The 72,089-nt window shown below is 36.1% G+C and overlaps 1 non-coding gene and 1 pseudogene across 1 annotated transcript; one reads left to right on the top strand and one right to left on the bottom strand.

Moving 5' to 3' along the window:
* Positions 1–34,489: 34,489 nt before the first annotated feature.
* Positions 34,490–34,598, top strand: LOC115303134. Its single transcript, XR_003913844.1, has one exon. It is a non-coding gene; the product is annotated as a U6 spliceosomal RNA (small nuclear RNA).
* Positions 34,599–52,610: 18,012 nt separating this feature from the next.
* LOC115302165 lies at positions 52,611–53,189 on the bottom strand (annotated as a pseudogene).
* Between the last annotated feature and the right edge of the window lie 18,900 nt (positions 53,190–72,089).

The following is a 72,089-nucleotide window of genomic DNA, read 5'->3' as shown; positions in this document are numbered from 1 at the left end:
AGTACAAAAAGAACAGTTAACATTCAATTCTTCGAAGCCATATGAAACCAAAGTTTATCAACTGTATATGAAAAGAAAAAGATAAAAGGAAAAGACAATCAAAATGCTTGGTGGATTAATGTAACTAAATCCAAGTCTGTCTGATGCTCAGCAGGGATAATCACTGAGACATCCAGAATGTAGCAAGGAAAGGTTCTAGAGGAGAGGTGGCCAGAAAAGGAGAAGAGAGCAAGCCTGAAATCCTTCCAGAAGGAGAGAGGCAGAGAAGTTTTTTTAATGTTTTATTTATTTTTGAGAGAGGGTGTGCAAGCAGGGGAGGATCAGAGAGAGAGGGAGGCACAGAATCCAAAGACAGGCTCCAGGCTCTGAGCTGTTAGCACAGAGCCTGATGCGGGGCTTGGACCACAAACCATGAGATCATGACCTGAGCCAAAGTTGGACGCTTAAGTGACTGAGCCACTCAGGTGCCCCGGAGAGGGCAGAGAAACTTCAAGGCAAGGGGAAAAGGTCAGGTAAAACGTTGCAGCTGCTCTTATTAATCTGCAGGTGGGATCAGTCCCATTAAGCCTTTGGTTACTTGTTTCATGAGAACGAGTGTTTTCTGTGGATAGATAAAAACTAAAGTAAAATGCAAAGAATTTCTAGAGCAGGTAGTCTCTACTCTATAACAAATGTTTTCTCATGATCCAATTATTTCAGCCATACCTGCAAGATCCCCTGAATTTTCTCAGTCATTGGCTGAACAGTGGGAAAATGAGTAACTCTCACTGTGGCCCAGTTTCCTTCTTTCAGGCATAATACCATGTGACAGATGCAGGTATCTGGACAGAAAGTGGTTTATGAGTGTACCTTCTCGTTATGTTGACAAAATCTTAATGGGAGTAAAAGAGTCAAATTCTCTTTTTGAAATGGATTATGGTTTTAGAATACTCAGATTCTTTTAATGTTTATTTGTTTTGAGAGAGAGAGAGAGAGAGAGAGAGAGAGAGAGAGAGAGGTTGAAAAGGAGAGAGAGGGAATCCCAAGCTTGCTCCGCACTGCCAGCTCAGAGCCCAATGTGGGGCTTGATCCCACGAACTATGAGGTCATGACCTGAGCCAAAATCAAGAGTTGGACACTAAACCAACTGAGCCAACCAGGTGCCCTGAGAATGAGCAGCTTTTCTTGAAAGCAGTTGCCCACAGGGGCAAAGAGAGGATGAGTACTAAAGGCTGCCAGGTATTTGAGGCACACCAAATTTACTTTCTATAAATGCAAGTGGAATTCTGGGACTCTGCCAGAAATCCGAAGACTTCTAATTTTACTTTCTGCTACAGACTTTTTAATATGCCCAAGGAGTGGTAGCAATGAATGATTTGGCTCAACCCTGTTGGAGGGCTGCTGAATTTTCTCTTATGATTTTGGCTAGGATTAGAATGCTTAACAGAAGTTATACTTTGAGACTCTTTTGCTATCCTTATACGCGTTTCCCATCTCAGGGGTGGCATAACTAGCCACCTAAAAGAACTGGTGACCGTAAGTGATGGAGTAAGCTCTGAACCTTTGAAACATGGGGCTAGGATTCCCAACCAGGTGTTTGCCCTCACCGCGTTCCACTGCTTTACTAGTGATTTTCTTGCAGTTATTGTTATTACCTAATTACCCAACGTGCTGATCCTGCAGTGAGCCTGTGGTGGGCCATTCTGCAGATTAATCCAAAGAGATCTGGAAATGACCAGTCTGAGCACTTTATTCCCCACACTGTATAGTTTATCAGAACTGCATGGTACTCAGTGGATTAATGATCCGACCATCTTGCTGACTACATTTAGAATCACGCAATTACTAGATTTTAATGCAGGTCATGACCCAGCCTTCCTTGGCAAGTAAAATTTAGTCACCAAAATATAGATACCACATATTAGATATCTTGAGAATTGTTTTGGTATTTTTTTTTCACTTTTGGAAAAGCCACTGGGGGCCTTCTCTAAGAAGCATATTAAAGGAGACAGAATTCATTAATAATAATCATAATAACAATAATAATAAAGACAGTTCTCTCATCAAAACCTCTGCCATTACAACACCATTTGCTGCCATAAATTTCCTACTTTTTAGTAAATGTGCCTTGTGAATATTACTGTGTCTATATACATGTGCTAGATTCTTACTGGTCTTTTCTGTTGGAGTCTAGCTTCTCTGCAAAGATTTTCAAGCCCCTTGATCAGAAGACAGCAAAGTACTCAAGCAACCTGGTAAACACATCATTAGAAACCTCCTCCTGTTCTTTCTGACAAACAGCTTCAGAGAATTAGTAAGGACATTCCCAAAATATAAATCCTACCTTAGGGTTCTCCACAGCATAGCTGAGTGCCTGTGTGGCTATCCTGACCTGGCTTCTTACTCACCACGTAACCTTGGGCAAGTTGCTTTAACATTATTTCCTCATAGATTTGGTGTAAGTACTCAATGAGTTTAAATGCATATAAGGCAAGTCCCACCTCTAGTTCTCCATAATGTGGGTAGCAATATTATAATCCTTCCTGTAGTGCACTTGGTCTGTGACTTATTTGTAGTGCCTTGCTGTCCTGATAAAAAAACATTTCTTCTAAAACTAAATAAAGCAAAAATCAAACTAACCCCTAATGATAGGGCTTTTCAAAGTGTAACAATCCCCATGGATAAAAGCAGGGAACGTGGTATATGATATTGGGGTGCACGGTGTAAGAGTTAACCTTTCTGACAAAGCCTTAGATGTGGCTGATTGGTATTTGTCATTCCTAATTCCTTCTATATACTTTTTTTTCCCTAGAAGAAATCTAGCACATGTATAGGACACCCCTGCATTCAGGGTTCTATGTCAGTTAGGCTTTGCAAATTACATGCACACATGCAAAATTTCCAGGACAGTAGTGGAGTGGAGGCTATCTGCCTCTCCATGGATGGGGTTAGGTATGGAAGCAGTCAGACAAGGTAGCCATAATCAGCATCTCAATGCCTGAGGTCAAGAGACAATAGCAAGGGAGCCTTGCTTTCTAGATAAAGACTACAAATGTCATTGCATGGCCCCAGATTTCTCCTCTCTTAGCCTTGCTTACTTCTTCTTCTGGGGCTAATGTCAACCTCTCCAAACAATAGATTATTTTTTTAAATCAACTTTTAAATAAGAAATGGAAGGAAGAATTTTTGCAAGGTGACATAGAAATAATTTAAAAATAGTGTTTGTTTTGAATGTTGGTAGATCAGGGTTTGTTATAATGAAAGCTTGAACTGAGGATACTAAATAAACTAACCTTTAAGCAGTCCAAAAATTATGCACACGCCATACGTTGTGCACCCCTAAAACTTGTATTAAATTCTCTCCTGTTTAAAATAACTGAAATCATTTCTATCTCTTGCATTTTATTCTTGTTGGATGAAGGCTTTGGTACCCAAACTGGTTGCAAGTCTATTTACTCAAAGATATAAATGTGGTATTGGTTGTCTAACCTGGTTGTGAAAGAGGAGACAATTCTATTACTGTGTAATGGAACATTGGCAATTCTTGGCTTGCAGTGGAAAAAAAATCAGCTACTGAAATTATTACCTGCAGTCACTTGGAATGAAATACCTATTAAAGCCAAAGTTTTGGTGAGCTACATGATTTCTTCAATAGAATTTTATAGTAGGGATATAAATACAATAATTGTGGGGTAGGCTAACTCCTTCTGGCTGGACTGAAATACGTAGAGAAAGAAAACAACAGCTCAGGGTTTTAAGTACTTCCCTCAAGGCACGTCAGAGGCCTAGGGAGCATCCATGACTACTTCCCACAGTTTTTTACATCTTGTAGCTGCAGGGCTGCTGTTGGGAAAAAATGAAGAGAGAAGAAAAAGGTACACAGCATCTGATCTTGTTTATTGCTGAATTATAATGTGGGCTGAATCACAGCCTCACCAAGTCTCCTCTGTAAAAAGTTATGGCATTGATTGGGAAAGATTGAGAACCTGGAAAATTCAAATGGAAATATTAGGTGGATATAGATTAATGTTACTATACTGATTGTCCAGATCCGATGAAACTTGCCGTTGGAAGCCCTTGATCCCTGTTGTATAAGGTCAGTTTTTACTTTCTTGGAAAACTAACTTTCCTGAGGTAACTAGGCCTCATTGGCTGTCCTTACCACTTTACTGCTCTCAGACCTAGAGTTAGAATTAGTTCCCAGGATGTTAGTAGGGGCCAAAGGGTGAACCAGGAGGAGGAGGATGGAAAAATGTCAAGTGTTTTTTTTTTTTTTTCTTTTTTCTTTTTTTTAATCAGTAGAAACCTGGGGAATATGAGTGGCAATAGATTTGAAGTGAGCTTCACCATATGGGAAAAATCACAAACACGTTGGTTGAACTTAAGCAGTATGTGTGCACACACCACAATCTGCATCTAATGGGCTTGCCCAAGCAGCTCGGAGAGATTATAACTGCCTACTAGACTGGCTGCCTGAAACCTGGACTCAGTGATGGCTCACACCAAATGAAGGTGAGATGCAAGGAACTCATTGGTATGTGGTAGAATCTGCGACTTTGGGGGATATGAACAGAGGAGTGATTTATCATCTGATTTCACTTTAACTTCTAATTATGTCTCCTATGAGTGTCCAAAGGGTATTTATTTCACTAAGGCATTTAGCAATGCATTGATGAAGCTGTCTTCTCTTGGATAGCAATGAAGGTACAGATGCTGCCCTTGAAATAGGCCAATGTTTAAGTGGGAATGATTGAATCCTGGAGTGAGTGAGGTCAAATGACAGCATTTATTACTAGGTATAGGGTGGACATGATTATAATAGGCATCAAAAGTACAGTAGTAGAAATTCTAGGAGTGGAGACTTCTTTATTGTAACTTCATGAGTAAAATAGATGTCCAGCCACATTAACTTATATTACATTGTACAACTGAAGAGATGACCCAGGTATGACGAATGAAAGCTTGGATTTAATGATCACAATGGAGTGTCATAGCCACTTACCAATTCCCAGAGTTAAGTTGTAGGAATAGTGATTTCTATGTTATCCCCATTTCATGTGCTTCTTTCACCCATGAAGAAGATGGCTCTATTTTGGAGAATAGCAGATCTAAGTTTAATCAAGTGGTGACTTCAGTTGCTATGGTTATAGATAATGAGTCTTTATTGGAAAAAAATCTATTGAGCTGTGATATCTTGTATTCAGCTATTAATCTAGAAATGGCTATAAAATACCATCTTGTTTTATCTCAGTAAGCAAAGAACACCAAACTGGTTTACGTTCACCTTAATTAACATTTCTCATGGTGATTTCACGAATTACTTCCAGAGGAGGCCTTGATTGTTTTACCGTACCAGAGGATGTCACACAGGTCTACCATTTAGTGACATCAAGTGACTGAAATTGGAAAGCTGTGAATATATGATATCCTAGCCAACTTTGTAATTTACAAACATGCCGAAATGTGGGAGAAAACACCCATGAAAATTCAGGACCTACCATCTTTTTCATATTTCTGAAAATTCAGTGACACATGTCTGAATATCCCTTCCAAGGAAATAGGCCCAGTTCTTGGTGGGCTTCTGGATGTTTGAAAGCAAACTATACTACTTTTGGATGTGTTGTTACAATACTTTTCCCAAGTAATTGCTAAAGCTGTGAATTTTCAGTTTGTTCCAGAAGAAGAGTAGACTCTCCAGCTTATCCAGGCTATACTGCAAGCTGTTCCCTCTGCCACTTGGTCATAATGATTCAGCAAATTCAGTGGTGTCTAAAGTGTCTGAAGCAAATGGCCTTGTAGTTTGGAAAATCTTGCAAATCTGATAGGAGATGAATAATGTAGACCTTTGGGAGATTGAAACAAAATCATATCTTTTTTCTGATATTGATTATTAATATCCTTTTGAGAAAAAGAGTCTACTTTGCTAATAAATGCTAAGGAAGGCCAAACACTTGACCATTGGAGCCCCAAGTGGCCATGCAACCATGACTATCATTTTTAAAATGAACTAACCATAAAGTTGAGCTTGGGCAACAAAAACATACATGAACTAAAAATCACATATGTATGATCGGCTCAGTGCTCAAATTTGTTGTTTGAACAATTGTTTATCCTACCAATGGATTATATGTTTGTGCGTTGCCACTTCTTTCATCTATGCTTGTCCGCCAGAAAAACTATAGAGATGAGAATCTTCCAAGTGGGCAGATCATTGAGTGGTGCATCTGTTTGCTCACATTTCTTGGAAATGAAGATTGCCAGAAGTATGAATACAATTTGGAAGATTGGTAATAAGGAGATCTAGAAGAGAGATATGTGGAAGAACCTTTCAGAACTGGTAGACTCTATGTGGATGTTAACATCCCATATTTCTCTTCAGAAGATTTCTCAGCTGAAGAACCTCTCAATAATCATGTGACTATAGTGACTCATTATATGAATGTCATGAAGTTACTTTCAATAGCCACTTCCCCTTGCTTGCTCAATAGATTTATGAATTACAAATTGATAACAGAAAGAATATACGTTAAAACATAGATTCAACAACATGGCTTATTTGGTACAGTCAGTGCTGAATACCCAAGCTGCCAACTGCAGAGAAAAATGCTGACACTCTCACATATCACCATCACGGGGGTGGGGGGGGGGATGAGTAGCAATCTGTCTGATGACAGGCAATGACACTGGACCCCTTCCATTATGGAAAGGACAACTATTCATCCAAATTGGAATAGACAATTCTGGATATGGATTTGCCCTTTTTGTGGCCATGCCTATGCATCTGTTGACTTATTTAATGGGACATTATCAGAGTGACCCATACAACATTGTTTTTGAGCAATGCATTCATTTATAATACAAAGGTTGAAAAAAATAGACTCAAGTCAATAGGATTCGCTGTGTTATCATATGCCACAAGCTGTCTGAAGCAACTGGCCTTTTAAAACAGTACTATTGAAAAAAAAAAAGGAAAAAATAAAACAGTACTATTGAAGACTCAGTTATAGCACCACTTGGGAGAAGATACTATTGGAGGATGAAGGCACTGTCTTTCAGAATAGAAATATGATCTGAATTAGTGACCAATACAGGGTCTTTTTTTATTGTTAAAGGCCATGTGGGAATTCCCTTAAGCTATCCTCGAGGTCATTGAATACAGAGAGGCTCACAGACTAAATTAAGATGCCCAAATCTCACATGGCTAATTCAATTCAAAACACATGACAGGGGTGCATGGGTGGCTCAGTCAGTTGAGCCTCTGACTCTTGATTTTGGCTCAGGCCAGGATCCCAGTGTCATGGGATACAGTCCCATGTCTGGCTTCATACTCAGTGGGGAGCCTGCTCGGAATTCTCTTTCTTCTCTCTCTCTAACCCTCTCCTACTCATACTTACTCTCTCTCTCTCTCTCAAAATAAATAAATAAACATAAATAATAAACATGATAGAAGGTAAGGGGAAAAAGCTAAGGTCAATTAACACTATTCTTAAAATAAGGTGCAAGTGAGCTTAAGGTTCAAGGAAGGGTTTCTAATAGATAGAAGTACTCTGGGGGCTAACTTACACTATCCAAGTAGCACAGGGCCATGTTCTCTTGGCAAAAACTGTAGACTGCCAATCATTGCACTAATAACTATGTATTTATTTGCATTTATGGGACACAGGACACATTGGTTCAAGAATAGTTTCACAAATGTGTGGCTAATCCTCAACCCCATAAATTTTGAGTTCCTCAAATACTTTATGTACTTTTAGTGTGGCAAGAGTGCTTTGTGCCTCAGGTACCTCTTGTGTATTTCACATATTATAAATATTACGTGGCTTTTGGTCTTCCCATCTCTTTATATCTATGTTCAGCACGTACAAGACATCTTGTTTTATCTATGTTTAACATGGCTACTATGGCTCATAGGTTACTAAAGTTCTAACACATGAGTTTTGTTTTTGTGTCAGTAATGGCAGCAGAATTGAACGCTTTCTAACAATATAACACATATAAATCATGTAAGGTATATGTCTGGTGACCGAGCTATGGAACAAGAAAGGAGACATTTATGTTTCATCTAGACACCACTCAGAATATTTAGCTTTCCATTCACATGACCTTCGGCTGTAATAGTTTCAAGATCTTAGCAAAGATCCAAGAAGATACACCAGTGATTCCCATGAACTGTAAGATTACCACCATGTAGTTTGGTCTTCCCATGCCACTTAACCAAGAGTTGGAGAAGTTAGCTGCATTAACTGGTGCAACGGATCCTGATTATCAAGGAAAAATAGAGTTGTTTCTACACAGATAAGGAGATGTATATGTGGAGTCCAAGAAATGCTGTAGAATCACCTTTTTAGTCAGAGTTTAAATGGGAGACTATACCAACCTCATATAGGCAGAACCATCAAGAATAAAACACATTCAAGAATGAGGATTCCATTCCCCTATCAGGCAAGCAAACAAACAAACAAACAGAAACACCTGACCGATTTCAGTACTGGCAGAGGTACTCAAAAGTAAAGGGAAAGAGGTGAGGATAAAAACTGTCATCAACGATTGTGATCTTGTGACCAGTTGCAGAATAAGGAATTCATCATCATTCCTCTTTTCTTCCTTGTTCTGTTATGTATGTACCGACTTTCCTTTTTACCTCTTTACTTTCCCATCTACAATGTTATATACATTGTGATGTTTATAATTTGGTCCTGCGGTTACAGACTTTCAGGTGAGGATTATGACTAGAGCTGAAGGATGATAACAGCCCAGCTATGGGCTGTTATTTGGAAAGAAATACAAACATGTCTATTGTATAAAAAATGGTGGCTGTATATTAGGCAGGTGCATATTGATGCCCCTCCTCCCTTTTTTTAGGTAGAAATTACAGGTCTTGAGTTGCCAAAGGGTGCATAGGATACAGTCAATTGACACTCAGCATCCATTCTTACATCCTTCTGGATGTTGTCCTGTATTAATGAAGCTGTGAGCCTTAAACAGGCATTTCCAGACCCCCTGTTGCTAGTTGTCTAGATTAGAATTTGGTAATACTATCAGATATACATTTTTGAAAGGCACACTGAAGTAGAGGCCATGCTTCTATTGTTGTTTTAGTTAGCAAGTTCACTGAGACCTAAGTGTCAAGAGCAGCTGAGGTGGAATAGTTGTGGGACTGAGCAGCAGTTTTCTTAATTCCCAGAGAACAATAACTCAGACGTGTTCTAGAACTTACTATGATTACTTGCATTGGCAGTCCCTTTTTCTGCTCCTTCAATTCTCCCGACAATTTTCCATCTACCTAATTTTTTTTGCCTAAATACCTAAGGTAGGTTTTATTTGTTGAACTGTATCTCTGACTAGGTATTGATATTCAGTTGTGTCTACCTCCTTTCCTATCCCTGGAACTACATCAAGGACACCAGTTTAAGTGGTCATCTGCTTCTGTGATTGTGTGTTTAATGACTATCTCCCATGTCATCACAAGATCCATGAAACTAAGGACAACACTTATTTGGTCAGAACTTAGCACAAAGCTTTGTGTTGTAAACAAAACCAAAAAAGGCAGACAGTAGTGAAAGAGGCAAGAACAGATTTTATTTAGAAACTATTGCAACAAGGGAAAACAGACTCAGTGTAGAAGTGGCTTCAATTGTGAATACAACAAGGATGGGGGGGAAGGATTTAGAGCCAAGGAGTGAAGTGAGTCATCAGTGATGGACGGTTAACTATGAGGGAATGTCAAAGGCAGAGGGATTCTTGTTTAACAGATTAGGATTCTTCCTGTACTCAGGGCAAGGTCATCACATATCAAATGTGGAAGATTCTCACAACATGACCTAGGAGGACACTTGCTACAGGTGGGTAGGCAGGCTCGAGGATGAGGCCTCATTAAAGTGAGGGCTCAGAAGAAAGAAACTAAAGTTTAGTCAAGGAGAGAGACCATCACACAGAGTAGTACTTAAAAAAATCAACTTTAAATTCATAGATTTGAAACCACGTATAAGCTGGTACAGAATTTATAGTTTCTATTTTTTCAACTTAAAAAAAACTTTTAATTCCACTATAGTTAGCAGACAGTGTTATATTGGTTTCAAGTGTGCAATACAGTGATTCAGCAATTTCATACACTACTCCGTGCTCATCATGAGGAATGTACTCTTTAATCGCCATCACCTAATTTACCCATCCCCACCCACTGGTATTCTGACCACACCCATGTAGAATATTTTGCCCACAGAGGGTGCTCCAGAACTAATGTGGACAAAAATTCCTTACCTCTGGGGGACTTTTGGTACTGTCCCTGTTCATTATGCCCATTACCTCCATGTGACTTAACATTATCCTGAAATCTAGCTCCAGAATCATAATTGTAAATGTATTCATTTTCAACATGATGTTAAGAATCTGAAAATGTTCTAATTATTAATTTTCTATTCTGTGGTTTCCTTCAGAAAGCTCCAATGTGTTTATTTTGGGTAACAATTTATTTGAGCAGAAATCACTTGACCCAAATTTTGATGATTTAATAGCTCATTGAAAGAACTAGCCTGAAGCAGATAACAAAATCTGTTGCAGATGCTATAACTCCTATTTGCATCCACTGGTCTTTTGGTTTATGTGCTTTAATAATTTGAAAAACAAGAGGATAATCAGGAGCCAAGATAGATATGTGTGTCTTGAGGCAGAACTTAATTCAAAATTGTACAAAATGTTTCGTCAGATGAACTCCTTAACCACATTTGTTATCAGTGGTACAAAATATATTGGATTAAGTGTTTGAATAATGTACAGGGATGGCGTCAGATTGATCTTAACAAACAAGAAGCTTGGGATCGGAACCAGAGCCTTGTTTCTATCATACTAGTTTCAGGTAAAAGATTTTAAGATGAATTCTTTCAAAATGGAATTTCTGATTGTATCTGCACTTGTCATCATTATTATATTTAACAAACTTAATATCACTGATAGTTTTGGGTCATCTTTGAATTCTTCAAATATCTTTATTTGAATTTTGTCAATAATTTCTGAGAAGGAGCCATTTTTGGGCAGAGGCAATGAGTCCTTTTTTTATATATACATCTATACACATATAGAATGCCTTCTCATATTCTGAGGAAGAATGTAGAATTTCTGTCCTAGTGGATTATATAACCTATTGCTTTGCTATTTCATTATTTATATATTATTTTATTTTGTTTATTAAAATTTTTTAATGTTTTATTTATTTTTGATACAGAGAAAGACAGAGCATGAGAGGGGGAGGGGCAGAGAGAGAGACACAGAATCGGAAGTAGGCTTTGACGTGGGGCTCAAACCCACAAATGTGAGGTCATGAGCCGAAGTCAGAGGCATAACTGACTGAGCCACCCAGGTGTCCAAGTATTATTTTATTTTTTATTGGGAAATTACTGTTATATAACCACACAGGAAAAAAAAAAAGAGCAATAATAAGAACATTCATGTACCCATCAACTACCTTTGTCTGATCTTAATATCATTCTATGTTTACTTCATATGTTTCATTTATTAAAAAATATACATATATAGTTGAAGCCTTTGCATCTTTTATCTATCACACTAGTCTCTTTTACTTTCTCAAATATTTACTAAGTTCACATGAATCAATAAATGGTATATAGTGTCATTTTACATGTTTTAAATTTACACATAAATGGGTTCAAACTCCATGAATCATTCTGTATGTTGCTTTTTTGTACTCAGTTTCATGTTTGTGAAATGTACCTATATTGTTTTAATCCATTCATTATCAATATAGTGTAATATTTCATCATATAAATATATTTCACAAATATAAAAGAATTTAAGTTTTACTTTAGCATGTTGATGAATATGTAAGTCATTCTATATTTATTAGGGTCATAAAATCTTCTTCATTGAACATATTTTTATATGTGAGGTTCCTTAATCATATATAGCTAAGATTTGAGTCACTAGATTGAACATTCAGTTTTCATTTGTAGCTCTACCAGATATTACCAAATTGCTCTCCAAAGTGTTTGAACAAATTTTAATTATCACCTGTTATACTCCAGACTTCTCATTTCCACATCCTTGCTATTTCTATTGTAAAACATCTAAATGTTTGTCTATTTTAGGAAAGGAAACAACATTGTTCTTTTTATGTTTTTATGTCAATTTTCTTTTTATGTTTGGAAACTTGGTTCATTTTTTTCCTTATCAGTTCAAGTCTTCTATAAATACTGAGTAGTAATTCTTAGCTTGTTATATTCTCTGCAATAATTAAAATTTTTATTTTTAATACGAGACTACAAATTTTTCTCTAAGTACGAGTGTAGTGACTGACCTCTCTCAACTTTTAGTGTGTATGTTTAATTTAATATTCAGCTCTAAATTTTTCCACTTGAATTGATGTATCTTCCCATAAATTATTTGGAAAATCTTCAGGATTCTTGTTTGTTTTATAAGTATATATCTTTAATTACTTATTTCTAATTATTTTCATTTAAGTCAGAGAATATGGCCTGATAAAATCCACTCTTTGGTATTATGATTTGTTTTATAGCTTAGCAAAATTTGGTCATTGCTTGAAATGAGTGTTTTTCCCCCTAATTGTCATGTCTATATAGCATTAGATTGAGCTAAGATTACCTCATTTCATCTTTTTAACTATTTTTTTCCTCACCTGCTTGTTCTATGAATTATTGAGGTAGGTTGTTAAATGACAATGCATGTGGCAACTTTTCATTTGTGTCATGTGTTGACTCTTAGCTTATTAAATGGGTAGATTTTAAACCTATGTTTTTGGTAAGTTATTCTTTTTATAAATATGTCTGACCCACTTAATTTCTCAGAGGGACATTTTGTTTGCTGTTGACTCTGTTTTGTTGTTAGCATGGTTACACCAGCTTTATGTAGGCTGATATTTTCTTGCTGTTGTGTTTTTTCCCCTTATTTTTAGCCTCTCTCTCTCCTAATGCCTAAACTGTCTTTTATGAGGAAGTTCCTTCTCCTCAACTGATTTGGAAGGTGCATATTCTATTTTTATTTCTTTTAAGTGGTTTCCTGACAATCAGAGCAAGCCTATTTCAGTTTAAGTCCAAATGAATCAATACTTTCTTATTTCTCCTGAATAATGAGAGGAATTTCAAACATGTTACTGTCCTCCATCCGTGCCTATTTACATACGCTTTCCCACCACATATGCATACATCTGAAAAGAGACTTCTCCATTAAATAGAAGCTTCGAAACAACACCAGGAAAATCATCTAGATTCTATTCGTCTCATTAAATGAACAGTTTAAAAGTAAAGCAATGAACAAAGAACATCAAATATTACGTAGGAAGGAAAGAAAAGTATTATTAGAAGTATGTTTTATGTTGCTGAAGGTTCTTTCATAAACATATTATTTAAAGTCATTAGCATTCTGTTTTTAATGACCTTATTATCACAGAAGATGTTTTAATGATTTGTACTGATATATTATATGGAGAGTCTTTAAATAACACTGCTAGTTTTTTTGATATGCAGTAGCATTTACACTAAGGAACAACTTTCTTATAGCTGTTTAGGAAAGACTTCTGTTTCCTGACAGGCTTCCTTTTCATTGAAGAATACCCAAGACAGCAAGTTTTTTTTTTTTCTTTTCTTTTTTAACATTTTTTATTTTATTTTTTAAGAGGAAGAGAGAGACAGAGCATAAGTGAGGGAGGGGCAGAGAGAGAGGGAGACACAGAATCCAAAGCAGACTCCAGGCTCTGAGCCATCAGTACAGAACCCCATGCGGGGCTCGAACCTATCAAAGAGAGATCACAACCTGAGCCGAAGTTGGGCACTCAGAGCCTGGAGCCACCCAGGGGCCTCACAAGTTTTCTTTTACAAGCAGTGTGCGTTTTCCACCTCCCAGTAGGTTTTACTTTTTGTTTATTACTACAGAAAATGTTTTCTAAGAATTTTATTCTTCTCGTGGTTTCCATTTGATAAGCAAGCAAGCAAGATGTCTTTATTTTTAGACTAAAAATCCCCTATGAAGATATAAAACTTTCAGACATTGAAAAAAAGATTGTGTCTTTCATTAGGCTACAACTTAAAAATAATCATCCTCTGTTAGTGAGCCAATTGCAAAATTTGAACCTTTGGCTTTTTGTTTATGTTGAGTTAAATCAAATGAAGTTGCTCAAAATCAGTAATTAAACTAATAAGTATAAAAATACTGTTAATGATTTACAAAAACTTAGAAGTTATCAGTGAATTTGCTTTATTTGCCCAGTCTCTGTTTTACAAATTTCCCTCAGTCTTTTTAATAAAGGAAAGGAAAGAAATCCAAGTATTTTTCAGTCATTAACCCACATAATAGTACCCTAAAATCATTTAACTCTGAGTTGTGGAACTTTGATCCCATTGATTCCGTCTGCGTGAGGAATGTCGTGTTCCATGCTGTGAACAGAAGTTGCCTTTAGCCACATGAGAACAATTAGGAGAAAGTCAAAGTTTGAACCTAACACAGCTAATGCACAATGGCCGGGATAATGGTCTTTACCTACATTGAGGAAGGCAGCAAATAAGCTCCAGACATTTAAATGATGCGTCAGAATTCAAAACAAAAACAAACACAAACACCCAAAATGAAGAAAAATAAATGTTTTCAACTGGTGATCCACTGGAGGGCTTCTATAATTAGGCTGAAGATATTTCCAGTCACATATTGCAAATGAAATGTTTTAAGCAAAGTCAAAAAAAAAAAACTTTAAAAAGCAACCCTACACACAGAGTAGTTTTTCTAAGGAACAGACGTAACTTGGAAAGATACCAACGTGGTCATCCTAGATGACAAATCTTCACGTGGCATCAATAGAGTGCCATTTGGCTAGTCAGGCCCGGGTGAAGAATATCCGGACGTTCTATGTTGAGCCATGAAGGATGCTCCATTAAGTCATTTAAACCAAACTTCCGACCAAGTGATCTCCAGAATCTCAATGTAACTATATCTTTTAGAGATTTAAGGGAAACCTCTGGCAAAGCAAAAACTGCTTCTGCTAGGGGACCTATTAGTATTCTCTGCAGTGCCACTCAAACTCACTGCCTGTTCCTAGAAGCACATGAAAGAAACTCAGATCCAAGTATACTGCATTCCCCTCACCAAAGCCACCTTGGAGAGAACTTGCCCTGAGATCCAGAGACATGGATTCTATTAAGAGCTCAGCCACAGAGTTACTTTGATTGAGTCATTTAACCTTTGTGCTCATCTAAGTGCCACTCCTGGCCTGTGTGGCAGGGACATTTTGAGAAGTCCATGCCTATGACCCCTTCTCTGTGTGTTGCTATTAGAGAGACATGGTCAGGACACAGCTGAGTAGAGGGCTAAGAAATGAATGAAGAAAACAGAAAAAAATGATGCTCGTTTTTCTTTTAAAGTAAATAACAAAGAATCTGTACCTTTGATTTTCATGATACTAAGAATGTGCAATTTGACGGTTTTATTTCATATCAATGTTGTTTTACGTGAACCAATTTAGTGTCACATATCTTGTTTTTCAAAGTTACCTGATGACAATCAGAATAATTTCACTTAATCTGAGAGATGTTAAAATTAAAATCGGTTAGCAAAAGCACCTTCCCATTCATGTTTGTGCCAAATATTGTCTAGTTCAGTTTCTTACGGAATGACTGAAATGAAGAGAACAGCCTTTTTGCCTGTGATCTTTCTGTGAATAATAGTAGAGAAACGGCTATGAAAATGTCATCTATTAAAATGTAAATAATTTTCTCTGTGTAATTGTAATATATATTAATTGCAGAAAATCTAAAAAACACACGAAGTATAAAATAAAAATTGCCCGTATTCTCAGCACCCAGAGCAACCAAGTGCCACCATTTTCATATCTGTGTGTATTCTTCTTTAAAAAACATAAAATTGGGATAATTCAATCTAAACAGATCTAAATCTTATTTAAGCACCTTATATTTATACAATTACTTTTTGAACATAATATTCCATCTTATTGGTACACTAACCTTTATTTAACCAGTGGTCCAATGAAGGACAGTCAGATTAATTTTTTTTCATTACTATTTTTAAGGTAACATAGACATCTTCATGTTTTTATACTTTGAATAATTGGGAAAATTAGGTAACGGTATGAATATTGTTAAGCTGTTATTTCATATAATCACATTCTTTCAATAGTCCGTACCAATTTACTGATTTACCTGCAGTATACAGAAACCCCTGTTTTACCCTAGCCTCGCTGACACATTGCTAATGTAACAAGGTTGGAGACATTGCTGATGTCTTCTTGGTAAAATCATAAAACAGACTCCAACCAGATGTTGACATAACACCTGACTATTAACAGCAGTTAAACAAATTGAAGAAGCGTCTTTAAACTCAATCCTGAAAGCTCTTCCTCAACATTTGAAACGCTTTAGGCAACAGAAGAAGAAAGAATGCATTAATTTGAACCTAGGGGTCCATATGCTGTCTACAAATCAGACCCATTAGCTTTACTTCCCTTCGGGTTTGGCTATCATGTGGAAACCATCTTCGCCGCCAAGGAGAGATAAAAGTGTACATTAAAAATACATTGCGCCTTATCTCACGGAAGCAGGTGAAGACGCTTTCACTCTTTAAGCAGACTGACTCTACCTTTTTGTGGCATGTGTTTCACGAGAACTCCACAGAAACGCTAGCAGCACGCAGTCGGAGTGCGCTGGCTCAGAAGCGGTGTCTGCCATCTGCTTGGGCTAAATGGAACTGCCCAGCCTTTGCCTCCCTGCCCTTGAAACTCGACTATTGGAATTTAATTACATGATTGTATGATTAAATCAGAGAGATTGAAAGGTTAAAGCTAACGTCCCTAGAGGTGAAGCAGGCCCCAGGCTTCTGAAACAGCTGGTCTGGGGGAGAGGGCCCGCCTCGCATGTCAGAGAAGGGAAGGTAATGAGTTTTTCTGGGGGTGACACTGATTTTGTTTTATTAGATGTGGTGATGATTGGGAAAGGGTTTTAAGTTCTCAGGTCCAGAAAATGAATTTGAAAGCTGCTTTTTTTTTTTTTCTTAAGTCAAAGTACTCAAGAATTTTTTCCCCCCTTTTATTTAGCTCTTCGAATCCTTTTGCTCTTTAGAGTAATTTTGAGAGTCTGGAACATATTGTCTGAAAGTTAAGGATGGCAAGAGAGTATCTGGAACTTATTTTCAATAGATGTGTTGTCTTAATCTTTCCTCCAGCAACTCAATGTTGCTCTGGTGTCAGCATCAAGATATTTTGTGATGGACATTGACCTTGTGAGTGGAATTCAGAGTCCTTTTAGAAGACCCATCAGAAATTAGCCAATGAGAGGAGATATTCATTTCTGAACAATCACCTGAATTTTATAACATACTGTGGCACAGAGCATAGCAGGAAGTGATGGAGCCCAGACTCAGGATAATAGGATTTATACTGGGAAGCAGAACCTGGCTCCATCACTTCCTGGTATTGGAAAATTACTTAACCTGTACTTGACTCAATTTTCTCATCTGGGAAATGGACTAAAAATGGCATCTACCTCATTGAATTACTAATCAGGTGAAACTGGCTAGTTACTGCCAGGTACCTAGAATGGGGCCATTGTAAAGTGAGTTCTTACTGTTGCTAGATCAAATGAGGGGCATTTGTGGTTTGTCTTTCATTTGATTGTTCACATACTTGCAAAGTTTTCCTTTCAGAGCTGTCTAATGTGCTACTTCTACATTTCTTTGATAAATTCTCCTATGCATGCAGAGTGTGCCATAAGAATTATCACATAGGTTGATGACAGTATCATATGACCCGATGGCTGCAACTGTAGAATTTTTGGCATGGTTTGGTGATGAAAATTATTTTGGCCAGGAGAAGAGTAATAAAAATGGAGGCACTGTTACTCAGAGGACATTCAAATCCTCAATGGCAAAGCCCATCTCTCACCCTACCTTCTACTCCCCTTAATTTAGCTTCTTTGCACCCTGTCATCTTGAAGCATTCCACACTTGTTATATTGGTTTATGAAAAGTTTATTCATAAAGGATAAGAAAATGTGCTGCTTTCACCTGGGAAGCAGTGTTATTATCAAATCAGCAGTTACTTGCAGAGATCTACAAGAGAAACAATGTCTGCCATGCAAATCAGCTCTTACTAGTGACTGCAGAGATCAAAGGAAGGATAGACTTCAAATGCAGAATGACACAGTCATGATAGGCCTGGGTAAAAATTTTCCACTAGTGCGTATGGTGAATATTGGAAACTGTATTCCTTTGTCCTTTAGGTTTTGTTCCTACAATTATAATAAGACTTGTCTGCATTTCCACACCTGGAAAGGAATGTCACCTGGTTAGTACTCAGCTCTCTGCAATCTCAAAGCCCTTATTCTTGACCAGGATGCCGTATTGCACTGTGCAGAGCAATGCAAGTGCCAAGATAATGATTACTCAATATTTATGGAAGTTTCTATGGACTGGGATCTTCGAAAGAAATTTAAAGTGCATCCTCACATCAAAAACACCATGATAATCAGCTCTACTTCACAGATGAAGAAACTAAAGTTTTGGCATCGAATGGGCCAAATTTACATTCAGGTCCTGTAAGTGAAAGCCCATTCTTTTCTTAATTGTATCGTATTAAAATAGAAATTTAGTCTAGAGTTTGAAAAGGAAACAAATAGCTACATATGTGAAACATTAGGAAGCAATAAAAAATGATGAAAAGAGTTTATGTATAAGAATCTGGAAACCCAAGTTCATGGCTCTGATCTGCCACAACTCTCTGTATCAACTTAGATAAACCAGTTAAACATTCTATACAATGAGAGAATTTGATGGATTACTACTGATCATCCTTCCAGATGACCATTTTGAATAAAAGTATTCAATTATTGCTATAGACCATAAAAATAAAGGCGATTAAAAGGAGAGAGACCTCTTTCTGAAAAGTATGGACTATATCTGATATTTCCAATTTATTAGTTTTCTTACACTTTTTTCTTTCCTTATTTTAATGTTTGTTTATTTTTGAGACTGAGTGAGACACAGAGTGTGAGCAGGGGAGGGGCTGAGAGAGGAGACACAGAATTCAAAGCAGGCTCCAGGCCCTGAGTTGTCAGCACAGAGTCCGAAGCGGGGTTCAAACCTACCACCAGAGAGATCATGACCTGAGCTGAAGTTGGATACCCAATGGACTGAGCTATCCAGGTGCCCCTAGTTTTCTTTCACTTTTCAACTCATTTTTGCAAAAGGTTTCTTTTACTCCAAACATAGAACTACTTTGACAATGGTATCCAATGATTTTCCATTTCTTATTTTTAATTGTTTTAACTATTATTATATCAGTTAAAGGATCTTTATGTGCCATGAAATGTGATTCATTGAGATTCTGATGAAAGCTATAAGATTTTTCACTGAAAAGTATGCTAATGCATAAAAACACATTTTTACATGTAGTCGCAGGTGAGTCACAGTGCCAAATACTGCATTGAGTTCAAGAAGAGGGAGTCTAGGGAAAGTCCTGTGAATTTGTCAAAGACTTTGTAAATTTCAATGTTAAAGGTTGAACAAAACTCAGAAATGATTGTAGAGGGAAGAATTTGAACTAATGAATGCATTGGAAGTTTGTGGAATTTCTTTTTGAAAAAAGAAACAGTGTTAATCCTGGAAGCATTAGAAATGATCTTATTTAAAGTTTTTCTTTTATAAATCAGGCAAATTATCTATCAGAAAGGAAAACAAACTTTGACATTATAAAATAACTTGACTAGATTATTTGCCCCATTTCCCCACTCCCAACCTAAGCCAAGGGCAAAGGAAGTTATCAACATCTGAGATATGTTACAAATGATTTCTTTTTAAGTATGTATGTGGGATTTCCATTTCTTTCCATTTTCGTTTCCCAAAGAGAAAGATCTTACAATCTGTTTTGGCTTGAATGTCATGCTACTTCTATCCATGAGTTTGTAGGGGTAATGGAGAACAGAACTAAGTGGCATCTTGCTGTGCACATAGGAGAAAGAAAAGACAAGATAATTAGATAAGCAAAGTGATAAATAGCTTGGGTGACAAACACATGCTGACTACTGCTCTTTTCTCCGGATTTGAATCAGAGGTGACATCCCCTGTTACTTCCTTTTACCATTTTTCTACCAGTGCCAAGGATGGGCGGTATCAAGTGAACCCATATGAATGTTGCTTTAGCCCCTGAATGAATGACTTTGAGCAAGTTGTTTAATGACTCCAAACCACATTTTCTCATCATTTGCAAGTTTGTTGATAGGCTAAAAAATTTTTTGAAGACCATAGTGTAATTTTTAGCACATAATAGATATTCAACAATGATGATTTTCAAGAAGATTGTGTATAAAAATAGTGCCTTTAGGAAAATCTCTGCTGGTGGTATAGTACTTGTTCAAAGCAAAAACAAACAAAAAAAGTAAAGGATAATAGTTATACAAAATCATAATGAGCATTCTGTGTTCTATTTTGGAAAAAATGGGGGGAAATATATTCTCTAGGTGTTCTCCACCAGTGGTATATAAGAAACTCATGTATACGTGATTGTGTATATATGTATATATAGCCTCTTTTATATATATGTAGATCTATCTAATCTATATCTCCCTATATCTCCATATCTATCTATCTATCTATCTATCAATCTATCTATCCATCTACCTAGAGATTTATTGTAAGGTATTGGCTTCCATGGTTATGAAAGCTCAAAAATCCCAAGATCTGCTGTTAGCAAGCTGGAAATCCAAGAGATCCAATGGTGTAGATCCAGTCCAAGTCAAAAGACCTGAGAACCAGGGGAGCTGATGGTGTAAGTTCCAGTTGAAATGCCAGCAGATTTGAAGCCCAGCAAGAGCCAGCGTTTCAGCTCAAGTCTGAAGGCAGAAAACAATCAATGCCCCAGCCCAAGAGTAAGGCAAGAGGGGCTCAGTATTTTGGTTTTATTGAGATCTTCAATTGATTGAATGAGGTCTACACACATTCAGGCGGATTACCTACTTTACCCAGTTAATCTCTTCCAGAAACACCTCATAGATAAATTCAGAGCCAAATGTTTTGGCATCCTGTGGCTCAGTCAAGTTGACATGTTAAATTAATCATCACACCATAGAATTGTAGATGCTCAGAATTTGACAAATATGGAATCTGCCTGACTCTGTATGAATTGGATGTTCCTTATGACTTCTTTTTCATAATAAGAAGACTGCTACAAGGAGAGACAGAGCACACTGGTAAAGACTACAGTCCCAAAATCTGGGCAAACCATAATAGGTATGACTTATTCTTGAGTGTGAAGTAGGACACCACCTACTGAGCTCTGCTGTCCCTAAATCTGACCAGTAGAGTCAATAAGGGTCAAATTTACTTGTCCGACCCATTGGAGTTATAACAGTAAACACTCATCTTGAAACTTTGCTTTGCCTTTCTTGAATAGGGACATAAGGTCAAATCCCATAGACAAAATGGAATTTGATCATGAGAGATGCAATGTCCCGGGCAAGAAGTCTATCATAATGACTATAAGGTCTCACCTACAGTCACCTGAAAATTCGCCAATATCATCCTTAAGTTTAATTATCCATATCCCTTTACCTTGCTTATGATCCATCTTTGGTTCCAACAGGCCTTAAAAGGGGTGTGTCACCATTCTGAAATTTGGCCACTCTTGAAAAAAGTGATACCTTGGTTTCCATGAACCAGTCAATTCTTAGTATACTTTTTGAGCATGACAGGAAACACATGTCAACACCTAACACAAAAATTTGTCTTGGTTAAATTTGAAAGACTAGCCACTGGACATTCAATCTCACAGAATCTACTTAGTGTGCTTATCAAATTATAATAAATTTTATTTAAGAAGAGTTTTGAATGCAGTTAAATGAACACCTTTGACACAAAATGTTTTGTAGTCTATTTTCTGTCACCATTAATACCCAGTAAACTCTCTGCCTCTCTTTTCCTTATAGAGCCTTCACTTCAACATGTAAAGATTTTCTTTGTTTTCTTTCTTTTCTTGGCAAGCAGAAGAGTTGTCATATCCAGGGTACCAAGGCTTCAGCTCTGGTTTGTCATCTGGTGATACTATCACATTTAATTTTTAAAAGAGAAAATTGTACTGGTGCCCACAGGCCATAGAAATGTCAAAACTACTAAAGAGTTTGATCCTCCCAATGGGTTGGGAAAGCTCTCTGAAAATCCTGTGGATGTAACAAAAGAGCAGAGAAAGACAGAAGAGAAAGAGAAAGAAAAAAAAGTAAAGCAGTATTTATTTCCCCTAAACTGATGTAGCAATCAACTTTGCAATTACCAAGATCCATTTCACTGGACTTTATAACTGGAAATGAAATGAGTGAGAAATGAGAATCTCTAATGAAGGATCAGGTCCCCACCCATTGCGTTATCATCACATTCCACCAATTCCAACATTCACTTGCCAGCTTTGTAATTTGCAGCTTATTTTCTCATACCTCGCCAAGCGATTCGCATTCATGGGCGTTATTGCCGTTTAACACGCAGACAAGTAGAAATATGGTTTCAGATCTGATGGGCTCGGCATTTTTTTTTTGTCTAGTTGAGTTTGTTTTGCTGCCTCAAACAAATGTCTCTGGAGCTCTGTTTAATTTAGCATGTCAAACTGCTTCCTTCGAAGGCGATTTGGAAATGCTTTATATATACGATAGACACAAAAAGCCAGAAAAAATGGAGTGGGGAGTGATGCTTAAATGAGCAACCATGAAAACCCGAGCAGGGCTGCCTATCAGCGTGAATGTGATTTCCATTTCTATTAGATGAACACTATGCGCTCAGGAATTGAAACTGAAGAGAGGGGGCACAAGGCATTTCACAACTATAAGCTATAAAGAAGACATTTCTTATGCAGCAATTTCTCTGGCTCTTTTTCTTTTAATTTTTTAATTGTCTTTAACTATAACCTCTTAGTGGCAAATCAGTATTTATCTAGGGACCCAAATAGACATTTTCCAGAGGTCTCTAAGCTCCTAGGGATTCCATTGTTTATATATTCTTGATACTAGATCCATATCAGATGTATGATTTGCAATGATATTCTCTCATCCGTGGGCTGCCTTTTCACTCTCATGGTAATGGCCTGTGATGAAAGAATATTTTTAGTTTTGATAATGTCTACTTTATCATTTTTTGCTTTCCTGTTTTTCATACCACTCGATTGGCAGGTCTCCAACAGTGCCCAGTGTTCAGTGCATTCAGATATTTTAAAAATGTTCTTTAAAAATGGAATCAGACTTAGGGCTGCTGGGTGGCTCAGTTGGTTAAGCCTCTGACTTCTGCTCAGGTCATGATCTCATGGTTAGGGGTTTGAGCCCCACATTGGGTTCTCTGCTGTCTTCACTGAGCCCATTTTGGATCCTCTATCTCCCTCTATCTCTGCATTCACCACCAGCTCCCTCCCACCCTGCCATGATCACATATACACATGTGTGCTCTCTCTCTTAAAAATACATAAACATTAAAAAAAAAAACTGGAATAAGCCTGGACTTTCTGAGAAGGAATGATGTTTAATGTTGAAATTACGGAAATATAGGCTGATGATTTCTCACCACTGGTTCCAAAATCTGAAGGGCTATTGAGATGAAAAGTTTTTATAATTCAGTTGTGAGTTAAACCTGTCCTAAATTGTCATGAAGCTAGAATCAGTCTTTTTTTTCATCCCAATTAGTGGGAATATTAGTCCATTTTGTTTTAGAAGTATCAATATGCTTAAGATGCTATCCCAGACTCCAATAATTCTCATAATTGGCATATATACTGAAATATTATTTTTTCCCTGGAATGCCAATAAACTTCATTTTTTAAGGTGGACAATTTGATGATTTAAAATACAAATAAGTCTTGAAATTATTACCACATTCAAGTTAACATATCCATCACCTAACATAGTTTGCTTTATGTGTGTGTGTGAGCGCGTGCACGCGTGTGTTTGTGATGAGAACACTTGAGGTCTTTTCTCCTAGTAAATTTCAGCTGAATTACTTTTTTAAAATCTAAGATATTCTATATTTTGAAGAACTTCTGGAAGGGTTATGAGCCTGCAATGATAATAGTAGCTAACACGGGTGTAATGCCTTTTAGTTTCTAACGAGCTTTCCTGTATTATCGCACTTGAACCTTACCAAAGATTTTTATAGAGTGTGTTAGGCCTATTTTACAAGTAAAAACACTGATGCTCAAAGAGATGAGGTCTGTTAAAGAAAATTAGAGCAGGATAGAAGGTGAAGCAGTGAGGATACATTTTATTTTATTTTTTTCAAAAGCTATTGTAATAAGGAAAAACAGACTGAAGTATTAATGGGTTATATTCTGAATCCAGCATGGACCAGTGGGAATTATAACCAAAGAGTTGAGGCTGGGCATCAATGGATGTGAAATTACTAGGAGGGGATCTTTAGAGTAATGGGAGATTCTGGCTAAGCTGACTTGACAAGATTATTGCTGAAAGCAGGTCTGTGTGAGCAGACACCAAGGGATATAGATAAGGAATTTGGTTAGATATTGAGGATGGTCAGATATTGAAGGCTATTCAGGAGTCTTGCTAAAAGTGGATTCTACAAAGAAGAACATGGGGTCCCAAATTTGAAGCCTAGACAGAAAGAGGGCTTGAAAGGGCCTGGCAAATTTTGGACAAGAATAGAGTCTTTGCCAAATGACTTCTCCAAAAGTGATGAAGTGTCAGAACTGAGAGGTTAGATCTCATGGCTTCTGGCTCCAAATTCCAGGGGACAACATAGTATTTGTTTCTCCAGCACATAGGAGAAGATTTACTAAACAAGTTCACGTCTATGCAAAGTTTAGCCAACACTATGTCTATGTGCTGCTAGAAAAACTCAGGTGATTCATCGAGAGAGTGGGCAAGAGTGAGACAGAGAGAAACAGAGAGAGAGAGAGAAAGTCAGTCTATACCAGACACACTTTCTGGACTTGATAGACAATTGTAATTTTCTATTATTATAGGCCTGGAAACCTGAAGCCAGAGAGTAGTGTGGATAGGGGAAGGGGGAAAAATAAGTTACAGAGAGAGAGGGAGGTAAACCATGAAACTCTTAAGTGCTGAGAACAAACAGGATTGATGGGGGGTGGGGAAGAGGGGAAACATGTTGGGATGAGCACTGGGTGTTGTATGGAAACCAATTTGACAATATATTTTTTTAAAAAGGATAAAATCAAGAAGATAAACAAGATTGTGGATGTAAGCTGCTCTACAAGTCTCTTCCATGGGATAGTTCCTAACAAATATATAGAAGGGGCATATCAGCTAGATGAGATTTTAGGGGTATAGAGAATTTGGGGACCCTTTCCATGACTCTTCTCTGTCAGCTTACATAGGCATTCTAACAGATTTAACTGGTTTTATTCCTTATTCATTAAGGGGATGAAAATCCATACCAAGAGAAACACATGAAAATGTTTCCATAGCTATGCCTTAGTGTGAATAATATTTTTTAGATCCCTCTCTGAAGGCTGAAGGACTCTGAATTTGAGATAGAGAAGGAAAGGGTCATCAAAGAGCCCTGAAATGGTTCTTATAATTTTGGGAGTTCAGCTCTCACACCTTCTAATACGATGTTACTTGTTAACTGTGAGTCTTTGGAGAAGAGTTGTTAGCCTCTTTAAGCTTTAATATTCTTTTTTTCTTTTTCGTTTTCTGTTTTCCTTTCCTAGAGGAAGCAACACATTTAGCCAACCTTTCAATATTTGTAAAGCTCCATCTTTCTGGCAAATAATTTGGAGGCTAAGAACTCACTTTGTACACCTGCCATTTGGGAAGGGGGTGTCATTGGAATGTAGCCATAGTGATCGAATAGTTGCTTAAATAGTTATGAGCTTATTTCTAATGCAGATTCCATTTGGAAGTTGTGAAGAGATTTTTTTTTTAAGTCAGGACACCCGTGATTGTGCTTGACTTCACTCAACCCAACTGAGGTAGGACTTGGCGCTGAGCACTACTCTGAATCACCCCTGCCTCCTCTCCTTTCTACTTCTATGTCTGCTTGAAGCAAAGACTTGGAAAATTTACAACAATCCAGCATTTAGAAGAATATTTTTATTAAAAAAAAGTTTACAATTCTTCCAAGTTACTAATTAGCTTAGATTTCAAATGCATGGATAAGTTGGCAGGGCAAGGGAGGGGTAGAATAAAGCCCGAGTGGGACATTTCTTATTTTGTTTGATTCAAGCAAAACAAGCAGTTCTCCTATGCACATAACCAATCTTTTACGTAAATCCCTTCCTCTGGCACTCAGCTGAGGTGCAGGAGCCTGAAGGTGCTTGTACATAAGGAATGTACACGACATGCACCTGCAGTGGCTCAAGGCAGCCACTTCCCACACAAATCCTAACTTTTTTAAAACAAAATCATCTTTGCTACCATGGTTAGGAGTATCAGTTACCAACTAAAATCCCTTTTTCTTTAATTTTTCTTTTTTTTCCAGGAAATAATTCTGCTGAAACTAATCTTGTCATATTAAGGTAGGTAGGTTAAGTAATGTTTAAAAAATTTCCCAACTTGTATTACTTATAGGGTGTCAAGATAGTAATTCTCATTAGAGGAAAAAAAAACATAATTCTTTTTTTCTTTTCCCTGCTTCTGTGGCTCTTATGATTCTATTATTTGTAGTGGCCTCACCACCCTGATGTAGACTCATTTCTTCTCTCCCTTGGGCTGTTAAAACCAGGACAGGAAGCATTTTGTGACGAGCAGGATAGATTTCCAGAACTCCCTAGTGCTTCTAAATCTCCTGTTTTGGCTGGGGGAAATTGTCCTGCACAATTTGTAATATCAGACAGCAGTGTAAGGAGAGGCAAAATGTCAGGGCTGGAGAAGCAGAATGATGAGGGATAAATGTGATTGCCTAAAGCAGGGCTGAAGATGATCTCATTAATCTTTCATTTTATGGGCACTGGTACCTAAGACAGCAGGGACATGAATAGAAGAGGTGTGCTCTGACCACCTCATGGGACAAAACCTTCCCATGCTGGAATGTTACATGGCCCTGCTAATGCCAACATATAAAGGATTCTGATGTTCCTTCTGACGTTCCTGGTGCTGCCTCAAGGATCTCATTAGCAGAATATAGATGAATGTTCCTTGAATCTCTGTGGAAAACATTCACAGTTTGTGGGCTGTTGAAGAACATTGGAGTTTTTGTTTCTGAAAGAAATCAACTTTTTCTTAGATCATGGCGATTAAGAATAACTCATGGTAGGAGCACTGGGGTGGCTCAGTTGGTTAAGTTGTCAAGTCTTGATTTTGGCTCAGGTCATGATCTCGCAGTTTATGAGATTGAGCCCTGGTCAGGCTCTGTGCTGACAGTGTGGAGCCTGCTTGGAATACTCTCTCTCTCTGCCCCTTCTGGGCTCTCTCTTTCTCTCTCAAAATAAGTAAATAAAACTAAAAAACAATGTTCTAAGAATAACTCATGGGAGCATGGTAATTACTATTATTATTGTTGCTGATTAAATCTGGACCCCAATGATTCAATGCCATAATTGCTATCTGAGTAAACAATTTCCCATGAAATCATGTTAAGTCACAGTCAAATCTTCATCATTTCACTTATCTCATGTGACTGGTTCTGAATAGCCCATCCTAATCCTGGATTTACAAGTCAAATTGTTTATTTATGCATTTATTGAAATAGCATGGCGGACAAAGTGTTGTAGTGAAGTGATCAGTGTCTCAATGTGGAAGTCCACTGCACAGAAAATTACAGTAAAATATGATAGTTCCTATCCCAGAAGCAACAATGGAGCCATGAGGGAATGTGTGCTCATGTCTGCCAGGGAAGTGAAGAAAGTCTTCTTGGAGGAGGTACTGTTGGCATTGATTCTTGTAAAAGTAGGAGTTTGCCAAATGTGTAATTCAGGGGTAACTTTTCCAAGGAGAGGAAACATCATACAGATGCTTCTTACAAATTATACATACAAACTGAGTATTCTGATAGATAGACTATTTCATCTATCTATGCCTGGCTGGCTCAGTAGGTAGAGCATGCAACTCTTGATCTCAGGTTTGTGAGTTTAAGTCCCATGTTGGGTGTAGAGATGACTTAAAAATACAAAAGCTTAAGTGTACTAACATGTAAATAGCTCACTTTCATAAAAATAATTTAAAAACTGTGTTCCGTCATAACTGAAGATATGTAAGTTCTTTCACATATTGTGCCTTCAAGTGCATAAATGACCCAACAATCAAATTCTCTACCATGAGAATTATATGATTAGTCATTAAGAATATTATCTGAGAATATCTTGTGTCCCACATTCTAATATATAATTGACCTCTTTGCATGTCTCTAATGCATGGAAAACATCTCTTCATAACAATAATTCTGGTAAAATATAAAATTATGAAGTGATTTCTGACATATTGGGAAAATATGAATTATGCCATGTATTTAGTGTTGTGGACCTTCAAATATATTTTCCATGTGTTTTTAAAGAAAGGTTTTAGGTTTTGATATTATTTGTGTACTACCAAACAACAAAGACTATGTCTTCCCAAGCTTGACTTTTCCTGTGCGCTCTGTAGAATAATTTTTCTGAGTATACACCTGTCAAATTATATTAGTGCTATATTCCTGTTTAGTAGAATAGCTGAACTACACAAATTCTTTTCTATCTCTGTTAGGTAATTTAGTTTCATGTGATTAGTTGTGACCACTAATTGTTTCACAAACTTTCTCAACTTTCATTTAAAAATAATGTCAAATTTTCAAAAGGGGCACCAATAGTACAAATAATTCACAGATGCCATCTATCCAGCTTTCAAAAATGGTAACATTTTTAAGTAACTGCAGTTTTATAATAACTCAAAGTAGGAAATTAACAATGACATAGTACTATCCAGTAATCAGTAGAACTGCACAAAGTTTACCAATTGTCCAATGAATGTGTTCTTTTCTGTCTCAATATTGAGTCCATAATCCCACATTGCAATCCATCATGTCTCCTTAATCTCCTCCAAATTGGGATGGTCCTTTGTCTTTCATGACTTTATCATTTTGAAGAGGATTGGACATTTGCTTTGTAGAATGTATCTCATTTTGGGCTTGTATGATGTTTCCTCATGATCAAATTCAAGTTTGTATTTTTGGTAAAGGATCAAAAATGCATTATGTCTTTTTGGCTGCAACATATCAGGAAGTACATCTTGCTGATATGTCTCATTACTAGTTTTTGTTCATTTTAATCACTTTGGGATGCTTGCCTGGGTTGCTCATTCAGTTAAGTGACCCTCTTTTGGTTTTGGCTCAGGTCATGATCTCATGGTTCATGGGTTCAAGCCCTGCATGGAGTTCTATGCTGACAGTGTAGAGCCTGCTTGGAATTGTCTCTCTCTCCTTAACTTTCTGCCTCTCTCTCTCAAAATAAATAAATAAAAATTTAAAACATTAATCACCTTGAAGTTTGGCTACAAGGGACCAAATTTGAGATCACTCTTTTTTTATTGAAATTAGACCAACTTCAGTTCCCAATTTCACATTCAAACTTTAATTTTGGAAACAGTTGTTGTTGAGATAAGGGTGTATTAGTTTTAGTTGGAAACAAGATTGTTATTGTCTTTTGAATTCCATAATTTAGTCTCTGGAAACCAAAACATCGGTCTAAAGTTTTTGTGTAACTTAAAGGAATCAGTATATGCAAGTTTGGTCTCTCTCATTAGTCTCCTTCCCTATCTCGGCCAAAACCCACAAAGATAACAGGACTCTGCTATCCACTGTCTATTCTTTCATAGAAATGGAGCAAAATGTATCACATATCCCTGCCAAAAAACTTTTACTTATACTTGCAATCCATTTTCAATCCTTTAGTATAATAGTCAACTAGATATCTTTTTTTCTTAGGGAATGATTCGCTGACCTCCCTTCCCTTTTATCATTAAAGGATATTATAAGGTCAGTGTACATAAGTAAAAATAAGACCAACAGCCCAGTTCTTAGTGGCAGGAAATCAGGAGAGATAAAAATTTTAAAAAAGTACCAGAGTCACAGGAAAAATACCAAGAGATTTTAACTGTATATGTCTTTGTGTGAGAAAGATTAGTGAAACAAGATTCATCCCTCTCCAGATCAGAAATCTACTTGGAAATGGGAACAAAGGCCAATATCATGCAAATGAAAGAGCCAAATGTGGAAGAAAGGCCAACAGGATGCAAATGTTAAAGAGATATATATGGAAATGCATACGAAATTAAACTCTCCAGGTCCATCATCATATAAAAGTTGTGCTACCAAGATTGCTAGCAGGTTCGTATCCTGCTTAAGTGAACCTAAACAGAATTAATGAGATTATTTTAGTAAGACTATCTGACCTGTCTATCCATCTAATCACTAAAAGCAAATAATGGTCTTGCTATGTGATGATGCAAGCACTGTGTATTATCAAGTCAGTAAGTATTAAACATGCTTGGTCTTCATTTGAGGTTCAGTGTGTTCATAGACTCAAACAGGACTTATCCCTGATGAAACATAATAAATATGCAATTTGGAACATGAAAGCACAACTATTTATAGTTCCTTTATCTTGGAAAAGCCTATGAAATCGGAAGAGAATGATCTCTTTTTTAGTAGCTCTAGGATTCAGATAATTTAGGTGGGAGCCTTCGCCTCACCACTACTGTAGAGAACAGAGCTGGTCACTCATTTCCAACATCTGGTCCCGGTGGAGAAGCAGTTGATATCCTTACATTCCTCAGCATGCAGATCGCTGGGTGACAGAATGACAGTGTTTGAGTCCAAATGCTCTAGATTATCTAGAGATCTCAGCTGTTTTCAGTGTTCTTTTTTAAGCTCAATCAATCTTAGCTTTTTACATCAACATCAGCAGCAAATGTTCACTTGACAAAAGACATTCATAACTACTCTATAGTCCATCTTTCTTGACAACACCATTCAATTATTAACCTGTCTTTTCTGAAAATGATGCCATAGAATTAAATTCATGAGCTGCTTTTCCTGCTGCATTTTTTTTGTTCTGAAATAACAAAACAACCTCTGTAGTTATTTAATACTTCCAAAAAGGAGAACATTTCTTAGCTACTTCATGATTAACTATTGGAATGTGTAAGCCTAGGAATTTAGCAGGTCTGCAAAACCTGAACACCTTCTAAATCTGACTTCCATTTGAAAAATTAGAGGACCATTTAAATGTTGCTTAAGAGATCAAACTGAATACCAAGGAGAAGTAAATAGATCCAATGAAAGGAAATTCTGTGGCTGGCTGCTTGGGTTTGTTCTGTGTAAAACACACCTTTTTTATTTAAATTAGACAAATGGCAGGGTTTCCTGCCTAATGAGACTGCTTGGACTGTGGTTTGGAAGTGTCACCTCCATTCTTTATCAGATAATCATAATTAGGCTGAATAACCAACCAGGGAAGTGGGAAGCAAGTCAAAAAGTATACTGAATGGAAACCAAAAAGACCTCCAACAAGCAGACCACCAGGAGGCAATCAGAAGGAAACATCTACAGAGCAAACACAGCCCTGGAAAAGTTGCTGGGCACCAATGATGTGACTGTTGAATTATGGTTCATAGCAAGCTAGAATCTTGATCTTCCAGATTGCCTCCCCAGTTATTTTTTTAATTGGGTCCACTCTCTCAATACAGCCCCCAAATACTTATGCGTTTCTTTCTCTTTTACTGTGCATCAAAACAGTCCATAATAAATTTAAATTGCCTTAGTCCTTATACTTGCTTGTGGTGTTTTTCTGCTCCCATTTTAGAAGTCTTTCAACAACAATGGAATTTTTCTGCCCTGAATACATATATAGAAATCTTCTGAATCCCTAAATGTACCTTTTTGGATGCATTGTAGAATCCGTATCAGCCAGTAATAATTGCTATAAGGCCCATGTAAAATTTAGTTTTTACAGAGTTTCAAGATGGCTAAATGTCTTTTTCTTACAGGAAGATTCCTGAGGGAAATTTCTAGGCCAAACCAAGACCAAGACCTGAACTTCTATTAAATACAAAAGTTATGGTAGTTACCATAGGAATAGATGAGGTCAAAGCCAGGTTATTTTTCAAAATGGTGGAAAGACAGAAATAAGAGAATCATGTAATTAATTTGAAGGAAGCATAGAGTAGATTTTAGAAGCCTGGTGGTTCAAGAAAATGGAAAGTAACAAATAGATTCCAGATTAGTGACTATCAGACATTGGAATGATAACACGTATATATTACTAGACCTCATTCTCCATGAATCCTGATTCAGTAAGTCAAAGGTGGGGCATAAAAGGCTGCACTTTTTAGGTGTACAGATGATTCCGATTCACTTTCTCATCATCAAGAACACTTTTGAGGAACCCTGTTTGAACTGATTAAACTCTTTTTGTCCAAGGCACATAAACTCATCTCAAATTTATTTAAGCAAAATCTTTTGCCTCAAATTTATTTAAGCAAAAGAAGTAGGAATGTATTGATTCAAGTGGTCGAAATGTTCAAGAGCAGATCTTTAAGGTTAAGATGAAGGTGGGCCCAGGTGCTGAAAGGAAATCATCTGGAAACTTTTTGTGTGTTCTGGCTTTGCTTTTATACTTGCTGGCTTCATTTTCAGGGAGGCTTTGACTGGGAATGGTATTAATGTGGTACTAACAAATTTGGCTTCAATATCCTAGCTTAGCAAACCTATTAGAAAGAAGACTTCTATTTAAATTAGTTTAACAAATTTACTTTGGTTTAATTATATTGAATTAATTTATTGAATTAATTAAATTAATCTATGGACTTAATGTGGTCTACTGAAATAAGTACAGTGGACAGGAGAATGGAACATGCTAATTAACTACCTTTGTCTTCTCTCTTGGGTTTTGGGATGGGGTTTTAACACACAAACCAAATGGATTAAACATGAGTGAGGGTTAGAATGAGAGATTGGATTCCCAAAAGGAAACCTAGATCTTACTCTCAGAAGAGTAAATGAATGCCGAGAAAGAATAAACCACATTACGTCCACTACACATGCATTCAGATAAAACAAACAGACCTCAGAAACTGAATTCAGTGAATCTGGGTAATGATCAGTAACTTAGTGAAGAAAGTTAGTTTGCTTCTAGTCTTTTATTCTAGAGTCAGGAGGTGTTTTCTTTAGACAGAATGTGTACTCTTTACTTTGAAGAAACACAAGTGTCTAGGAGTATGTTCAGCAAATAATGGAAAAGCTGAATTAATAGAAAGAGCAAAGTTCTTTGAGGGATTTTGATGGATGAGTGTAGAACTCTGAATGCAAAGCCTTCAGTAACTGACTATGAAAGAACTTACTTATAGAAAATGATCCCTTAAGCTAATTTACCTCTAACCAGAAACTCTGAGAAAGTTCAAAGGTTTATTATTGTGTGTTGGTTCCAAAACAGATTTAACATCAATATAGTGTTCAGGACAATTAGGAGAAGATATATCTATTATGTTTGATAAATAGAAAAGACCATAATGATCTATGGTCAAAAAGTCATATGTTGATGTGAAAGATAATACGTACATTGTTGGTTTGTTTAGTAGCTGTCAATTTAAGGTCATTGACATTCAGCACCTGTAGCATGGTGTTAAACTATATATATACATATATATAGTTTATAGTATATATATATACATATATATACATATATATACACACACACACATATATATAGTTTATAGTATATATATATACACACATAATACATATAAACATTTATAAGCATATAAACTATATATATATAATTTTAAAAATTTCAGTAAAATTAGTATAACTTAAAATTTACCATTTTAAGCATTTTAAGTGTACGGTTTAGTGGCATCAAGTACATGCACATTGTTGTACAACTATTATCACTATCTACAAAGCTTTTTCATCATCACAAACTATAATTCTGTGTCCACCAACAATAACTCATTTTAAATTTTTTTAAATATTTATTTATTTTTGAGAGAGACAGAGAGACAGAGAGACAGAGAGTCAGAGTGTGAGTCAGGGAGGGTCAGAGAGAGAGGGAGACCCAGAATCCAAGGCTGGCTCCATGCTCTGAGCTGTCAGCATGGGGCTAGAACTCATGAACTGTGAAATCATGACCTGAGCTAAAGTCAGATGCCCAACTGACTGAGCCACCTAGGCTCCCCTCCACCAACAATAACAATTTATTCCTCCCTGGTAGCCATTTGTAACCACTGCTCTGTCTCTAAATTTCTGTCTCTAAAAAGTTAACTACTTAGATACTGCAGCTAAGTTGAATCATATAATATTTTCTTTTAATATTTTTTAATTTAAAAATATTTATTTTATTTATTTTGAGAGAGAGGAGAAAGAGAGAGGTCACACATCAGGGCAGCAGCAGAGAGAAAGGGAGATACAGAATCTGAAGCAGGTTCCAGGCTCCAAGTTGTCAGCACAGAGCCCCATGTGGGGCTTGAACTCATGAACAGTGAGATTATGACCTGAAGTTAGACACTTAATCGACTGAGCCACTCACACACCCCAGTATTTGTCTTTTTGTGGCTGACTTATTTCACTTAGCATAATGTCTTCAAGGTTCAGCCAAGTATAGGAAAAAAAAAAGACACAGAGAAGATTATCATGGCCCCACACACAAGGATGACATGCAAATTTGTGAAGCATTCCTTTATTTATTTATTTATTTATTTATTATTTTTTATTTTTTAATTTATTTTTGAGAGAGAGAGAGAGAGAGAGAGCGATAGCATAAGAGAATAAGTGGGGACTGGGAAAGAATCCCAAGCAGGTTCTGTGCCTGACGTGGGGCTCAAACTCATGTACCATGATCATGATGTCAGTCAGTTAGATGCTCAACCGACTGTGCTTTTAGTATTCCATTATTTCAAAACAAAATGAAACGAAAAACAAGTGAGATCAGTGTAGGTGGAAAGCCCAACTATGCTGTGTTTTACATTGTTGCTCCAGTGTTTTTCATCGTGTGTGATGCCTATAGTATTGAAATAAGTGTAGGTGGCATCTGGACAAACGTACTATTTTCAAGTTTATATACACTTTTGTGTATTGTGAAAACATGTGGCCAATGCATGAAACAGGAGACAACTTTAGATAAGGTCAGTCAACCTTGCTACAAAAAAAAAAAGTGAGTCTGAAATATAAAAATTTTTTAAAAAGTAGTAAGTGGATATGGCAAAAACTGTAAAATCTGAAGGTAAGAACTGAAATTTTGGTAATATATCATGTTTTTAGGAAGAAATAGTGGAAAATAAACCTATTACCAGGAAGAGAGGTAGTCAATTAAGTTTGCATTTGTATGCATAGAAATGACAGAATAAGAGGTCATAACACATTACAAAGAATTAATATAGTACTTATTAAATGCAAGTGCTTATAAGAGGTGGATAAAAAGGGAGAATTTGACTGGAGTTTGAACCAAGACTTGAAAGAAGAGATAAAAAGAAATTTTGCTTCGTTGTTCCAGTGCTGATGTCAGATTCTCATTCTGCCAAATTTAGCTTATAGTGAATGAAGAGATTTTCACACTGAGTCCTTTTAGCAGATGCACCTGGTTTTCTCGTTGATTGTCAATCCCAAATCCCAAATGTTACACTGAATGTGTTAACACTACATTGGTCAGACCTACAGAAAATTTGTTAGTTCTTAGCAGAGAATTATTGTTATTTTCTCTTTCAAACCTGTTTTTACATGATACCTGAATCCCTAGAGGTGAATTGTAAAACTCTGCTCAAAATACTCGATCTTTTCTGTATAGAATATTAAGTATATAGGTAATAGACAGGTTCTCATAGATTATCTACAAAAGTAACTCACGAATCAAATAAGGCTGTTTTTTTTGATATTTTGATATTTGTCCATTTTATATAACTTATACATAAGAAAACTTGCTTATTTCATATCATTATTTTTTTCTGTTAAAAGCAAGAATCAGGGGCGCCTGAGTGGCTCAGTCTGTTTAGAGTCCTGCTTCGGCTCAGGTCATGATTTCATGGTTTGTGGGTTCGAGGCCCACGTCTGGCTCTGTGCTGACCACTAGCTCAGAGTCTGGAGCCTGTTTTGAATTCTGTGTCTCCCTCTCTCTCTGACCCTCCCCTGCTCGCGCTATCTCTGTCTCTCAAAAATAAGTAATAAAAATTTTTTTTTGAAAAGCAAGAGATAATGGAGAAGGGCCCTTGTCGGGAAGAGCACTGGGTGTTATATGGAAACCAATTTGACAATAAGCTATTTTAAAAAAAAAGCAAGAATCAGCCTTGTAAAGGATGAAAAGTAAAGTATTTCGACAGGAAATGAAGTCATTCATTTTTAGGAAAACAATTTTAATATGTCAGTGCTTAATATCAGAAGGCCATATACTCACGATGCTATCATCTTAAAGATCTGAGTTGAGAGCATTGCATAGAAATATTTAAATGTATTTCAGATGCACACTTCTTAATTATCTTCCCATAAAATATAGGGACCAGCAAACTAGAATGCTATGTGGATGAGGACTTCACCTAACACTTTTGGGAACTCTCTGTTCCACTATAGTTTTAGATCCATAGAAAGTGCTTAAAAATTTAATTTTTTTGTGGATGACTGTTAATATATGCTCATTTGACTGAAAGTCATCTAAATTTCTTGAGCTTAAAAATAAATAGTCAAAACCTGTTAAGGAAAAGCTAGCTGCCTTTTAAAAGTTAAAACTTATGTTTTGTAAGCATAAAATTAAAGACAGAAAATTTTAAACATTTTACAGTTTATATCAAATATATAAAAGTATTTGGAGTTTATGGAAAAATATATTAAATCTGAGAATATAGCACTCTTTTTCTGGATTGCTTGGTCTTTTTTCTTTCTCTTTTTCTCTCTCTTACCATAACTCTATCCATCAAAATATATCCTAGATCATTAAGTTTTATTACTCTTCCTAGATTGTGGAGTACTTCTGATTTTTGAACACATTAACTTCATATTTAGGTATTACAAGGTCAAAGCTGATGCTTCTTATAGAAAAACAGGCTAATTTTAGCCATTATTTAATCTCCATTAAAGCCATCACAAATAATTTATTGAATATTTTAAAAGACAAATTCCTTTTCATATGGATCCCCAAGAAAATGTTGGAATCATAGATATGCCCTCTATGATTTTTTATATCCAAAAAGATTTAGTAAGTCTCTTTAAATTTTCAATAGTTAGAATACTATTTTTGTAACATAAAACATGTATGCATATCATCAACATTCTCAGATTCTAGGGCATATGAATTAATATTTTTAAAAAATTGGCATAAAGCAGTTGAAAACACAACTTAAAATATTGATGATAGCATGGGGCACCTCAATGGCTTGGTCAGTTAAGCATTGAACTCTTAGTTTGGCTCAGGTCATGATTTCATGGTTCGTGGGTTCAAGCACTGCGTCAGGCTGCATGATAGTAACATGGAGCCTGCTTGGGAGTCTCTCTCCCTTCCTCTCTTTATGCCCCTCCCATGTATGCTCACGTGCTCTCTCTCTCTCGCACAGTAACTAAAAAGATATTGGTGATAACATTTTAAGAGTGAAAAATATGGGTTAACATTCCCTATTAATCATATTTTTAAGCATACATTATTTAAAGACAGTATCATGCAGCATTTTTCAAATGTATTTCATGAAGACACTATTTTTTGCAAAATAGTTTATGATGAGAGGAATTAGTGGTCCCAAAATTTGAGAAGCATGTTCCCGCAAACCATAATGCACATTAGTATATGAAGGTCTATAAGGCAACAGGATTACTCTAATACGGCTTTAACTTGAACTTAGGTTTCATGATGTCTTTTAGCACACGTAAGGAAAGGCTCTCAAAACTGATGTTTGATAGAATGATAAAAGGAGGCCATAAAATAGTGTTTAAGAGGATACTCTGGGACAAAGATGCGTGGCTTCACACTTGCTACTCAATAATACCTGTCTTATAAAGTAATTATATGAGCATTATACTAATTAATATAAGTAAAGGCTTCACATAGTGAGCAGAATGAACCCTTAGAAATGCTAAGGGGCGTCTCTCTGTCTCTCAAAAATAAATTAAAAAATGCTAAATATTTAACAAAACAATGTTAGCTACTATCATACTTTGGTAAACTACTCCGGGGCTTTGAAGTAACCATGATTGATTCATTTGTTCCCATTTTCTCTCTCATTACATATGTATATGTGTGTGTGTGTGTGTGTGTGTGTGTGAGTGTGTGTGTGTGTGTGTGTATATATATATATACATGTATATAAGGGTGTATATGCATATATGCATATGTATGCATGTACATCTATCTATTCAATCTAATCTATTTTAATAGGTTTTACTTCTTAACATATTAAAAGATAATTTTCGATGGAAAAGCATAACTTAAAATCAGGCTGATCCTGTGGGTTAAGATAATTAGCTTGTTAAAAAAAGTAGTTTACTATATTTTCTTAATATATAAATAAAATCATCTTCTTTCCAGGAAGACTGTGCACTTAGTTGTAGGAGTTAGAGATAGCATTTGCTAAGGACATACCCACCTTTGACACAGCTCTCTCATTTACAGACTATTCCACAGACCTCCTTAAATCTTCTGCTGGGACTTTGAAATTGAATTTCTGCTCAGACATGCATATTATTCTCTTCCATAAGCAGAATACTGGTTTCTGAGAATATTTTCCCAATACTCTGTCTGGTCGCCTGATACACATGGTCTGTTCATATTTTATTCCTAGGTTGGATACTACGCAACATTTATATTAAAATCCATACATTTCATAGCAAATTGAAAGAAAAAAGTCTACATAGCCCATATATTGCTCCTGTATTTCCTCTATTCTCCTAGAATGAGCAAAAATGTAAACTTATTTATGTTTTATATAATTAAAATGATCTTTATTGTTTTGATGTATCATCTGTCTAGTGCATATTGTTAAGAACTAAGAGAGGAATGTATTGACTTATATAATTATACCGGTCAAGCTGTGAAATTTGCTTTAGGTACTTTTGTAGGCAAAGCCTTAAATCAATGGATCTCAGTGGGGGCAGTACCACCCTCTAGGGCACATTTTGAAAATTTATGGAGGTTATTTTTAGTTCTCACAACATTTGGGGGGTAGCCACAACTAAGGTTCCATGAATGGGGACAGGAAGGTTAAGCATCCTGCAATGATCAGGATTGTTCTACAAAAAAATATTATCCATATCCTGCCGAGCCCTTAAATATCTTCCATGCATCCACAATGCATGTTTATACCTAAACCTCTAGACTAAGACTCCATTTTACATACAAATTCAATATAGGCTTTTGGGGACAGTTTGACAGCAAGCTGAATAACCAAGAAACACAAATATAATAGAAACCCAAGAAAAAGTAGTTCTATTTAAACTTTATCAAAAATTGCATATAGTTTTGAATTCTCCATTAAGTGGAATTTCAATCTGGATCATTCTCAATTTGTAGGTGTGGAATATAAATTTGAAATAGAGCATGTCTGAGACTCTTTATTCACAGCCAGATAAAAATATTAAACTTAGTGGAGACAAAAAATACAGGCATCTCATTAAATTTTATTAATAATGGTTGTCTAAAAATAATTCATGCTCCTAACTTTCTATATTTGAGTGTTTCTGTAGCACAATGAAAAGCTTGTGAGGAAACATTGAAAACGATTTATTTTTCATTTTTCTATACTTAGAGTTTACCTGTGAACAACAGGGGGATTAAGGGCACTGACCTTCTCATGCGGTCAAAAATTCATTTGTAGCTTAACTACCAGTAGCCCACTGGTGACGGGAAGCCTTAGCAATATCAGGAGCAGGTGATTAGCACATATTTTGTATGTTTTATATATTGCATTCTTATACGAAAGGAAGCTAGAGAAAAGAAAATGTCATTATGAAAATCATAAGGAAGAGTAAATACATTTGCAGTACTGCGCTGTATTTATTTAAAAAGATATGCATGTATAAGTTCAAATATGTCCTATATTTATTGAAAAAGAAATACACATATAAGTCCAGCTGTATTGAACCCATATAGTTGAAATATGTTGTTCAAGGGTAAATTGTATTTAAAACTTATTTGCGGGGCGCCTGAGTGGCTCAGTAGGTTAAGCACTGACTTCGGCTCAGGTCATGATTTCAGGGTTCATGAGTTCAAGTCTCACCGCGGGTTCTGTGCTGACAGCTCAGAACCTAAAGCCCGCTTCAGATTCTGTGTCTCTGTCTCTCTCTGTCCCTATCCTGCTCATTCTCTGTCTGTCTGTGTCTCTCAAACATAAATTAACATTTACAAAAACAACAACCGTATTTTCAGATGATTCTAGAGATTTGAAACACAATTTTTCTACAGACTTTCAGTCTTGTCCTTTTTCCATGTACATTCAATTTCTCTGATCTTGTAGTGACCAATATGGTCTTTAAGACCCTTTAACATAATAGAAATAGGGGCACCTGGGTGGCTCAATCTTTAAGCATCCAATTCTTGGTTTCGACTCAGGCCATGATCTCACAGTTCTTGAGTTCAAGCTCTGCATCAGGCTCTGCACTTACACCATGAAGCCTGCTTAGGATTCTCCGTCTCCCTCTCTCTGCCCCTCTCCTGCTTGCTCTCTATCTCTCTTCCAAAATAAATAAATAAATTTAATAAAACGTAATAGAAACAAATTATATCCATATATACGGAATACATTTTGTGAAATATATTTTGTGATGCTTTGATCCTGCATTGTACAATGGTATGGAAATCAATTGTTTCAGACATTGGGATCAGAATGCTTGATTTCAAATCCTGAATCTGCTGCTTACTGGCTGTGGCTTCTCGGGTAAGAAACTTAACTTGTCTGTGTCTCAGTTTCCTTAGAAAAATAATGTTTTCAGTCTCACAGGGTAGTTCCTATGAAAATTAAATGAGCTAATACATTAAAAAATCAGAGAAGTGAGCCAGACACACAGAAAGGCATCGATGGAACTAAAGAGTGTTATGTTAAGTGAAACAAGTCAGAGAAAAAAATCCACCATATTATTTTACTGATATATGGAATTTTAGAAACAAAAATAATGAGCAAAGGGAAAGAAAAAAGAGAGGGGGCACCAAGAAACAAACTCTTAACTATAGGGAACAAATTGATGGTAATCTGAGTGGGTGGGGGGTGGCTTACATAGGTGATGGGGATTAAGGAGGGCACTGACTTTAGTTTTTTAAGTTTATATTATTATTTATTTTGAAGGAGGGGGGAGGGACAGAGAGAGGGAAGGAGAGAGAGATTCCCAAGCAGACTTCATGATGTCGGTGCAGAGCCTGACGTGGGGCTCTGTCTCACAAACCATGAGATTATGACCTGAATAGAGATCTAGAGTCAGATGCTTCACTGACTGAGCCACCGAGGTGCTCCAAGGAGGGCCCTTGTGATGATCACCAGGTGTTGCATAGGATCACTGAATCACTATTTGTACCCCTGAAACTAATATTACTGTGTATGTTAACTAACTGCAACTTAAATAAAGTTTTTACAAATTAAATAAAATAAATATAAAAGAATTTAAAAATTAAAAAGAAAGCACTCTACCCATTTGATAAATAAACTATAAAGAACTATTTTCAAATTGCACATATGAATAAGGTCTAAATCACTTGCAAAATTTTGACTTCTCATTTTCTCAATTTTGACCACTTGGTAGTTTTAGTGTTTTATATTTACATGGATTAATGTCATTTTCCTATTTCTCTTATTGCTCACAGAAAAGTCTATTCCATTATTTTTTTATACCCATGCTGGGTTTTATTCTAATGTCCACCTGGGTGTCTGCTTTCATTTTTGGTAAAACTTGTACAGAATTGCTTCTAACAGTCTTACTCCTTCTAATTCTAAACAAACTCATAATAATAAGTGAAATAATCTGATAACTGTGTTATGTGTCTTAGAGCTAGCTTGAGCACTGACAAAGTTAAGTGGAATATTTCATTATAAAGGGCTTTATTGTTATTCTTCCATGCAACGCTTAATGTGTTAGATTAACTTAAGAAAAAGCGTTTCGTGTAATACATGATTTTTCTCCAGGACAGTAAAAGAAACATTACAAAATATTGTTATAAAAAGATTTCAATTAGGTTATAAAGTATTGTGTAAGAATATGAAGAAATTTCTGAGTACTGGTCTTTTAGAATCATATTTGTAGGTAATATGGAGGGATGATATAACTCTTCTCAGAGTTAACTGACTGCCTTACAATCCCACATCTAATACTAAGGAACAAGCAAGAAACCACGTTTCTGTACTTCTAGAAAACTCTGCAAAATTGTACTTGAAGATAATTATCATATTAAGTTTCAATAGGGAATATTTACTGAATGAAAATACAAGGTTAAAGGAGAGTAACCAATCAATCAATATTTGTCTTAAATTAATCCTTATTTTCTCATGTTTTAAGGTGAAACATAATGGTTTTGCAACTTTTCTGATAACTCCTTTTGACTCTATGAAAAATATCAGTGCACTTTGTCTTAGTTAATTCTACTGTCCACTTTGAATCCTGCCTTAGAGAACTTAAGACTTTACACACCTTAAATAATAATTAGAATCATTAATCATTTTTATCTCCAAGTCAGTACAAGATCCATTTATGCAATGTGTTGAGGGAAAAACAAAATCCCAACCCAAAACTCCAAATCACTTTGTCTTCAGGATGAAACGACCTTAAGGATTATTTCCTTTGCTACTTCAACCAAAAGAATGTGGGTCCAAAAGCAGTTTTAGTAAGACCTGAATGAAATTATAAAGCATTTAAAAAACCAATCCTATTCTCCTGAGTTTTAATAATAAAACGAGCCTTGTTCCTGGAAAATATCAGAATTGTGGTCTAGAAATGATGTGCAGTGACTAGCCTACATAATATTTGAGTCTGTGGAATATTAATTTACTGAATGATTGGTTGCTTATTGCAAATTTGGTCGGAAATTTGGCAGTGCTGACTCTGGTACAGTCATTCTCTCTGTTCATTATCTTGTAGGTGCATTGCCTTCTGAAAGGGTCATGAGAGCAATGTGCTATAACTTGGGCTTTCTTGCAGCTGCAGTTCTACCTAATTTGTACTTTGGCACTCGAAAGATTATAATAAATGAAGTGCTGCTTTCAAAGTTTCAGACACACCAATTTTCCCCCATTTGGCAAAGGTGGATTTAATTTGACTTTCATGAGTGCAAAATCTGTCTCCTTAGAAGTTGGTCAAACTATTAATTTTATGGCAGGGACAACTGAGTACAGTAAACCTTTTCACAAAGCCAGACAGCTTAACCTAATTAAAGGGTTGTTTTGACAGGTGGTTTAAAGCAGAATGAATTCTATCAAGAACATTTCAAAAAATGAGTTTGATGAATGTATAGAGTGTGCATGCAGGTGAAAAGGTGATTTGGAAGGCTATGATGACAGGTCTGTGTCCAGAAAGTGGAAGGTATACCTCAAGGTATACCTGTGTATTTAGTTGGCAATTTCTGTCTCTTATCTAGATAGTTTAAGAGATGGAAAACATCAAGTTCATATGAACATCAAAAGATATTGAGAACTGACAGTGGCTACTAAAATAACTGCAAAATAACTTGCTTGTCTTGGAGAATAATTAATCTCTCTTTAAAAAATTACAGGTGCCTTAGGACAGAAATTCTAATTTTGAATTGAGATTTTTCTGATTATTAGCAAAAGTTCTCATGTCTCATTTCTATTGGAGTTTCTGAATCCTTAGACTTGAGATGATCTAGAGATAATGCCATTTGCCAGTCTTATGATGATTTGACCAGTTAGCACACAACTTGTTTTGCAACTTTTTTTTGTCCCTTAAGGCAGGTTTCAATAATGAAAAAAAAAAAAAAACCCAATCTTCCAGATTATGTTTCAACAATGTGGTCTCAAGAGAAGAATTTGTAAACTTTGTTTATATACAGCAGCTTATAGTCTTCTACTTTATATTCAACATAGACTGATTTTTAGAATGCAATTCTTCTTCACTGATTCTCATTTCTCACCCTCTGTTTCTTTTTCCCAACTCTTCAGTAGAAAATGCAATTAAGGTGATACAAGTTTCTGGGTCCCAGAAAGCAAAATGAAACCAAATCAATACAGGTACTCTATAGCCATTTAATAATCATATAAAATATTTATCTAAAATGTGATAATTTCTTTAAAATGTAACACATTGATAATGTTTAGGTTTTCAGAAGGAATAGCCTTCACATATGTCTTGTCAAACTGCCTCTTTGTCTCTCTTATGATGGATAATAATCTCTTACAAATAATTCACGAGAACTTCCATTTTCATTTTTTTTGTACTTAAATTTTTTAAAAACTGAAATCGTTGATAGCTAAAGTGATATTATTGCTGATGACAAGAATAATAACAAAACTTAAAGTACCTTGCTCAAAGTTACCCACCATAAATTAATCTGTAAATTGATAAAATTGAAATCCAATCCAAGTCTTTAAAATTTGAGGCACATTCTCTTAACCATTATGATTCTCCAAAAATTTACTTTGTAAAATTTTGTGTTATGCAAGTTTAAACAATTGAAGATAAAATCCATTCAAAATCCAATGTTTTCTCATTCCAAATGTGTCCCAACTAATACAGATCAAACCTAAATTTTAAAACATTGCCTCTACATAGTTTATCATTATGAGGACAAAGAAATAACATGAAAATACATGCTATATTGAGCTAATACATAGAAAAACTATTGCCAGAACTATGAAAACTTTTGACTGATTTAAGGTAATTGGAATGAGGAAAAAAAGAAAAGCTGAATTAGGTTATGAACTGACTTTGACCTGGCTTTTTGTGAGACAGGTACCACCTCAGAAAATGTACCAAATTCACACTTCTGTCATCATATCAACATGGCCACTGACTCCAGTTCTGGACACCAATAACAACAAGATCCTGGCTTTGGATACTGGTTTGTCCTGCTTACCTGTGCCAAATCTTCCCTGCACACTCAAGAAAATGGTACTAAAATGAAGGGAGCATTATATACAAGATAAAATAGTGGACATGAAACTGGGAGATTTGCACGCATTCTAAAAGTTATAGATCCAATGAATAAAGAGAATTGTTTAGAGCTAAGTCAATCAAAATAAATAATACTTGATAGCAGATAACTTAGAAGTTATATTGAAAAGTTAAGGTGATGGGCACCTGGGTGGCTTAGTTTGTTAAGTGTCTGAGTTCAGGTCATGATCAGTCTGCTGATGGCTCAAAGCCTGGATTTCACTTTAGATTCTGTGTCTACCACTCTCTCAGTCCCTCCCCGACTTGCGCTCTGTCTTTATCTCAAAAATTAAAAACAAAACAAAACCCAAATAATTTAAATTAAGTTGAATAGCTAGAAACATTAGAAAACTAGGTAGTAAAAGTAGGTGAAATAGACAACTTCAGGAAAATAAGGCTTGCCTGGATCCAAATTTTAGAAGAGTGCTTTGTCCATTATCTTTTCTCTATTATTCAGAAAATAGCAACAAAGTCAATATCCTTTTCATGCCCTTGAAATTATGTGGAAATAATATTTTATCATACAATCAAGAGGAATAAAAAGCAAGTACACACACATATACACACACACTCACTACAGCCATATCAGATAAGTGTATTTACAAATATATTTCCCATTCTATATCTCTTTATTGTCTTGATAGGATCCTTTCATATACAACATTTTAAAATTTTTAATTAAATCTAATTTATCTACTTTCTTTTGTTCCACATTCTCTCTCACTGTTTATACAACACACATAACTAGGTCTTTCATAAATGTTCTTTAAAAATGGAAACTGTTGGGGCGCTTGTGTGGCTCAGTTGGTTAAATGTCTAACTTCGGCTGAGGTCATGATTTCGCAGTTCGTGGGTTCGAGCCCTGCATCATCATGTCCTGTGCTGCCAGGTCAGAGCCTGGAGCCTGTTTCAGATTCTGTGTCTCCCTCTCTGTCTACCCCTCCCCAACTCATGCTTGGTCTCTTTCTCAAAAATAAATAAACTATATAAAAAATAAATAAGTAAAAATGGAAACTGCATGAACTTCCCCAAACAGAAATAAGATTTAATTTTTAAATCATAGAAATAAAGGTCAACAATTTCTCATCACCAACTCCAAATTACAAAAAAAGCTATTGAAATAAAAAGTTTTTGTGACTCAGCTGAGAACAAAACTTCTCCTAAATATAATCATAAAGCTAGATGCACTCTTTTTTATCCCACTTGGTGGGAATATTGTCTATCTTACTGCAGAAATATTAATACATTTGATTATGCATTGCTACTTCAGACCTCATTCAATCTAATCATTGGCATAGGTACTGAATGACTTTTCTGAAACCCAAAATATTTTGAATTTGAAGATACTTGCTCCCAAGAAATTCTGCAAGGACTTGTGAGTCTGCAATGACAATAGTAACTAGCAAAGCTGTAACATCATTTTTGTATTTAAAGGGCTTTCTTGCTTATTGCCTCACTTGAGCCCCACCAAAGATTTTTATAGTGGGTAGTATTCTTATTTTACAAGTACGAACACCGAGTCTAAAAGATGTTATATGACTTTCCCAAAGGTGATAAAGTATAAGAACTGAGAAGTTGGATCCTAGGTCTTCTGACTCCAAATGCCAGTGGATAGCACAGCTTCTATTTGCCAAGTGCACAGAAGGACAACTAAAGAAGTTTATCCCCATGCAGTGTCATTCCCTTCAAAAACCAAAACATCAGTAGGTGTTGAATATAAGAAATAGTCTGAAAGTGACGTGGAAAACAAGTATAAAAGAAAAAAGATAAGCATCTTCAGGAAAATATAAACGGAAAAAGATACCATTGCTAATACTTATCAGAGTTGTAAACCCTCGCAAATTATAGGGAAGGTACTATGATCCCTGTTTCACAGCTAAAGAAACTGAGGCAGAGAGGTATGCACTAACTTGTCCATGATTTCCAGAGTTAGTGCCGTTATCACTATTCCAGACAATTTCACACTACTGATATCATTAAATAGGCTTTACGTCAAAAAGATTTAAACATTTTTAAAAATGAGTTAAGGACGCAATTCACAATGATAATATAACTAAGTAATTTTGATGAACACAGAATATTGAAGATTGCCACAAGGCAAAGCAGTTAAAGAAGTAAAGTGAAATTGATAATATGTATTGTAGTCAATTATATAAGTTGAGAGTAACATATTAATATAATTTGTCTTCAGATATTATAGGTGACAATTAACCACATAGATTAATTTTATGTATTTATATATAAAACTCGGTCCTCTTCATACAAGTGCTAAGTAGTTGTTTTTCAAGTGCATAATGCAATATTTCAAAATTTGATCTGTATGACTCAGGGAAAAGCCCAAGCCAGATGTTTTAGAGGCGATATTATTTGAGTGCAATACAATGTGGCACTTTAAATTGATAGCAACTAACCACCATTCAATAAAAAAGAAATAAAATTCCTCTAATCCAAAGAAATCGATCAAAATCCCCAAATTGTTATAAACTTAAAACAAATCTACCTAAAATTTTTGCCAAAGCTTTAGGAAATAAAAATTGTAATTATAATGACAATAATGCATATAAAACATTATGCTGTTTATCCCAGGGTGTATAAAGAGGAAAACTGTTATTTATTTTTTTATTATTAAAGAAAAGATTAGAATAAATAAACTATACAATCAGGAGAAGGCACACATAGTCACTCAGACACACACATACTCATATGTACACACCTCTAAGGGGAATAGGTACTACTAGAAACAATTTACAAATGAAATGAGATTAAATTTTTGGAAAGATAAACCACTGGCAAAGTAACTCATGGAGAAAAAGAAACATAACCGCTTGCTATTATAAAATAGAAGATAAAATCACATTTAAAAATAGCTTTTAACCTGAATAAGCCAATAACCATAATAGATATTCAAAATGTAACAACAGGCTAACACACTTTTTATCATCACCGTGCATAGAGAGGTTTCCAGAAAAGTCTAACAAGCCATCTAAGAATAGATACTTCCATATAATTTGATCATGGAAAGATGTTCAATCCTAATAGTAAATAGAAGAGATATGAAATTTTAAAACAGCAAAACATCACTTTTAACTATCATACTTACCAAGATTTAAAAATAGGGATGTGATTTAGTAGTGCTGAGACAGTTAAGGAAAAAATCATGTCTGGCTTGTGATGTAAAAATTGTGCTTTTCTATAGGCATTTGATATAGAAAATACTGTAGGAATTCTGGGCCAATAGTTCATATCTAGAACTTGATATAAAGAAGTAGTAAAAACAAAGTGTGTCCTCAGACATATATATAAGGATGTTTATTAAAGTGTTGTTTCTAATAATATCTGTATGGTTACGTCAATTTTGGTGTATCCATATTTCTTTGCAATGGACTATTATGAACTCATCAGAACATAATATAGAGGTCTGATCTGACATAGAAATATCCTCATCATTTATGGGAAATACAATAAAATATTTAAACATTATTTCTCTATATAGTTTTGTTCATACATACTGCCTTATATATCATAAGTATGTATTCTATATAATTTATAAGTTATATACTTTATATAAATACTGGTTAGGTACTTAAGAGTTAAGTGGTGCCATAAGGGTTTATTAAACATCTACCAGAAACGAAAGGTGGAGGAGGACTGGTTTATAGAACAATTATAATTATAAAGGTGTGTGGAAATATTGGCATTATTTCAGTAAAAGGAAGGGACTATAAGCAAAATCCTGGAGGCAGACAGTTTGGTGTTTGGTGGGCGACCTACACTGTATGAGAAACATGAAAGGAATCTGATTTATGGTCAGTTTATACAAGACTTGTTCCTGCATTCATCATGAGCAACCTGCATTAACCTAGAAACTTGACTTCTAGAATGAAAAACATTTTTTTTGTTGTTGCTCTTCACTGGGACCACTCAACTCTTTCTTTAAGAAACATGGCTTTTTTGGTGACTATCCAGTAAGAGCATGATAGTTCCTACCAGGGTACCTGACACCCATTTGACATTTGATAAATGCCTTTCAAAATGAGCATAGCATAGCAACCACTTTGGCTCACTCATGGTGGGTTGTCTGAATCATTGTAAATATTTGTCTTCAGACTGTTTTCAGGGAGTCACACGCCGTAACGGACACCATTTCCTGGATTCTCATGTGCTGTTGAAAGTGCTGATGGAAGGTTGGTCAATGAGCAGAAACTGGGCGTGTAGTAATAACCTGTATGATCCCAACATTTGGCCATTCCAAATATGATTTCTATGAACGTCTTGTACATATGCTTTTGTTTTTCTGTATGACTATAGCTTCAAGATAGATTCCCAGAGCTGGTTAGTAGTGGGTTCATGAGAGCACTTTTGTTACTCATTTGTTGTTCACCTGTTGGTCATTTGTATGTCTTTTGAGAGCTGTCTATTTAGGACCTTTGTCTACTTTTTATAGTTTTTTCTTGTTTTTGTTTTGCTACAAAATTACGAGTTCCTGGGGCATCTGGGTGGCTCAGTTGGTTAAGCATCTGACTTCGGGTCAGTTGTGATCTCATGATTAGTGAATTCCAGCCCCATGTTGGGCTCTGTGCTGATGGCTGGGAGCCCGGACCCTGCTTCTGATTTCGTGTTTCCTTCTCTCTCTGCCCCTTTCCCACTGTCTATTTCTGTCTCTCAAAACTAAATAAATGTTAACAAATTTAAATTATATGAGTTATTTAAATATTTTGGATATTAATCTCTTATCAGTTATATGGGTTGCAAATATTTTCTCCCAATCTGTACGTTGCCCTTCCATGCTGTGGATTGCTCCCTTTGCTGGGCAGAAGCTATTTAATTTAACACAAGTCCAGTTGTCTATTTTTGCATTAGTCAACTGTGCTTTTGATGTCATGACCAAAGACATTATTCCCAAGACCAGTGTAAGAAGATTTTACTCTGTTTTATTCTTGTAGTTTTATAGTTTTAGATCTTAAATTTAAGTTTTCAGTCATTTTGAGTTGATTTGTAGAGACGGTATAGGATAAGGGGACACGTGCCTTCTGCATGTGGATATTCCATTTTTGCAATACCATTTATTAAAGAGACTGTCATTCCCTACTGTGTGTTCTTGCCACCCTTGTCAAAGATTAGTTGAGCCTGTCTGTGAATTTATTTCTAGACTCTCTTTTATGTTCCTGTGTGTATTGCAATGCCCGTACCATACTGTTTTGATTACCACAAATTTGTAATATATTTTGAAATCAAGGAGTATGAAGTAGAAATCAAAACCACAATGAGCTATCACTTACCATCCATTAGGATGGCTATTATAAAAAAGACAAAAAGATAACAAGTGTTGGTAAAGATATTGAGAAAAGATAATCCTGTACACTCTTGGTGGGAATGTAAATTGGTAAAGCCATTACAGAAAATATACAGAGGTTTCTCAAAAAATGAAAAATAAAACTACCATATGATCCAGCAAATTTACATGTAAGTATATATCTAAAAGAGATAATAACGGGAACCGGAAGAGATACCTGCAATCACATGTTCATTGAAGCATTATTCACAATGGCCAAAATATAGAAACCACCTAACTATCTGTCAATGAATGAATGGGTGAAGAAATGTAGTGTACACACACACACACACACACACACACACACACACACACACACACACACCAATACTATTTAGCTTTAACAAAGAAGGAAATCTTGCCATTTGCAACAATACAGATAAACCTGGAGCACATTATGCTAAATTAAATAAGCCATGCACAGAAAGATAAGTACTATATGATCTCACTTATATGTGGAATTTAAAACAGTCAAACTTACAGAAGCAGAGAATAGAATGGTGGTTTCTGGCAGTGGAAGGATGGTATGAGATCTTGGTCAAAGGGCACAAGGTTTCAGTTGTGCAAGATGAATGAGTGCTGGAGATCTAATTTACATCCTGGTGACAATAGTATATAGTTGGAATTTGCTAATAGAATAGATCTTATATTAAATTTCCTCACCGTACACACACAGGCACACAGTGGCAATTATGCACAGGTGAAGGATAAGTTATTTAGCTTGATTGTGGTGATCATTTCACAATTTATACATAAATCATAACATCAAGTTGTATACCATGAATATAAACCATTTTTATGTCAGGGCTTCACAATAAAGATAAAAAAAAAAAAAGGGAAAATATGTGTATGCTATACATCTCTTTCTTCTATTCCTTCTTTCTCCTTTCTTTCTGCCACATTTATTTGTTACCTCCTTTAATCTGTGATAGTTATACTATTGTGCTTATAGGTACTGCCATGGTAACTTTGAAAAATATGAGAAAGGCTTATTTGCCACAATATATCTACATCTTGGCAGTATTAACTGTGAGTACAATGGATTGTAATAAAATGTGGTTGAGTCTCCATGGACTTTGTTAACTTTTCAAATTAAACTTTATTGATGTGTTATAGCTTCACATTGAGTTTTACAATTCTGTCTTTAGTGAAATTATTTTATAGAACTAATGCTGTGAACTAAATTAATTATTTTAAAACTTAAACCTCATGCGAAAAATATTATGTGGTTCTTAGATGAAAAAATATACAATGAAAGTTTAAGCAAGCTAAAGATTGTTGAATTAAATATATGGAGTTGAATTATTTATCAAACTATTATTATGATTTATTAATACTAATTGCTATTTATCCAAAAGTTTCAAAAATCAAAGAATAACCAAATTACTGGAAATATAAGATGTTTTACTAGGTGTTGCCTCTATTATTTAAATCCATACTAAACTGATATTATTTTTTTCTCAGTTCAGTTAGTTACTGCCAGAGTTCCTGAACTCACCATTCTTTTTTTTTTAAATTTTTGAAACATTTATTTATTTTTGAGAGACAGAGAGAGACAGATCATGAGCAGGGGAGGGGCAGAGAAAGAGACACACAGAATTAGAAGCAGGCTCCAGGCTCTGAGCTGCCAACACAAAGCACAACGTGGGGTTCGAACCCATGAACTGTGAGATCATTACCTGAGCTGAAGTCAGACACTCAGTGGACTGAGCTGCCCAGGTGTTCCTGAACTCTCCATTCTTAAAATGAGTGGATCTAGTTCTTCTTAGACACATGCACACAAATGTTGCAGTGTGTTCTCCTTACCAAAGACTAAAAAGAGATAGGACACTAAAAAGTGCAAAATCTAGAGCTTTATGTCTCCTTGACTGAGTGTTATAAGAAGCAATACTGGTTAGAGAGTTTGGAGTCACATGGATGATGGACAAGAAAATAAATCATGACATGATTTTTCTCCCAACATCAAGATCAAATTTAAGAGATGTATTAAGTAAAATTTGACTTATTACTAAGATTCAGACTTAAGTAAAACTAATAAATATGTTGATACACATACACAAACACAATGTATTAACAAGTTACTTAATTTTCTGCAAAGAAGGTACTTATTTATTTATTTTTTTGTTAGAAATTTCTTTATTATTTCTTATTCTTTTTAAGTACCAGCTTAATAATGTAGAAATTTCAAATTACCCTTTGACAACCCATTCTTCTCCCAACTAGCCAAATTCTTGATAAAGAGCTCTTCAAGTGAAGAAATTCTCTCTTCTCTCTTCTGTATAAAACTTTATCAAATAAAGGCAACTTGCTACAAAATGCTGCCCATTGCTGCAGGAAGTGTCTGCCCAGGCTCTTTATACTGTCCAGGTCCTGAAAGACTCTTGTTTATTAACTGTCTCTTTGCAAAGTAAGTCCACCACTTGTTGGCTTATTGTTCTGAGGGTCAAAAACTTTCTCACAAAGTCGCAGTCCAGTCTCCTGTCTACGTAAGTAGACCCTCATCACCTTATCTTCTTGCTTGTTTGCAGGTTTGGCATAAATTGCATTAAGTGGAAAACCAGGCTCTCCAGGAATGGGAACATTAGTGATTCCCAATGTATACATTTCTTTCTCACCTTGGTTTTTGGAATTGCACTTTTGGAGTTTCTTCAGACACTCAGAAGTGAAAAGAGTTATGTATATCAAGGTTCTATCAGTGCCATTCTTAAACTCATAGTTTTTGAAAAAAACATTGGCCTTGAAATAATAGATGGCTTCATCCACAATATCTGTTATCTTTTGTCTCTCTAGGGGCGGGTCCTTTGAACTGACTTCTGATAGGCAACAGTGCCATGTTTCCAATGAGTTTGGTGTCAGAGTCCATTAGAGAAGAGTGCTGAGCCGGCATCTTAGAGGCACCCGGTTTCAAGCTAGACCAGCAGATTGGGGTTAGAGCGCTACGCTTCAGGTCCGGCGTACTGGGCGGGCTGCAAAGTAGATATTTATAAATTCCTTCAACTTTACATCTCTAATCTTGAGAATTCTGTTCTAACAATGCTACCTACATACTACATTGTTTCTTCAAAGTTTTATTGAAATATAATTCAAATATCATATAATTCACTAGTTTGAATTATAGAAATCAATGGTATTTAGTATACTCATAGAGATGTAAACATTACCACAAAAAATTTTGGGTCATTTTCAAGGTTTACCATGCTGTAGCATGTACTTTATCCCTTTTTATTTCCAAATAATAGTCAATTATATGTAATACCATATGTAATCCATATGTTTATCACTTGTTGGACATGGCTATTACAACTTTTTTGGCTATTAGTAGTGCCTCTGTAATCATTCATTGACATATTTGTTTGCATAAACTTGTTTTCATTTTTCTTTTGTATATATCCAGGAGAACTTCTGTGTTGTATGATATCTCTATGTTTAACATTTGAGAATCCCCAGATTCTTTCAAAGTGGCAGTGCAATTTTATATCCCCATGAGCAGTATATGTGAGTTCTAATATCTCCCCATCATCACCAACACTTTGCCTTTTTAAAAATTATAATCATGATTTGCATCCTTCTGATGGCTTGATGGTATTGAGCACATTTCATGCACATTGGTATTTTGTATGTCTTTTTTTGTAGAAATATCTATTCCAATTATTTGCACATTTTCTAATGGAGTTGTTCTTCAATTATTAAGTTGTAAGAGTTCTTTATGTATTCTAAATACAAGTCCCTTGTCAGATAAATGATTTAAAAATACTTTTGCCTATTCTGTGGGCTGTTCTTATACTTTTTTGATGGTGGTATTTGAAGTATTAAATTTTAAAATTTTTATAAAACTCAATGATACTTATTTTAAGGTATTTTAGTTTTTTAAAGAATTTTTGCATAATTCAAGGTCACTTCAATATGTTCTTTGAGTTTTGTAGTTTTGTATTTACATTTAGCTCTTTGATCATTTTTAGTTAATTCTGTGTGGTGTAAGAAAGGGGCCCATATTCATTCTTTTGCATGTAGCCCTCCAGTTGTTTCAGCATCATTTGTTGATGTTGAAGAGATTATTCTTGGGGTGCTGGGTTGTTCAGACAGTTAAGTGTCTGCCTTCAGCTCAGGTCATGATCTCACAGTCCGTGGGTTTGAGCCCCATGTCGGGCTCTGTGCTGACAGCTCAGAGCCTAGAACCTGCTTCAGATTCTGTGGCTCCTTCTTTCTCTGCCCCTCCCTTGCTCACATTCTGTCTCTGTCTCTCACAAAAGTATATAAATAAAGACATAAAAAAATAAAAATATAGATGAGACTATTCTTTCCTGCATTTAATTGTCTTGGCAGTCGATGAATACTGGTACAGTTTTGAAGATAATTTTTATTACATTGGCTACCTTAAAAAATAATGACAGATACATCATCCCTGTAGCTATGCAAATCTTAACCCTTGGAAAGAGATAAATAGTGTTCTGTTTATTATTAACTGATAACTATACTTTCTACAGCTAGTGATAATTGGAACATCTTTGAAATTGTAAATATTGCAGTATCAGTAAAAATAGTCTTAGTAACATAACGCTTACAACTTTAATCAAATTCAACCACATAAGAGCTGTTCTATGTGTGCATTTATGCATGCATGTTTATTCATGAGATTGTGTATTTGTGTCTGTATGTGAGACAGAGAGAGATTATGTGTAATAGTATGTTTGAAGTAAGAATGTGAGTTCTGTTATTGATATGTAATAGTGGAGTTGTATCTAATGAGTTAAGTTTTAGAATCAGTTAGTGAGTGGAAAAAAATTATAATCCACCTGTGAAATCTCTTAAGTTGCCTAGAAGTGGGTTATTAAAATTTCAATATTCAAGACTACTATTTTTAGTTTGCATGTTAGAAGAAATTGGAGTGGAGGTTGAAAGCCAGTAAGCTGCTGTCATATCCATATTGTTCCATGACTGAAAAGTGTAGCTAAGCATTACCTTCCCCTACTCAATTTTATGGAAAAAAAGCCCTATTCAAAAAATATTATTGATTTAGCGGAATAAGAAAAAAATCTGATTTGTCTTATCTGGCCAAGAAATAAAGACCATTAAAATTATAAACCAATTAGTAATTCTGTGTACTAATATGATTCAGGATATTTATCCATAGAAGACACATTTAATTCCTTGTTATAAATTATTACCTTTTATGTTACTTGCAGTTCTTAATTATCTAGCAGCAATATGATGTGACTGAAAGTATGATGCTACTGACTACATCTATTATATTTATTTCCATCCTACCAAAATGTCAATACACCTTATTAATGGGACATTTAACAATCTGTAAGTAACAAATAACTATAATTGGCTGAATAGCTTCTTAGAAACATTAATCCTGAGCTGATTATCTGACTCCATCACTTGAGGAGGTAGTAGTTCCTACATTTAATATTTCCCTATAGCATTCTCTTCTCTCTGAGTAAAGTAATGCCATTATGTTTGACTGTCTAGATTATTAAGAAAATATAAAATGATACAACTGTAAGATTGTGTGTGTGTGTGTGTGTGTGCATGTGTGCATATTTTAAGTATGCTTTGCACCCAGTTAAGAGCCCAATGCAGAGCTTTAACTCACAATCCAGAGATGAAGACCTGAGCTGAGATCAAGAGTCACATGTGTCACTGACTAAGCCATTTAGGTGTCCTTGTTTATGTAGTGCCAGATTCCTGCTTGGATACACTCCAAGGTAGGTCAACATTTTCCTGAACCTCTGCCTATAGTGATTTGAATTATAGAAACTAAACTACTTCATGGTTAAGTCTTTTTTTTAATATTGGGCCTCCTCCTGATGCAAAAAGTAGATCTTCTTTCCAATGATTATTGAAGTGCATTTCATTTGAAACACAGGGAAAAAAACAAGATTTACACAGCATTGTGAAGATTCAGAGTAATACCAGCATTTAGGTTCTGTTTTGCTTTTCATATTTGCACATACACATGGGGCAGTGAATATTTATTATCTCACAATGAAAAGATGAATTCTTGCCAGTTGAGTAATGGTCTATGGTTAGATTTCCATGACCTTACTCTATGAAGTAGCTAACTTCAAAAATCAGGAAGACAGTTTATATAAGCCCATTGTAGACAGTGGGGGAAAGGGGCTATGGATATGTCATTTGTGGTTGAAGTCCAATTGCTGTTGCAAAATAATAGAAAGGTATCAGTTTATATCCTATGGACACAGTTTTATTTGCTTCTAGGAATATCTATCTTATTGCCTTTTTTAAGAGAAAACTATATTTGTTTAAAGTAAATAAAATCAGGTTTTAAATATGAGGCTTCAAAAATTTTAATTAATGCTAAATTTAAAAGCAATGAATGTTTAACATGGTTATTTATGTAGACTATTTTTCAGGTTCCTCAGTGAATAACTGTAGACTCATTCTTCTGAAGAGGTAGATCTACCAGTAACGCTTCAGCGATTCCTCCTCATTTGGAATATTTTTGGAATAATAAAATGAGTCTTTTTGGAATGAGTCTTCATCATTCAAAGGTCAAAAATTCATAGTAAAATATAAAGATCTTTGCATTCTTAGGTGAAAAGAGATATTACATACTTTCCTAAAAGCAACATCTTCTTTATATATAGAATATATAGAACACTGAGTGAGAGCAATACTCTGAGGCATTATTTATGATATTCTTCTTAGGTGCAATAATACCAACTTTTGTCTCATTTACAGTAGTCTTTTAAAAAATTTTATAATGTTTATTTTTGAGGGAGGGGGAGAGAGAGAGAGAGAGAGAGAGAGAGAGAGAGAGAGACCAAAACTTAAGCAGGGGAAGGAAAGAAAGAGAGGGAGACACAGAATCTGAAGCAGGTTCCAGGCTCCGAGGTGTCAACACGGAGGCTGATGTGGGGCTCGAACTCATGGACCATGAGATCAGGGCCTGAGCTGAAGTCAAAAGCTCAACTGACTGAACCACCCAGAAGCCCCTATAGTCGTCTTTATGTATAATGTGTAATTACATATTTTTTGCTCTTTTTCAGGAATATCTGTTCTGATGAAACTCACTTCTTTCAGTCTCAGATGGAGCATATTTGAAGACTAGTATAGCAACACATTAGCTTTCTGTAAAGAACAATTTATCAAAACACTTTATTGACTCTGATATACTATATATGAAATTAATGAAACAACTTTGTGGTGCTTCATAAAATAATGCCACAATAAGGTGTTAACAGTGCAAAGAAAAAGTGTGGGTATTGAATATCAGGATCAAGTAATGAGACAAACTGACCATAGGAACCAAATTTGGGGAATTTCCTAGTAACTGAAGATGCAGAATAAAAAGCAGATCTCAGAGTAAAGTATTGGAAGCCTCCGTGAAAGTGGTAATTGCATCATGTCTCAGGGAAGAGTTTCTTGGAACCATCTACTTTGCATGTCTTCCCAGTTGTCTCTATGGTCCAGCTGCATTGAATTTTCTCTGATTTCCAAAAGATCTCAATGAGATTACTAAAGAATAGTTGAGAATGTGATAAGAAATAGAAGCAAGAGGCCACCAATGTTACAGAAATTTCTTGGAGGATCATGTGACTTCTGTATTTATTGGAAAGGAGGCAAGATTGGTTAGGGAAGCCCGTGTTCAAGCAGTGTTCTCAAGCTATTGTTGCAAATCTCTCCATGTGGAAGTTTTTAACATCCTCCACCATGAAATCATGTGAACCTAACGGAAGGTACAAAAGAGAGTAGGAATCTGATAAAAATTGACAAAGAATACTTGATATTATAGTCCACTGAACATAAACAAGAATTATTGTTTTGAAACTTTCAACCTTTTATATTTTTTTCTGATAATCTTATTTCATTTCCAGCAGCCTTTCATGTCATTGTCCCTGAGACAGGTGAGGACAAATGGAAAGGAGGATGATACAGCATATGAGGAATTTGCTGTAAGAAATAGAGACATAATGGTGGAGGTTTAGGGTAAAGCTCTGGTGCAAAAGAGGACAGAGCATCACAGGCAGTAAATTGTGAATTTTTCTAGTCCTTTGTATGGACCATCCTTAGGGTATGAGAGGAGAGGGGCATGTAGAAACACCCAGGTAGGGTTGAAGCTCATGCTTAGTGCCCTATGCCTTCTTTGTGGTCTTATGGAGACTGGAAGCCTTCTAGACAAGTCACACATGACGTGGTGCAGTGGATATTATGGTAAGAATTGCCAAAGGAGCAGCATAGTGGATGGGGGTCCAGAGATATCTTCTCGGTAGCCCTGTAGGTTGTTACAACCTGGATGCACCACATGGGAGGTCCAGAAATTAGAGAGGGGGCAGTAAAATACCAACATATCTGAGCATATTTTAAGAGGAGAAAAAAGATGTTAATATGAAGTCTGACTTTAAGTGTGCAACATTTTTGAAAAAGTACCTATTCAAAAGCAGGTAAGATAGAGTTATTACCAAATAGCACTTCTCCCCGTGGGCAGAACATGTATTTATATTTGTTCAAAATAAAAGTCTTTCCATAAGTGCCTAACGAAGCAGTGCTGTTGACCCTTGAACAACATGGGTTTAAGCTGCACGGGTCCACTTATAATCATAGTTCATCTTCCTTATGATTCTCTTAATAACACTTTATTTTCTCTAGCTTCCTTTACTGTAAGAATATAGTATTTATGTACACTGCACAAAATATGTGTTACATAACTGCTTATGTTGTTAGTAAGACTTCTGGTCAATGATAGGTTATAGTAGTTAAGTTTTTGGGAACTTATTTCTAGGAACCGAAATTATATCTGATTTTCAACTGCACAGGGTTGGTGCTCCTAAACCCCACATTGTTCAAGGGACAGTTGTGTATAAGGAGTACAAAAGTAGAAATTCAAGGTCAAATGTGAAAATAAACTTTTGTTTATTTAATAGGTTTTTGAGTAAACAGCAGAACAAAAGCCTTCAAATTAAATTTAAAAAATTAACTTCTGGGGCACCTGGGTGGCTCAGTTGGCTAAGTGTCAAACTCTTGATCTTGGCTTAGGTCTTGATATTAGGCACATGAGTTCATGTCTCACACTGGCTCCACACTGGATGTGAAGCCTACTTAAAAAATAGTAATAATAACTTCTATGTCAGATTTACTTTCAAAATAAGTTTGCCACAAATTAAGTCTGTGTGCCCTGTGTTTCCCTTTTATATTATTTTTTCTGTTCTTTTTCTTCTGATTTATTTTTTTCTTGCCCACCCCATCCCTATCTTTTTTTATTTTTGACAAAATGGGGATAATCTGTATTTTGTTTCCTTTTATGAATTCTAGGACAGTCCAAGGCTTATTTCTTAATGACTACCACTCCTTCTTTCAAACTTTCTTTTATTTCTACCAAGAAAATTATTCACATATTAGATTTAATTTATTCTTTTTAAAAAATACTTTTATTTTTGAGAGAGGAAGAGAGAGAAAGAGAGTGAGAGAGAGAGAGGGACAAGAGTGCGAGAGGTAGAGGGACAGGGAGTGGGAGACACAGGATCTAGAGCAGGCTCCAGGCTCTGAGTTATCAGCACAGAGGCCAACATGGGGATAAAACTCATGAGCCATGAGATCATGACTTGAGCCAAAGTAGAAGCTTGACTGAGCCACCCAGTCACCCTGATTTTAATTTATTCTTAATGTCTGCCAAATTTTCTTTCAGGTTTTCTAACTATTTGACTACTTCTGTTGCATTATATATGTGATTTTTTTAACCTGATGAGCAGTATATTACTTTTCTTTTTAATTAGTTCTAATCTGCTTTAAACTTGTTCATAAAATTTTCCTTTTAATAATTATGTTTAATGAAAATGTGTATTTGGCACTTTAAAAACTTGATCTTTTATTATTTTAATCATATTTTATGTTTTTTGTGTATTCAATTTTTTATTTTTCAAATATATTGAATGTGTGTGCAAGTGTGTAATGTAAATCTCCATATATACCATTATTGCACCTTTAATTCTGCTACTGCTTTTGATTATGGTATCTTGTTCCTTTGTGACTTTGTGACTTACTTGTGATTTATATTCCTTGGATGTTTAATTGTAAGGATTACTGAAGTGAGTCTTACAGTGAGGAACTGAACATACTTCTGACAATTTCTGAATTGTCAGGCACTATCAATGTTGAATCAAAGTTGGACATTTGAAAACAAAATTCTTTACCAGTGATGGTTTTTCTCCCCAAATTTGTGTAAACTCAGACTGCATCCTCATGAAAGAAATGCCCTGAGAGGTGACACCATTTTCTCCATTTGGCACTAATATTCAAGACAGGTACCTGGGTATGGAAGAAGAGGGTGGCAGAAGTGGCATCTTTCTTTCTCAACCTTACACTAGATATGTCATCTTCACATACTTCAACAGGTGGTTGTGGATAAATACATCTTCCTTCCCTGAGAATCTTTCTGGAGTCTCATATCCACATAGGACAGCAAATGAGGAGGATTTCTTTCTTTCTTTCTTTCTTTCTTTCTTTCTTTCTTTCTTTCCTTCCTTCCTTCCTTCCTTCCTTCCTTCCTTCCTTCCTTCCTTCCTTCCCTTTCTGCCTTCCTGCCTTCTTTCTCATTCAACATGCAGTTATAAAATGATTTTAATATTTACCTGACATTATTAGATGCTACCAGTGGGTAAATAATTCAGGGTATGAAGTGAACCAGATTACTGACAAGGGAAATGCAAACCTTGACCCCACTAAAAAAAGAATGTTTACAAATTAAATAAATGCCCATAAAAATGCATGTATCACTGTTATGGGTTGAGTTGTGTCCCCCCACCCCCACTCAAACAATGTGTTTAAGTCCTAACCTCTAATACTTAGGAGTGTAATTTTATTGATGAGAGGCCCTTTTCAGAGGAAATCAAGGTAAAATGAGCTCATTAGGGTACTCCTTAATCCTATAGTTTTCTTATAAAAATCTTGGTCACAGATTTATTATTATAAAAATTTTAGACACAGAGGTTCAGTGATGGATGAGATACACATGGTATCCCACAAGCCTTTGATTAGTCTAGAAACAATAATTTAAAAAAACCAAGAAATAAACAAGGTACTTTCAAGAAGCCACAGGTGCTCTATAAATCTTAAGCCAGTGTTACAGCAGGTGTGTATGGGAGTTCAGGGTCTTTAGTAAGAAGGTTGGGGAGGTCTCTCTAAAAGAGTTTACATGAGTTAAGATCTGAATGACAAGAAGGCAACCATGGGACATTCTGGTAGCAGACATCCAGAAAGAAGGAGCAACCAAGGCAGAGATCTAGGGAAAGAAAGTAGCTGTGATATTCAAGGAAAAGAAGAATGGTCATTGTGGTCATGGACTGATGAATGATGGTAACTGGTACTTAATATCCAGTAGGATCAAAGAGTCAGCTCTAACAATAACTCAACCAGTGTCAACTGTATGGACATAAATGCTTGGGTTACTCTTCAAGGGGTTTTCCTACACAGAGTGAGTTTATTATATGAAGCATTTTGCTGCCTAGTAAATAGGTTCACCTTTACAATCTAGGACCAGATATTTAATCCACTGAAGAATGCATAAATATTAAGAAAGAAGTTGATACTTCTATGTTACATCTTGGTGCCCCAATTCCATAGGTACCTATTATCCTCGTTCTATGCCATAGAACTGAGGCTTAGAGAGGTTTAGCAGTCTGTCCTCATATTCCAGAGCTTATAAATAAACCTATTAAATTTTTAAAGCTTATTCCTTTCTTTTTGAGAGAGAGAAAGAAAAGCAAGCGAGGTAGGGGAAGAGAGATATGGGTGAAGAATCCCAAGCAGGCCCTGCAGGGTCAGTACAGACCATGATGTAGGGCTTGACCCATGAACTGTGAGATCATGACCTGAACCAAACCCAAGAGTTGGATGCTTAAGCGACTACAGTACCCAGGCACCTCATAAATAGATCTTTTTTTTAAAAAAAAAATCCCCATTTTATCTCATATTACTCTACTTTTTATAATTAAACACAAGCGTCTCTGAGTACAAAATGAGTCCATCCTTCAGGACATCTGTTTTTAGCAAGTAAATGGGTTAGAGTTTGTTCATCAACTCTGCTTCTCCAACAGTTCAGAATGTAGCCTTGTGCACATCACTTCACTTAGTTCACCCAAGAAATAAGATTATGTTCCTACTGAGTTCTGGGTACTCTTCTTGAAGTGGGGCACATAGCAGTGACCAGGACAAAGAAAGGTCCTGATAGCTTATGTTCCTGTTGGAAAGATAGCTAATCAACAACAACATTAAAAAAAGGAAAAGACAGGAAAGAAAAACCTTAAACACAGAGACACACACAAGAGCTGAATGCCAAGTAAGGATTGGTGCTATGTGTCCACGAGTGTAGCGAGATAGTATTCTAATGTTTATTTGTCTTCTATTATGCACCACATGCTTTTATGTGTGCTTTGTGTTTATCAAGTAATGTCATATCCAGCTCTCTGTGGTGGGTGCTATTGACACCAAGAGGCTTAAGTGATGTACAGAGATGTTTAATTACTTGTCTAAGAACACACAACCAGTAGGTACAGAACAGTGATTCAAATCCAAGTAGCCCAATGTGTGGATATCCTCTACAAAGCATTTTAACATTGATATTTTTCAATGCATACCTTCCCCAAAATGTTGGCCTGTGTGCTTCTTGTTGTACCTTCAATATGATTCAGCCACAGCCAATAGCCAAGAAACAGAGGGAAAATCTCCCCAATATTTCTTCATCAACCTTCGCATTTATCTTTCTTTTCTTACTTTTAGTCTTTTGACTTCCATTTTCTGCTTCAGATCTTAATGATATTTATGAAGACATTTACTTAATTTAGTGCTTTACAGTGTCTCCCTCACTGCTACTTTAATTGTCCACCTATTTGTCTCTCCATATTAATAGCTACAGAAAAGGGAGAACTCTGTTCTTTTATTAGAATTCATAACCATTGAGGTGTCTTTCTACAACTTGCTGCACAGGGAGAGACTGGCCAGAATGTTTAAAATAGCAAAATGGAGCACCTGGGTGGCTCAGTCAGTTAAGTGTCCGACATAAGTTCAGGTCAAGAGCTCATGGTTCATGGGTTTGAGCCCTGCGTCAGGCTCTGTGCTGACAGCACAGAGCATGGAGCTTGTTTCAGGTTCTGTGTCTCCCTCTCCCTCTGGTTATCTGTCTCTCTCTATATCTAAAAGATTAATAAATGTTAATTTTTTTAAACAGCAAGAGCATTAGAATCAGATAAATTGAGTCTTGGATAATAATTGCGACCACTTGGAAGTGTGTGAGCATTTTCAAGTCATTAAAAGCCTCAGTCTCAATTTTCCCATCTGTAACATGGAGACAACAAAGCCCCTTTCTCAAAGGAAGCTTATTTGAATAATTTCATCTATTCCTGATAAAACACTGAAAAGATAGAAACAAGATAACAGTCATGATGCATGATACTGCTGCTGGAGCTAATGTGAGTTGCATGCAGTGGTTGGTTGAAAATTAAATTGCATAAAAACGCATAATGATTTAAAGAGTAAAAACAAACCACACATTTAAAACACATTCCCAAGGTGGTCTTTGGTGAAGATAGGCCACAATATCTTATAATTTATTCAGTAAAATTCCATGCTGATTTGTTGTTTCTCACAGTATTTGTGGCAACTCTATGTTCTTTTTCACGATGAATATGATTATATTATACATGATATTTAGCTAAAATTTACATTTGAAAGAATAGTTTATAGACCAGTTAGAGCTAAGCTAAACTGTCTTGGTCACCTGCATGGCTCGGTCAGTTGAGCATCTGACTGTGGCTTAGGTCATGATCTCATGGCTTGTATGTGTGGACCCTGCATAGGCTCTCTGCTGCCAGCACAAGGTCTGCCTCTGATCCTCAGTCCTCACCTCTCTCTGCACCTCCCCCACTCATTCTCTTTTTCACAAAAATAAATAAACATTTAAAAAGAGGCACTAAACAGTTTTAAGTAAATGGACAACTCACTTCCAACTCACAATAGGCCAAGGGCATACTACAAAAATGCTATAAACTAATATCCTAGAGTCACTATTTTTATTCAAGGCATTGCATAATATCTGTAGGGGAAACTTGACAAAAACATAAGAGAATTGTAGTTAGCAAAAGAAAATCATCCCTTCAGGTTTTGTTTTGCTAATTTGTTAACAATGACCAAGATCCCGGTGCAGAAATAATGACACAGAACACAGTCCATGATATGGTGAGGTGGATACACATAGTTAAATGAATAATAATCCGAGCCTAGGACAGCAGAAAATATTTGCAAAGTAGAGACACAAATAAGTCTTTAAACATTTTTTTAAGTTTTATTTATTTTTGAGAAAGAGACAGCATGAGCAGGGGAAAGTCAGAGAGAGAGGGATACACAGAATCCAAAGACAGGCTCCAGGCTCTGAGCAAGCTGTCAGCACAGAGCCCTACACGGGGCTTGAACCCACGAACAGTGAAATCATGACCTGAACTGAAGCCAGACGCTTAACCAACTGAGCCACCCAGGCTCCCTAAGACACAAAGAACTCTTAAAAGTCCAACGTAAGAAAATAAGCAACTCAACTAGAGAATGAATGAAGGATCTGGACAAACTGCAGAAAAGAAGATTAAAAAAAAAAACGTATGAGAAGGCAAACAAATGTCTGAAAAATTGCTCTTGATTTGCCTTTAAGAGATTGCAAGTAAAAACAATGATGTGATACTAGTACACAGAGGTAATGGATAAAACTTTAAAACTCACAACATCAATTGCTGGCTGGGATGGGAAGCAACAGGAACTCTCATTCACTGTTGGTGGGAATGCAAAACAGTACAGCTGCTTTGAGAGGTAGCTTGTCAGTTTCCTACAACACCAAATATGGTCTTACTATAGTGTTTGTGACTATACATGTTTATGAAACTTAATTGAGAACATATCAACATAAATACCTTCACATGAATGTTTACAGCAGCTTAATCTATAAACACCAAAAAAAAAAAAATTGTGGAGCGACTGGGTGGCTGAGTCTGTTAAGTGTCCAGCTCTTGATTTGGGCTCAGGTCATGATCTCATGGTTTCCTGAGTTCAAGTCCCAACTGGGCTCTGGACACGGACTTCCCAGAGTCTGCTTGGGATTCTCTGTCTCCCTCACTCTCTGCCCCTCTCCCATTCATGCTCTCTCTACCTCTCTCAAAATTAAATAAAAACAAATAAATAAATAAACAAACATAAAAAATTAATGCAAACAACATCTCCTTCAGTGAGTGAGTGGATTAAAAAAAACAGAGGTCCATCTATACAATGGAATATTATTCAATGACAAAAAGAAATGAGCTATCAAGGCATGACATGGATGAATCTGAAATGCATATTATTAAGTGAAAGAAGCCAGTCTAAGAAAACTGCAAAATGAATGATTTCAATTATATAACATTCTGAAAAAATAAACCTATAGAAATAGTGAAATGTTGGCCAATGGTTTAAATTGAGGTCTGGGAGGAAATCTGAATAGGGAAAGCAGAGGGAATTTTTATGTTGGTAAAACTACACTTTATAATATTGCAATGGTGCATATAACACATTAAATATTTGTTGAAACTCATAGACCTTTATAGCACAAAGAGTAAATCTTAGTGTCTGCAAATGAGAAAAGAACACTTAGAAACTTGGATGAATCCTCAAATACAAGGAAGAATGTGACATAAGAATTCAAATATATTAGAAATATTTTAAGGAGCCTCATCGAATGAGGTGGACGAATACAGTATTGGCCTATGTAGCTTAGCAAATGAGTGAAGTCTGTGAGGTTAAAGCAGAAAGAAATTGGCATAAGCACTGTACTTTAATTAATACAGTCTTTCCCTACAGGGGTATGAGTTAACAATGCTGAAACTACCATATACATATAGTGAACCTGAACAAAAAACAAAAGTTCTCAAAAAAAGGTGTCAAGATAATTCCAAGAAACTGTCACAACTATGGAGACATAACTATTAAATATTCTGTGGTGTCTTTGGTGGGTCCTGGGATACAGAAAGGATAGTAGAAGAAAACTGAATAAATCTGAATAAGGTTTCAATATTCTGTTTCATAATAATGTGTCAATGTTAATTATTTAATTATGAAAAATATATAGTAATAATATTAGATATTAATAGGTGAACTTGAGTGTACACTGTATAGGAACTCTCTGTCCTATCTTCAGTTTGAAATTTTTTTTGATGTCTATTTATTTTGACACAGAGAGAGAGAGAGAGAGAGAGAGAGACAGAGTGAGAATGAGGTAGGGGCAGAGAGAGGGAGACACAGAATCTGAAGCAGGCACCAGACTCTGAGCTGTCAGCACAGAACTCGATGTGGGGTTCGAACTCACGAACCGTGAGATCATGACCTGAGCTGAAGCTGGATGCTTAGCCAACGGAGCCCCTTCACTTTTTTTTTAAAATCTAAAACTTAACTTAAACAAAAAGTGTTTTAAAATTTTTTAATCTTAACATTTTATTGTTTGATGATTTTTGGCTCTCCACATATAAAATCATGCCCAAAGAAAGTAACAATAATTTTATTCATTCTTATACAAACTTGCTATCTTTTATCCTTTTTCTTCTCTTATTATCAAGGATATCCAATAAAATCTTAAATGAAGCTGGGCTTCCCAGTATCAGTGGGCTTCCCAACATCAACATTTTGTATTTACTATTTGGTATTTTTAAGATACACATTCATTTGGAGGTGCCTGGGTGGCTTAGTCAGTTAAGCATTTGACTCTTGATCTCTGCTCAGGTCATAACCTCATGGTTCCTGAGTTCAAGCTCTGCATCGGGCTCCACATGGACAGTGTGTAGCCTGTTTGGGACTCTTTCTTTCTCTTTCTCTGTTCCGCCTTTTCTCTCTCCCTCACAATAAGTAAATAAACTTAAAAAAATATTTTCATTTGTTCAAATTTTGTCTGTGTCAGGATAAAAGTGAAAATTGAAGAAGTTTTGGAGATAGGGACCGATAATAATAGTTAACCATTTTTGATTCCCTGTTGTGTGAACACTCTCCTAGACCCTTTGCTTAGGTTTTTCTAACTCTACAAGGTCACATGGCAAGTAACACAGTATATATTTAATTCACTAGCAGAATAGGTCCCAGAGAAGTTAAGCAATTTGCTTAATGTCACAAAACTTGTCTAGCAGAGATAGAGAAATCTCTTTTGTCTGTCCAAAGTGGCATATACTTAAAACAAGTGATTTAAGGAGAGTTTTAAAATGTACAGAAATTTATCAGCCAATAAATGTGATTCAAGAATTTGAAATGGAAATTTAGAAGGAAATCAGGAGTACAGAGGATGTAGGAGGAGCTGGGAAGGGGTCCATGGTTAGGAGGTAATATTCAGAATTCAGTCTGTAGATGTTACATAGCACAGATCAGAGTAAAGTCTGGAGTGTAAGAAGAGGGGGGACAAAACTAAACAGGTCAGGATGGCACTCTGCTTTTTGGGTGTAGCCCACATGCTCTGGCCCCATAATGTGCAGAAGCAGTAGCGGAAATATAATCACTACCTAGTCACACAATATCATTAAGGTGACACCTATCTGTGTCCACCACCTTCTGAGAACTGTTTGATGTTACAGGAACAATTTAATTGTTCTGTTTCAGTTCCTTGATGTGTAGAAGGGAAAGAACAATGATAGAAACCTGAAAATGTTACTGAGAAGATTAAATAATGTGTGAACGTATCTAACAAAGGCAAATAAACTCTCTATGAAGACTGCCCAGAGGAGTGATTAATGAAAGAAATTCAAGGACTTTGGTGGAGAAGCGATGCCTATGGCACAGTTCTTTTCAGTACTGGCTGCAAACTGGAGTCACCTGGATGCCTGGGTCCAACCCGCAGAAGCTTGATATAATTGGTCTGCAGCACAGACTGGGCTATGGAGAAGCACTTTATTCCTCCTTCATCTTCTCGTGCTGCTTTACCTCTTTGTGAAGTCAGTTCCAGTTTGTGTTTGAGGGCTTCCTCCTTCAATCCCTACTCAGTCAGGTGATACCAGGGGACACAGATCTGGCTAATCAGAATCTCTGAGTCCTCCGTCATGGGTACATACACCTCCCTGCCAGGAGACACTATGAGACACGGGGAGGTCTTCGAAGGACAGGATGGAGAGAAGCCTAGTTCTGAGCACCTTAGCTAGCCATGCCTGAAGCTGCTCTAAACCCTGTACTTCTAAGCAGACTGTGCAGCCATGCTCCCTTCTTTGCTTAACCAAGTTTGAGTCCAGTTTTTCTTTCATTTTTGATAGAGAGAGAGAGAGAGAGAGAGAGAGAGAGAGAGAGAGAGAGAGAGAGGAGCTTACCTAATACATTCTGTCTCCCTTATACCCAAATTCCCAAGTTCTTTGCCTATAGGTGAGTATGGCCATGATTTCTGGTAATAGCGCTGCTCAAGTAATTCAGCAAAAGGGCCACTCTGGGTTAAGCATGACATTTAGTTAACTAATTAAAATCAAAGAGACAATGTCTTTTGGCTGCTAGTCCCAGACAGATCCCTGGGTGACGAGGCTGGGCCAATGAGTCTCAGAATGTCACCTTCTGGGTTATACTGGAAGAACCAGGTTTCCGAATCTAAACTGGGAACGACCGTAAAACTTACATCTCATGTAAGAAAGGTGCCTTAAACACCAGTGGGCTGTCTCAGTGGTTCTGAACCATTTAGTTTCTATTTGATCTTTAACCACAAGTAGTCAGAAAACAGCTTGGCTCATGCTACTCAGCAATTTCTCTCAAGGGCAAGGATTCACATCATGAGTTTTTTTTTTTTTTTTCAGGTCTGATTACTAAATTTCCCACTTCATTTATTGCGGGGCACTATGTGTGTTCTCTGAGAGCAGCATGGAATAGAAAAGACACGTTTTGTAGAAAGAAGTTGGGTGATGAGGGTGCATCTCTTTCCCCAAAGTTGCATTCTGTCACATCGGACCTGGAGAAGAGCAGCACACCAGAGCGGCTCAATGTGCTATTCAAGAAGATAACGGAAGGATGCCATTGAGTGATGAGAGAGCAGGACAATGCATGGCAGCTCCTTCTGGAATACTGAGGGACTGGAATGGCAGCCCTGCCCTCCTCCAACTTCACAGGTAAATCCTACCTTTTCATGTTATGAAGACGATTGTAGATTTTGTTGGAAAACTTAACCACTAGAGGGTCCCTCTGTTCAACGTTGGGGCATATCATTTGAAAGATTTTTACACAAGTAAAGAGATAGAGATGAAAGAGAGATGGAGGAGAGAGAGAAACACCTGCAGGTTTGAAAATATGAATAAAAGAGAAAAATGCCAATTGGAAGGTAGTAGGCTTGCTTGAGTTCATTAATATCTGCCTATGTTCTGCTAAGGCTGTCCGCCAAGCACTTTAAGTGAAATTGCTTCTCTTTGAAGGAGGAAGTGATTTTGCTATAAAATGCACAATGGCATATTGATAATTACTGATTATTACTGACTAGTCTATTTAACAGCAGGGTGGAAGATTGAGGTGGGTGGTTGCATCTCCCCCACCCCCACCATGAAAATCCTGATAGGTAAATTGAATAAAGGGTCAGATTTTGTGATTCATAAGAAATATCTATTTGGTCATGTAAATAATGAAAATATATTTATCCTGGCTCACAGCTACTAAAGCACTTGAAATTTCATAACTGAGGAGAACCATCAAAGTGTCTTTGTTTGTTATGAGGTGACTTTGGGACCCCACTCATAGATGAGCCCCAGTTGCCAGGAGAGACAACCCTATGATTACAGGGTTGGGACTTTCAATCCCACACATGACTTCCTGAGAAGGGAGGGGGGCTGGAGGTTGAATCAGTCCCCAACAACCAATGTCTTCATCAATCATGTCTGTGTAATGAAGCTTCCATAAAAACCCAAAAGGTTGGTTCAGAGAGCCACTAACTCGATGATATGTGGAGATTTCGGGAGAGTGACATGCTTAAAGAGAGCATAGAAGCTCCTCATCTTGTCCCCATGCCTTGCCTTATGAATCTCTTCCATGTAACTATTGCTGAGTTACGTCCTTTTCTAATAAACCAGAGATCAAGTAAGTAAAACATTTCTCTGAGTTCTCTGAGTCACTCTAGCAAATATATTGAACCTGAGGAGGGGATCATGGGAATGAACCTCTGATTTATAGCCCGTCAGTCAGATGAACAGGTGGCAACAGGTGAAAAATGCTTTTGACTTGAGATGCTAGACTTAGATACAATTAATTCAGAAAATTTATGAGCTTCTGCCATGAGATGAATTGTGCCCAGAAAACACCCTTCGTAAGTGTTTGGGTGTTTATAAATGTGGCTCAAAAAGAAGGTTCTGTCTTCCTTGGTTTGGAAGTGGCCGTGGATGGCCATAAAATGAGGTCAGATCTTAAACATTTTCTTCTCTCACTTAAAAACTTGAGGGGTCCAGATCATTGTTAGTAAAAATACATCTATAAGTGAAGTCTTTGTCAGCATTGTATGTCTAAAGCATTTTGGTCCATTTTTAGTTTTGCTGACAGTAAGAATATATTTTCAGGCTGGCTGAGATAGTGAGTCAGATTGAAATAATTGTCCCTGCATGGACACACTGATTAAGCTGGTGAAGATTTTATGGCTGCTGTTTTTGTACTTTTGTTCATATTGTTTTTCTTCCCCCATTGGTAATGTCTTGAAGTCTTTCTCATGTATTTACATTTAATTAATCTTTTAAGACTGTTAGGATCTTAGAATATCTTCAAAGTCTTCAGTCTTCCCAAAGGAATGATTCTTCTGAATGAAGACTCTAACATATGGCCCTAGATTATGTGAATATCATCTTAAAATTTATTGTATTCATTTGTTATGATTATTATATAAATTACTGTTAACCATTATGTATGGAGATTTTTACCATCTATATAAAAAGGAGAGAACTGAGATTTAAACACCATGTATGCTTGACTTTCATACATTAAATCATCCACCCATTAATTCAGATGTATGCTTAAGCATGGAAGACTTTCTACTTTTCAGAGGATGCCACATTGGCTATGATTGGTCCTGCATGTTACTCCATTAAAGCATTCTCACCTTGAGTTATATATGTTTGCTTCTCTGGACCTCTGGTGCGTACAAAAAGGTGAATCCTTGAGGGAAAGATTTGTCTTGTTCATCTTTATATCTCTTATATCTAAAATAGCACAGGTGACATCTTAGGCATGGTACCATCTTTCCTCCATCCATTCATCAGGTCAGTCATTCATTTCAGAACCATATTGAAGCCCGCAGAATGAAGAGTATGAACCATACTCTGTCCCAGGGACTTTAATTTCTAGGGATACTAAAATGAAGCCCACAGTATCTCTGCCTCCCAAAAAGTCACTGGCCAGTGGTGGAGTATTTATATTTAAACAAACAGTACCACATAACATTGTTATGGTAGACTAAACTGATAGAAAAATGTATGTCTCTCTGGGTTCCTCACAGGTTGAGGTTCAATCCCCTAGTACCTTTCAAAGACTCAAAGTATAATATTGCCTTTAATGCCAAATCAAGTGTTACAACAAACACTAGTGTGTTTTAAATGCTTTTGCATTAGACACATAAAATCCAATGAAATATAATTTTACTGCTTGCAAATATTAAGATTTCTAAACTATTCATAGGATACAAGTCTGAACATAGCTGTTAAGTCTACCTGACATAAAACTGTAATAGGTATGGATGTCCTTGTGCTCATAAGTGGGGGGTGTATGAAAAAACACAAAGGATTAGCCAAGGGAATATATGCAAAGGAATCTGGGTATGTGTATACATAAAGGAATCTTG

Source organism: Suricata suricatta, chromosome 9, assembly GCF_006229205.1.
Source record: "Suricata suricatta isolate VVHF042 chromosome 9, meerkat_22Aug2017_6uvM2_HiC, whole genome shotgun sequence".
In the NCBI taxonomy this organism is placed as follows: domain Eukaryota; kingdom Metazoa; phylum Chordata; class Mammalia; order Carnivora; family Herpestidae; genus Suricata; species Suricata suricatta.
This window is presented reverse-complemented; position numbering and strand designations above follow the sequence as displayed.